We start from the raw sequence: 72,089 nt of genomic DNA, 5'->3' as shown, positions 1-72,089 counted from the left end.
TGTGTTCCTGGCATCGAGGTAAGTGTTTGGTCGAACCTTAGCTTGAGGGATTAAGAGTCGAGTCCTATTTTCTATGTAGTATTTGTCGAGTACAACGTATAGGCATGGTGACGAGTATCTATACGTTGGTGTCAAGCATGCCCGGGAGTCTTATGTTGTGATTATTATAACTTCGTTGTGTTAATCATACTTTGATGATACTTTCTACTGTTGGGCAAAGTTTGTGGAAGTAATTGCAACATTTTAACATTGAGGAGTGTTGGCTCGAGTTGTACAATGAAATGTGAAAGTATAAGTAGAAATTGAATCTTTTAGAACATTTGCTCAAAGGTGTGAAGAGAGTTATGAAGTAAAAGTGGAAAAGAGAAGAGAATCATTATATTAACTCCCTTGCCGGGATATTGTTGTTTTTCATGTTATCTCCCTTGCCGGGATGTTGAGGTTTCTTTTGATGTTATTCCCTTGCCGGGACTTGATTGTTGAACTATTGTTCCCTTGCCGAGATTCTTATTTAATTTCATTTATTCTATTGCCCTATTGTTTGTGATTGTTATTTGGGTGAGGAAGAGTGTTAAAGCACGAAGGGTGATGTCGTGTATTGTTTTGGTGAGAGAGTGTTAAAGCACGAAGGGTGATACCGTGTATGATTTGTGAGGAAAGAGTGTAAAGCACGAAGGGTGATGTCGTGCCGCACGATGTACCATTCCGTGCCGATTATATTGATTATATGGTGAGGACGAGAGTAAAAGCACGAAGGGTGATGCCGTGCACATTTTCATTACTTGACTGCTTTGGTGAGGACGAGAGTAAAAGCACGAAGGGTGATGCCGTGCATTTATTGATTTCTGGTTCTTTGATGATATCCAAGATTTACTGTTTCCTTCAATTACCTGTTGTTTTTCTATTCTGGATTGATATCTCCCCCGCAGCATGCTACCCCTCCCATATTTGACTGTTTATTTTTGTTCTTCTTTTCCGCTGTATATAGTTGAATTGCACAGGTTTATGTGGTAGTCTGATCCTAGCCTCGTCACTACTTCACCAAGGTTAGGCTAGGCACTTACCAGCACATGGGGTCGGTTGTGCTGATACTATACTATGCACTACGTGCAGATCCCGGAGCAACTTTTGGACCGTAGATTGGGTGGCTACCTTCAGTCTACGCGGAGATCCAAGGTAGACCTGCAGGCGTCCGCAGGCCTTGGCGTCTACCTCTATCCCTTTATCCCTGTTTCATTTCCTTAACTCAGAAAGAGTGTATCGTTTATTTTTTGAACTTATATGTAGTAAATCTTAAATCGTCTGTGACACTGTAACACCAGTTATGGTGGTTAAGGCTTAAACAGTTGTATTAGTTACATGTTCAGATACCCTAATACTTTTCTTCCGCTTATTTTAAATTTCCGCTGTTTACACTTTATTGCTTTATAACTGTTAAAGAGAATAAAAAGATTACTTGTTCAATAGTCGGCTTGCCTAGCTCACATTAGTTGGCGCCATCACGACTCTCGAGGGTCGAAAATCTGGGTCGTGACAAGTTGGTATCAGAGCTCTAGGTTACATGGGTCTCACAGTTCACAGACAAGCTTAGTAGAGTCTGAGAGATCGGTACGGAGACGTCTGTATTTATCCCCTAGAGGCTGCAGAGTTAGGAAAAACTTTATATTTATTCCTTCCTATCGTGCGGTTTGGTTTCTCAATGCTAATTGAATTTCTACTATATTCTTTCGTAGATGGCGAGAACACACGCTTCCTAATCTACTGACCAGCAGCCCGAGCCCCCAACAACAGCTCCCACGAGGGGCAAAGGGCGAGGCCGTGCTAGAGGCCGAGCTCAGCCCAGAGCAGCAGCACCAGTGGTGGAGCCTCAGGTTGACTTTGATGATGAGGTTCTAGCCCAGACAGTTCCGGTGGGCCCAGCTTAGGTCTCAGAGAGGTTTATTGCTACCCCCATACTCTAGAATGCTCTGGTCCGCCTAGTGGGCCTTATGGAGAGTGTCACCCGGGCAGGCTTACTTCCGGTAGCACCAGCCGTCTCTCAGGCTGGAGGAGGAGCCCAAACTTCTACTACTCGCATTCCGGAGCAGGTAGCTCCCCAGTTCCAGACTCCAGCAGTTCAGCCAGTTGGAGCAGTTCAGCCGAGTATGGTAGCTCACACTGGTGATGGAGCAACTATGTCTGCCGATGCTTTGTGGAGGTTAGACAGTTTATCAAGCTCTTCACTACTACCTTCAGCGGTGCATCTTCTGAGGATCCCCAGGATTATCTAGACAGATGTCATGAGGTTCTTAGGAACATGGGGATAGTGGATACCAATGGGGTTGATTTTGCTACATTTTGCTTGTTTGGATCCGCCAAGACTTGGTGGAGAGATTATTGCTTGGCTAGACCAGCCGGATCACCTGCTTTGACTTGGGAGCAGTTTACTCAGCTATTTCTGGAGAAGTTTCTCCCTATTACTCAGAGAGAGATCTATCGGAGGCAGTTTGAGCGTCTCCAACAGGGTTCCATGATAGTTACTCAGTATGAGACCAGATTTATTGACTTGGCCCGTTATGCTCTTATCATACTTCCCACCGAGAGAGAGAGAGGGTGAGGAGGTTCATTAAGGGACTTATTCAGCCGATTCGACTTTAGATGTCTAGGGAGACTGGGAGTGAGATTTCTTTCCAGGAGGCGGCCAATGTGGCCAAGAGAGTTGAGATGGTTCTATCGCAGGGAGGTGGTCAAGGATCTGACAAGAGGCCTCATCATTCAGGCTGATTCAGTGGTACCTCGTCTGGAGGCAGAGATTCGTATGGTAGAGGCCATCCTCCTAGGCCTTTCTAGTCAGCACTTAAGGTTTCTCACGGTGCTTCAGGTGGTTGTGGTTCCCATATACAGTATTTTGATCAGCAGTCCTACAGTGCACCGCCAGCTCCTATCAGTGCACCACCGCTTCAGAGTTTTCAGGGTGGTCATTCAGGTCGTTAGGGTCAGTAGTCTCAACAGCCGAGGGCTTGTTACACTTGTGGTGATATGGGTCATATTGCTAGGTTTTGCCCTCGAACACCGAGCAGCTCTCAGCAGCAGGGTTCCCATGCCATGGTTCAGGCACCGAGTGTTCCATAGCCCACCCAGCCAGCTAAAGGTGGGGTAGAGGTGCTAGAGGTGGAGGTAAAGGTATTAAAGTTAGAGCTCAGTCCGCTAGAGGTGGAGGCCAGCCAGCAGCAGGCCGTCCTAAAGATGTAGTTCAGGGTGGCGAGGCCCAAACCCGATGTTATGCTCTTCCAGCCAGGCCCGAGGTTGAGGCTTCTGATACGGTTATCACAGGTATTGTTCTAGTTTATAGCAGAGATGCTTCAGGTTTATTTGATCCGGGATCTACGTACTCCTATGTGTCATCTTATTTTGCACCGTATCTGGTCATGCCTAGTGATTCTTTGAGTGCTCTTGTTTACGTGTCTACACCGATGGGTGATTCTATTGTGGTAGATCGAGTCCATCATTATTGTATATTTGTGATTGGGGGTCTTGAGACTCGGGTAGATCTGCCTCTTCTGGACATGGTTGATTTCGATGTCATATTAGGGATGGACTGGTTATCACCTTATCACTCTATCTTGGACTTCGATGCCAAGACTGTGACCTTAGCCTTATCGGATTTACCTCGTTTAGAGTGGAGAGGGACTCCTGGTCATTCTACCCGCAATGTTATCTCTTATATGAAGGCTTGACATATGGTCGAGAAGGGGTGTTTGGCCTATGTTCGTGATTCTAGTGTTGAGGTCCCTTCTATTGATTATGTGCCCATTATTCGTGAGTTTCCTGAGGTATTTCCTTCGGACCTGCCAGGTATGCCACCCGACAGGGATATTGACTTTTGTATTGATTGGCTCCGGGCACTCAACCCATTTCTATCCCGCCGTATCGTATGGCCTCGCCTGAGTTGAAAGAGTTGAAGGAGCAGTTGTAAGACTTGTTTGAAAAAGGTTTCATTAGACCTAGTGTTTCGCCTTGGGGTGCACCGGTGTTCTTTGTTAAGAATAAGGACGGATCGATGAGAATGTGTATTGATTACCGGCAGTTGAACAAGGTTACAATCAAGAATAAGTATCTATTGCCGAGGATTGATGATTTGTTTGATCAGCTTCAGGGTGTCAAGGTCTTCTCGAAGATCGATTTGAGATCTGGATACCATTAGTTAAAGATTAGGACATCCGATGTCCCTAAGACAGCTTTCCGCACTCGGTACAAACATTATGAGTTCTTGGTGATGTCATTCGGGTTGACAAATACCCCAGTAGCTTTTATGGAGTTGATGAACCGATGTTCATGCCTTACTTGGATTTGTTCGTGATAGTCTTCATTGATGATATTTTGATCTATTTTCGTAGCCGCGAGGAGCACGAGCAGCATTTTAGAGTGGTTCTTCAGACTTTGAGGGATAGTCAGTTGTATGCCAAGTTTTTGAAATATGAGTTCTAGTTGAGTTCAGTCGCATTCCTGGGTCTTGTATCCCCAGAGGGTATTCAGGTTGATCCGAAGAAGATTGAGGCAGTCAAGAACTGGCCTAGACCATCATCAGCTACAGATATTCGGAGTTTCTTGGGATTGACAGGCTATTATCGTCGGTTTGTGGAGGGGTTTTCATCCATCGCAGCCCCGATGACCAGGTTGACCTAGAAGGGTGCCCAGTTCAGATGGTCGGAAGAGTGTGAGGTGAGATTTCAGAAGCTCAAAATAGCTCTGACTACGGCACTGGTGTTGGTTTTGCCCACAGGTTCAGGGCCTTATACAGTTTATTGTGATGCATCTCGTATCAGACTTGGTGCAGTGTTGATGCAGGATGGCAAGGTCATTGCCTATGCTTCACGACAGTTGAAGATTCATAAGAAGAACTATCCGGTTCATGATTTAGAGTTAGCATCCATCGTTCACGCGTTAAAGATTTGGAGGCATTATCTGTATGGCATAACATGTGAGCTGTTCAAGGATCACAAGAGTCTGCAGTATTTGTTCAAGTAGAAGGAGCTAAATTTGAGGCAGAGAAGGTGGTTGGAGATATTAAAAGATTATGATATCACCATCTTATATCATCCGAGAAAGGCCAATGTGGTGGCCGATGCTTTGAGTAGAAAGTCTGCTAGTATGGGCAGTCTTGCTTATATTCCGGTCAGTGAGAGACCGCTTTCCTTGGATGTTCAGGCTTTGGCCACTCAGTTCGTGAGGTTGGATGTTTTTGAGCCCAGTCGTGTGTTAGCTTGCACGGTCGCTCGTTCATCTTTATTGGAGTGTATCTGTGATCAGCAGTATGATGATCCCCATTTGTGTGTCCTTAGAGACACGGTGCAGCACAAAGGTGCCAAGCAGGTTACTTTAGGTGATGATGGAGTTTTGAGATTGCAGGGTCGAATTTGTATGCCTAATGTGGATGGGTTTCGAGAGTTTATTTTAGAGGAGGCCCATAGTTTCCGGTACTCTATTCATCTGGGCGCCGCAAAGATGTATCAGGATTTGCGATAGCATTATTGGTAGAGAATAATGAAGAAGGACATCGTTGCATATGTGGTTCGGTGTTTGAATTGTCAGCAGGTTAAGTACGAGCATCAGAGACCTCGTGGTTTGTTCTAGAAGATTGAGTTTCCTAAGTGGAAGTGGGAGCGTATCACTATGGACTTCGTTGTTGGACTTAGAGGAAGTTTGATGCAGTGTGGGTTATTGTTGATAGGCTGACCAAGTTAGCACATTTCATTTATGTGGCAGTCTCCTACTCTTCCGAGAGGTTAGTTGAGATCTATATCCGGGAGATAGTTTACCTTCATGGTGTGCCCGAGTCTATCATATCGGACCGAGGTATGCAGTTTACCTCACATTTCTAGAGAGTAGTTCAGCGAGAGTTGGGCACACGGGTTGAGTTGAGCACAGCGTTTCATCCTCAGACGGACGGGCAGTCCGAGCGGACTATTCAGATTTTGGAGGATATGCTCCGAGCTTGTGTCATTGACTTTGGAGGCTCGTGGGATCAATTTTTGCCTTTAGTGGAGTTTGCCTACAACAATATCTACCAGTCGAGTATCCAGATGGCCCCTTATGAGGCTTTGTATGGTAGGCGGTTCCGGTCGCCAGTTGGATGGTTTGAGCCAGGAAAGGCTCGGTTGTTGGGTATGGATCTGGTTCAGGATGCTTTGGACAAGGTCAGGATTAATCAGGATAGGCTTCGTACAGCTCAGTCCAGGCAAAAGAGTTATGCCGACCGTAAGGTTCGTGATTTGGCATTCATTGTAGGTGAGCGGGCATTGCTTCGAGTATCGCCTATGAAGGGCGTGATGAGATTTGGGAAGAAGGGCAAGCTTAGCGCTAGGTTCATTGCCCCGTTTGAGATTCTTGATCGAGTGGGAGAGGTGGCTTACAGACTTGCGTTGTCACCGATCTTATCAGTCGTGCATCCAATGTTTCATGTGTCCATGATTCAAAAATATCACGGTGATCCATCCCACGTGTTAGATTTCAGCACTGTCCAGTTGGACAAAGACTTGTCTTATGAGGAGGAGCCGTTAGTTATTCTAGACCGGCAGGTTCGTCGGTTGAGATCTAAGAGTTTTTCTTCTGTTCGTGTTCAGTGGAGAGGTCAGCCCGCTGAAGCATCGACCTGGGAGTTCGAGTCCGATATGCGGAGCCGTTATCCCCTCTTTTCCCCGACTAAGGTACTTCCTTCTTTTGTCTGTTCGAGGACGAACAATTATTTTAGAGGTAGAAGATGTGATGACCCTTTGGGTCATCACTTGTTTTAAAAGTGAATTCTGCATTCTGAGGCCTTAAAACCCTCTTTCGGCATCACCTCAATTTGCGTACGCAGTCCAGCACGTAGTCAAAAGCCATTTGTGAAAATTTGTGAAAAATGATAAATTTTGACTATAAAATGAATTAATTTGACTTCGGTCAATATTTTGGGTAAACGGACCCGGACCTGTAATTTGACAGTTCCGGAGGGTCCTTAGGAAAATATGGGACTTGGGAGTATGTCCGAAATCGAATTCCGAGGTCCGAAGCCCGAGAAATAAATTTTTGAAAGAAATTGTTTTGCTGAATTAATTATGAGTTTTTGAAAGAGAAATGTGTTTAAAACCATTGGTATCGGGCCCGTATTTTGGTTTCGAAGCACGGTACATATTTATATATGATTTGAGTAGAGCCTGTGAAAATTGGTAAGACACGGTTTTGAAATGATGTGAATTGGACCTTATTTGAGAAATTTGGCAAGTTTGAAGTTCTTAAGAAATTTCATGATTTTGATGCTAAATTCATAGTTGTTGATGTTATTTTAGCGATTTGAATGCACGAGCAAGTCTGTATGATGTTTTTAGGTTGGTATGCATGGTTGGTTTGGAGCCCCGAGGGCTCGGGTGAGTTTTGGATAGGCCACGGAGTTGAATTTTGACTTAGGATGTTGCAGATTTTGAATTGATGTATTGCAGGACTGCAGGCTTTGCATTTGCGAAGCCTGGCTCGCAAATGCGCATTTGCGAAGGCTATATCGCAAATGCGAACTAGCCCAGGTAAGCACTATCTCGCAAATGCGAGGTTCCCATCGCAAATGCGATTCCCCCCAGCTACTGCCTTAGTCGTAAATGCGACTCTTGTATCACAAATGCGATTTCGCATTTGCGAGGGGTCTATCGCAAATGTGAAGAAGACCGAAAAATCTACTTGGTTGCAAATGCGAACATAGCAGAGGCCCTGGTCGCAATTCCCATATCTGGAACCTGCAATTTTTATACTTAGCCAAAAATCTCCCATTTTTCACACTCTTTCAAAACCAAAACACATTTGGGCAATTTTTCAAAGATAACTCTTCTTCCAAATCGATTGTAAGTTAATTTTAACTCGTTTTCTTCAATCATTATCATCTTTTTACACGATTTCAACTCAAAATCAATGATTTTCATGGGGGAAATTGGGTGTTTTGGGTAGAACCTAGGTTTTTCAAAAATTGGGGATTTGGACCTTGATTTGAGGTCTGATTTCAAAACAAATTATATATTTGGGTTAGTGGAGGAATGGGTAATCGGGTTTTGGTTCGAACTTTGGGTTTTGACCATGTGGGCCCGGGGGCAATTTTTGACTTTTTGGTAAAATTTTGGAAAACTCATTTTCATGCATTGGAGTTGATTCATTTAGCATTTATTAATGTACTTAAGTAACTTGTGGCTAGATGCGAGCGAATTGGTGGTGGAATCAAGAGGGAAAGCGGTAGTAGAGGCTTGAATTGTGTTCGCGGCATCGAGGTAAGTGTTTGGTCTAACCTTAGCTTGAGGGATTAGGAGTCGAGTCCTATTTGCTATGTGGTATTTGTCGAGTACAACGTATAGGCATGGTGATGAGTATCTATACGTTGGTGTCAAGCATGCCCGTGAGTCTTATATTGTGAATATTATGGCTTCGTTTTATTAATCATGCTATGATGATGATTTCTATTATTGGGCAAAGTTTGTGAAAGTAATTGCAACATTTTAACATTGAGGAGTGTTGGCTCGAGTTGTACAATGAAATGTGAAAGTATAAGTAGAAATTGAATCTTTTAGAGCATTTGCTCAAAGGTGTGAAGAGAGTTATGAAGTAAAAGTGGAAAAGAGAAGAGAATCATTATATTAACTCCCTTGCCGGGATATTGTTGTTTTTCATGTTATCTCCCTTGCCGGGATGTTGAGGTTTCTTTTGATGTTATTCCCTTGCCGGGACTTGATTGTTGAACTATTGTTCCCTTGCCGGGATTCTTATTGTAATTTCATTTATTCTATTGCCCTATTGTTTGTGATTGTTATTTGGGTGAGGAAGAGTGTTAAAGCACGAAGGGTGATGCCGTGTATTGTTTTGGTGAGAGAGTGTTAAAGCACGAAGGGTGATGCCGTGTATTGTTTTGGTGAGAGAGTGTTAAAGCACGAAGGGTGATACCGTGTATTTGTGAGGAAAGAGCGTAAAGCACGAAGGGTGATGTCGTACCGCACAATGTACCATTCTGTGCCGATTATATTGATTATATGGTGAGGACGAGAATAAAAGCACGAAGGGTGATGTCGTGCACATTTTCATTACTTGACTGCTTTGGTGAGGACGCAAGTAAAAGTACGAAGGGTGATGCCTTGCATTTATTGATTTCTGGTTCTTTAATGATATCTGAGATTTACTATTTCCTTCAATTACCTGTTGTTTTTCTATTCTGAATTGATATCTCCCCTGCAGCATGCTACCCCTCCCATATTTGACTGTTTATTTCTGTTCTTCTTTTCCGTTGTATATAGTTGAATTGCACAGGTTTATATGGTAGTCTTGTCCTAGTCTCGTCACTACTTCGCCGAGGTTAGGCTAGGCACTTACCAGTACATGGGGTCGGTTGTGCTGATACTACACTTTGCACTACGTACAGATCCCGGAGCAACTTTTGGACCATAGATTGGGTGGCTACCTTCAGTCTACGCGGAGATCCAAGGTAGACCTGCAGGCGTCCGCAGGCCATGGCGTCTCCCTCTATCCCTTTATCCCTGTTTCATTTCCTTAAGTCAGAAACAGTGTATCGTTTATTTTTCGGACTTGTATGTAGTAAATCTTAGATCGTCTGTGACACTGTAACACCAGTTCTGGGTGGTTAAGGCTTAAACAGTTGTATTAGTTACATGTTCAGATACTTTATTGCTTTTCTTCCGCTTATTTTAAATTTCCGTTGTTTACATTTTATTTCTTTATAACTGTTAAAGAGAATAAAAAGGGTAAAAAGGTTATTTGTTCAATAGTCGGCTTGCCTAGCTCACATTAGTAGGCGTCATCACGACTCTCGAGTGTGGAAAATCCGGGTGGTGACAAATGATTTCACAGTTTTATAGTTATGATTTTAGGAATTAATATTTTTAGTCTAGTAGAGTTAAAGGGCCACTATTAAAGGTAAATTTGGCCAAAATTTGGCCCTGTTCGGATCTAGCCCATAATAACCCAAGCCCAATACCCTTAGACCCATCAGATTTTTCTATAAAAAAAAAAGAAACCCTAAAACCTAGACACCCCCCCATCGGCTGATCCCTCTCCTTCATCTTGACAAAAAAGCAAAAACATGGAGAACCCTTAAGACCCCCCTCAGCCGTTCTTCACAAAAACAACCTGAACATACCCATCAGCAACCACCAACGAGTCCAGCCGCCTAAGCCACCTTAACCAACACCTTCAGTCATCTTCTCCAAGCCGCCAGAAAACCAGAGAACTAGGATCCGTCATAGACAACCACCAAATCACCGGACCTCCACTCCAAGAACCCCATCTCCCAGCAGCCTTGACTCCCCCTCAAAACCTTCATCAAAACAACGTGAAACAACCCGAAATAACTCATAATCACCAATCCTTGTCATGGAGTCGGTTTGGTTTTGTCTCCTGATGTAGTGTGAGTTTCTCCGTCGAGATTCGAGGTTGCCATTCAAGCTTTACAACGAGGTTTTCGTTCTTGGTTCGACGGTTCCGGTCCTGTGTGATTTCAGTCAAGGTTTTTCTATCGTGGTTCAAAAAAATCAGATTCAAAACTTTATTTTAGGTAGAAACCCATTGTGGTCAGTTTCATCACCTCTTTCTTGAATAATGCATGATATTCTGGTGCTCTATTTAGTTCTTTTGGTTGAATGAATCTACATTTCTAATGAGTTTGTCATTACTTTTGAATTAATTTTCTATGTCTGCATTTGTGGTGCTGCAATTTAAAATTAGAACATTAGAGTGATGGATTTGGAATTAAGATATAAGCTGCCTAAGATAATTTATGGTTCACGGGCTGATTCGGAAATGGACTAAAGCAAAACAGTGATTTAGGTTAAAATGACATTAATGTGAACGTTGGCTGGCATTTTAGGCTATACACAAACTTAACATTTAACAGGTTTAAGTTCTGGATTATTGTCTTTACCGTGCCCATTTGTTCAATAGAGTCATAGTTTAGATTAATATTTTTGTTTGACATTCCCGCTAGTAGCATGTCTAGGCCGACCACGCGTGGGTAGGAAGACTTTTAGGCACGTAAATAATCATCGTGACTATGGGTACGATTCTCGTGGCATAGTCATGATACCTAACCCCAAAATTTGAGTGCACGCTGGCGTGACTTGACCCCCCAACTCCGAACAATAATAAAATTAAATATGTTGTAGATTATGGGTATGGTTTCCGTGATGCGACTCGCAATGTGTACCGAACAAACGAGTGTGCGACATCGCGACTTGTTTCAACCTATTCCATATAATTAAAAGCGGTTTAAAAGGTTAAAAATGCACAATCGTCTAAAATCTTGTTTTAAATCGGATAATTAGGCCAATATTAATAGTTGAGCGACCGTACTAAAACCACGGACCCCGAAAATGCCTAACACCTTCTCCCGGATTAGCAGAATTCTTTACCCAGATTTCTGTGTTCGTGAACTATAAAATAGAGTCAAAACTTCCTCGATTAGGAATTTTAAATCGGTGACTTGGGACATCATAAAATATCCAAAGTGGCAACTCTGAATTTGAATATAAATAATCTCGTTTCGATTATTGTCACTTAAATTGGTCAAACTCTCTATCCCCCTTGAGAAAAAGGAGGTGTGACATCCTGCGACTCTGATAGGGAAAAGAACCCAGAACTTTTGATTTCGGGGTTCAGAATTCGAGCTTGGAATAACTGTTACAGTTGGCTTTTGTTTATTATCTGATTTTTATTACGTGTTTGAGCCTAATGTGCTAAATGCCACTTTTTCTGCTTTGATATTGTTTGAGTTGTATATAAACTATTACGAAACCCTTCTTCTCTCTGAGTCTTCTAAATCTTCTGAGGAGTGCACGCTGGCATGACTTCTTTTCTGTTAGTGTCATACCCCCAATTTAGAACGAGGATCGGATCAGTTACAAAGCCGGATGGCCTTTTGGTTACCGGTACGTTGGCCCCCCGGCTTGAGATGTCCGGTCGGGTAAGCCAGGTCTAGAACAATACACCCAGATTTTAAACCTAGAATAACATAACCTCATGTCGAATCCCTAGTAGGAATGCTTGTTTGCTTCACGTGCATTTGACTTTGGGGACTCAACACAGGGGTTGGGTCCGTCTAGGACAGGTGTACCCAAATTAAAAGACCATCCTGATGCATCTTACGTGCTACTTGTGTATCTATCTGTTTCGGCTTGCATGTTGACTGGCTTCTAGAAACGGGAAAGAAAATAAAAAAAATAAAAAAAAAGAAAAAAAAAAGAAAAGAGAGTGAGAGAGGTATTTGAATTATCCTGAAACTCTACTGAAATTTTGAAAAAAAAAAAAGAAGAGGAAAAGTCATTTCAAAATAAGTCATATTTCCCTGTTGCATCAAAACTGGCCGAACTACGCGGGTCTGATTCTCATCAAATGTGAGATATGTAGGCAAACCTCATCGGTTCCGGCCCCCAATTTTAAAAAATTCAAAAATATTTTTCTTTACTTTTTTCTTTGGAAAAGTCTTTCTTTGAGATCCCATTTTTAAAAAAAATCCAAAAATATTTTCTTTTAATTTCTTCTAAAAATCCAAAAATATTTTCATTCTTCTTTAGCAGTTTTTCTTTCGAAAAGTGAAAAGAAAATTCAAGATTCAAAAATATTTTCTTTAGAAGTCTTTCTTTCATAATTTTAACATAAAAGTCCAATAATCCAAAGATATTTTCTTTCTTCTTTAGAAGTTTTTCTTTTGAAATTCAAAAAAAAATCAAAATCAAAAAAATATTTTCTTTATTCTTTATAAGTCTTTCTTTCGGAAATTGAAAAAAAAAATCAAAATCCAAAAAAAAAGTTAGTTTATTTACTTTATTCCTGATCTTCCTGAACTATGCAAGATCCGATTCATGTTCCCACATGATACGTAGGCAACCCACATCAGGTTCGATCAACCATTAAAAAATGAAAAAAATGAAAAAAAAATGGAAAAAATGATGATAATAATAAGGACTGACTGAGTCCATTCTAACGTGTCTCTTGTTTTGAATTGTAAAGAAAGTTTAAGGTGGTTGATTGTGGTAAGCTGGCAACACAAGATCCAAGGGAAAAATGTCATTGACAACTGACATCGAATCTGTTACAATGCTCAAGAGACTCAAGGTCAGAGAGTTCAACAAGAGTCTACTGTGGTTGAGGAAAATAAAATACTGAAACAACAAATGACCGAATTGTGTCAAGCATGGGCCAATGGTCAAGGGCCGCCCTTTTCTATTCATGGTTTCTCAAAGTTTACACCCATCTTGACTACTACCATTTCGGTTTCATTGCTGATCAATCCTGTCCACCTAGGTTCAGTCTTTATCCCAGCTGTATGACTACAGCTAGAACTTCTGTTGCATGCTCTCAAAGTTTGCCGTTGACAACCAATACTGCTATACCCGTCTTCACCATCCCACAACCGATGGTGGTGCAGAGAAAAACTCATGAGTCACAATTTACTACCTAGCAAGAGCAATGCCACACTCCTGAGTACTACTCGAACCTATTTGATCTTCCTGCAAACATTGAGAAGCTTGCCCGAAAGATGGCACAGGAAAAAATGACCCAAAGACTAAAAAGCTTAGAACAACAGTTGAAAAACATGCAAGGATTGGCAAGTCAGAAGAGTATTGCCTTCAAGGATATATGTATGTTCCCCGATATTAGTTTTCCACTTGCTTTCAAGATCCCTAAATTTGAAAGGTATGATGGACATGGAGACCCCATAGCCCACCTGAAAAGGTATTGCAATCAGCTAAGAGGTGCTAGAAAGAAATGAAGAATTGCTAATAACTTATTTTGGGAAAAGCCTTACGGGTGTAGCCTCCGAATGGTTTATGGATCAAGACATATCTTACTGGTATGTCTGGGATGACATGGCACGGGCCTTTGTCAAACAGTTCCAATACAACATCGACATCGCCCCAGACCACAATTCCCTTTCAAACCTGAAGAAGAAACCAACTAAAAGTTTCAGGGATTATGCCATTAAGTGGAGAGAGCAAGCAGCTATAGTTTAAGCCACCCATGAATGACCACGATCTAATCACTGTCTTTCTTCAGGCTCAAGAGCCAGATTATTTTCAAAATATGATGTCCGCAGTGGGTAAATCCTTCTCAAAGCAAGCAAAATGGAGGAAATGGTTGAGAATAGTCTTAAGACAGGCATAACTATAAGTCAAGCAGTTCTCAAAGCCGCAACTCAGGATGTCCAGATTGAATCTGATAATTTTAGTGACACGAATGAGAAGGACGAAGAAATCATGATGACATCAGGGTCGAGAAGAGGACCTAGGAGAGCATCTCGAAGGTATGACCAACCTCGTCTGTTTTCCGATGATGCTCCTACGCACTGCTATCCACCTCAGAACTCACAATACTTTGTTGCTCCACCTCAGTATGTTATCCAGCCACCAAATCACCCAAGTAGGTGAGCACGAGCACCGCAAAATCTCAGCCTCCATAAAATTATCAAGTGCCCTATAACCCACATCCAAGCCAGGGGTATAACAGATAACAAAGATTGAAAGATAATTTTACACCAATAGGAGAGTCTTATGCAAGCTTGTTTGAGAAATTAAAGCATTATGACATGATTGCACCTATTCCTCCAAATCATGTGGACCCACGTGCAAGAAGCTTTGATCCTTCTAAAAGGTGTGGATACCATTCCAATTCCCAAGGCCACAATGTTGAAAGCTGTTGGGATTTGAAAAGAGAAATAGAAAGGATGGGTTAGGAAAAAACTGATTGTGATCCAAGACAGTGACACCCAGAATATCACGCAGAATCCTTTACCTCCACATGATGATGCACACCTTGTGGGGATGATGCCTAGTGACATGGAGTATGAAAATCCTCTCGGGAACTTGCCGACTGAAATTGGAGAAGGCCATGGTAATTCTGATGAGTTTGTGGCTAAATGTCAAGCTTAGCAATTGAAAAACCCTCCTCACTAGGAAGGAATCTTGGTAGCTTATTTTGATGTTTTTTTCTATTATTTGGGCTATTTCAGGGTAGTGATCCAAATTTTATTTGTTTTATTGTGTCAAACCCTTCTATCCGTCCATTCTATCTGTGTGAGTCTTGTCCGTTTGTTCTGTTGCTATTTTCATTATTCGGGTTATTTTAGGGTTGTAACTCGGATCTTAGGTTGTTTGTATTGTTTTTAAACCCTTCCATCCTTTACTCAATGAAATACAGTTTGTCCTTTTGTGTCAATCCATGCTTAGTTCTTTCACTGCTAGTTCTAGTGACATGACATGCAAGCGGAATTTTCGGCCAGATCTTAAAAATTTAATTTAATCTTGAATTGGATAATCGAGAAAAAGATATTTTTTGAAGAAGAATCAATTGAAGTTTGTTGGAGGTTTGACGTTAATGGATGAAAGGTGTCTTTTGACCACAACACACCAAGAAGATAGGCATGTTCGTCAATGCTGTAATCACGAAAAGATAATATGTTTGGCGTTCTCGAGGCTGGGAGGCCCTTTTTCTGCTACCCAAACACTTTATATCCTTTGTTATCCCTTTTGAGCCTGTGTTTAGAATCAAGTTTAGAGTCAAAAGTACAGAAAAAAATGAATGAAATGAAAAAAATATGAAAAGAATAGTTCATGTCCTAAGAGTACAAACTGGGGCAACTCTTAGAAAGTTCAAAAAAAGAACAAGAACAATGAAAGGTCCATGCCCCCAGAAAATAAAAACTGGGGCAACTTGTTTTGAAAACAAAAAAATTAAAGAAAAGAAGAAAAAAAAAAGAAAAAAGACAAAGAAAAAAAACAGAAAGAAAGATGAGAAAAATAGTTAGGTCAGATGTTTGACCTGATTCCTTAAAAAAGGATACGTTGGCAGCCTTAGACGATTCAGTCCAACCAAATAAGAATTCAAAAAAAAATCCAAAAAAATCCCAGTATCTGAAATGGGGCATAAATTTTATTTCACTTTTGAAAGAGTCGATTGATTCCCAGAGTTATAAGTATACAACCCATCATTTTGAGTCTATTTTGAGCCTTCACGCCGTCCTTTCTTTCTAACCATATCCAAAAGCCTTCCAAACAAGACCTCTTGATCAGTTTTGAGAATGCTAAGGGAAATCCGCAATGAGCAATGGTTGTCATATGGAGGACATGGTCATGGTTCTCACACAAGAAGGCATAAGAAAGGCAAAATAAAAGAAAAATGAGAGATTCTTACTAGTGAAAATCCTCACGGGCATTGTAAGGCGACGGTAAGCAGAGATAAATAAATGAGAGAGACTCGTTGGTGAAAACTCCGCGGGACACCACTAGTCGAAAGTGAGTCATGAAGCCGATGCAAAGGATCGGCATGCACAAGCCCGACTTCAAAGGTCATAAGAATGGTAAAAGAGAATATTGGATTAGTTTGATAGATTAGGCCATTGAGTCCAAAATACATGTCATGATCATTAAGGCTAGTTATTGAAAAAAATCTTCCTTCAATCCTTCCGACAGGGGAATTTCTTTAATACTTGTTTCTTTGCATCATTCTGTCCTTCACTTTGAGTCAGTCCTTGTCAAAACAAGCAAGAAAAGATTTCAAAATCTGCTACCAGTTTTTCAGTTGCACAAAATAAATTTGGTCAGCACACTGAGTTGTTATTGTCAACATGCCTTGAGAATTCATGCAAAGGTTCCCCCAAAAGACTCTTGTCTGCCTGCTTGGCGCAAACAAAGATAACTTGTGATTCTCTCTGACATATAAATTGCTCAAAAAGCAGGAAGTCATTCAATATATCAGAAAAGGTCACCTAAGCAAAAGATCTCCAGTTGGGATAAGGCTGATTGAGCCACAAATACAAATGGTGTTGGGTGTGAAATAATTAGGGTTGATGCAGAGCAAAAGTCTCTTGAAATCGACTCAAGCTGATTGAACAGAAGCCAAGCTGCCCAAGACTCAAGGACACAAACCGACCACCATTTTTAAAACTGATATTTTTTTTTGTGTGAAATAGGAACAAAGCAGTACAAGGAAAGTGGTTAAAAAAAGAAATAAAAAACAAAAAACAAAAAACAAAAAAAAGGAGAAGAAAAAGAAAAGAAGAGAAGAGCTGACAAAGGGAAGTTTCTCAAATCTTTGTCTTTATTTGTCCTGCTATTGTACATAAAATCTTGCCATTGATCTTCACATTTTTTTCTCCTAGGATAAAAAGTCCTAGTCTGATGGATTTTCCTCCCAATAAAAATCTTAGTCTGATGAATTTTTCTCCTAAGATAGAAGACCTAGTCTGATGAACTTGCTCCTAGGATCAAAATCTTAGTCTGATGAATCTTTCTCCTAAGATAGAAGACCTAGTCTGATGAACTTTCTCCTAGGAGAGAAATCTTAGTCTGATAAATTTTTCTCTTAAGATAGAAGACCTAGTCTGATGAACTTTCTCTTAGGATAGAAATCTTAGTCTGATGAATCTTTCTCCTAAGATACCAAAAAAAGAAAAAAAGAGACCTAGTCTGATGAACTTTCTCCTAGGATCAAAATCTTAGTCTGATGAATATTTCTTCTAAGATATAAGACCTAGTGTGATGAACTTTTTCCTAGGATAGAAATCTTAGTCTGATGAATCTTTCTCCTAAGATACCAAAAAAAAAGAACCTAGTCTCATGAATTTTCTCCTATGATCAAAATCTTAGTTTCATGAATTTTTCTCCTAAGATAGGAAATCTAGTCTGATGAATTTTCTCCTAGGATAGAAATCTTAGTCTGATGAATCTCTCCAAAGATAACAAAAAAAAAGAAAAAAAAAAACTAGTCTGATAAACTTTCTCCTAGGATAAACGTCTTACTCTGATGAATCTTTCTATTAAGATAGAAAACCTAGTCTAAAAAATTTTCTCCTAGGATAATTTTTAAAAAAAGGGGGGAAGTTTGGATCTGAAAAAAAAAAGGTCAATTTTTAGTTTTCTTAAGTTATCAATCTTTAGTTTTATTGAAATCAGGGGGCCCGCCTGGAAAATAGGGTCAGTTTTTACTTTAGTCAAGCTTAGTTTATAGTTTTTCGCAAGCTCAATCTCAAATTTAGAAGATGCACTTCCTAGTTTGGGTCAAAATTTTCCTGGTTTTACTCACAGGAGACGCACATCCTAGTCGAGTCTTCAGTTTTACTCTCATCATTGCATCCTTTATCAGTAGCATAGGTGATTTATAGTTCTGCTAACAACTCACAAATCTTCCTAGTGCAAACTGGGGTAGAATAGTTTCTTTTATTTTGTCTATTTGCTGTAGTATCAGGCGCCCACCTGGAGAACAAGGGAATTCATTCGAGTCTTAAGTCAATTGCAGGCACCCACCTAGAAAACAAGGGAATTCATTTCTAGTTTTAAGTCATTAGAAGGCGTCCACCTGGAGAATGAGGGAACTAATTTCAAGTTCCATTCAGAGACAACAGGATCCCTCCTGAAGAATAAGGGCAACCTCCAGTTCTGTTCAAGTTAGAAGTAGCAGAAGCTCGCCTCAAGAATGCAGGTCGACAAGGGTCCGAAATAACCAAAAAGAAGTCTCAATCAAGAATAAAAGAAAAGAAAAAATGAATCTAAGTGCAGAAGCGGAGAAAAAGATGTGGACTGCTAAGACATAATTGAAATCACAAGCTCTGCATGTCCCGTATTGTGAAAAAGTTGAAGAAGACTGAACTAACACCTGCAGCTAACAAGCATCAAGATTCAGATTAGAGTCTGCATGAAGCACCATTCAAGATTCATGATCAAGCTTCAGAATACTCAAAGATAGGAATCTTGTAACTCGTGGCTGATAGGATTAGTTAGTCTTTTTAATTTTGATTTTTGATGTAATAACAGGACCGCGAACCGGAACCTCGACGGAACAGTACCTCACTTGACTCTTTCATCCTCTCCACATACTCCATCACTTCATTAACTTCTGAACTACACGTGGCCTGATTCCTTTATAGCCAAGGATATGTAGGCAGCTCAGATAGCAGAGCTCGGTCACATTTTCTTTTCTTCTAGTTCTCTTCTCTTTTAAATAAAAGTCAGGTCAAAAACACGTCTTGTCGTTCTTTGTTTGAAAATTCTTCGTTTTTCCAGTCAAAGAGGGGCAGTTGTAGACATGTAAGTTTTGACTCTCCCCGAGATTTACACATTTTAGCGTTTAAATAGTTAGTTTAGGTCTAATATCGCGATTTTAACTAGATGTTGAGGTGGATGTGCGGGCATACAAGGAAGGATAAGATTAGAAATGAAGATATTCGAGATAAGGTGGGTGTGGCCCCCATGGAGGACAAGATGCGGGAAGCAAGACTCAGATGGTTCGGGCACATTCAGAGGAGGAACACTGATGCACCGGTGAGAAGGTGTGAACGACTGGCGGTGGTGGGTACGAGGAGAGGTAGAGGGAGACCTAAGAAGTATTGGGGAGAGGTGATCAGGCAGGATATGGCGCGACTTAGGGTTACTGAGGACATGGCCCTAAACAGGGAATTGTGGAGATCGAGCATTAAGGTTGTAGGTTAGGGGAAATTGTGATGTCTTTTTTACAGCGCACTAGAGTGAGACTAGCCGGTTAGGAATTAGTCTTAGGATGCTATTGATCAACTACTGATGATGGGCTTTATCTTCTGTGTATTAATACCTTACATATTCTCGTATTTCCTATATCTCGTATATTGATGTTACTTTGTTTTTATGGTATTTATGTTATGTTATGGATTTTATGGTATTTTATGTTGTTTTATTATGAGTCTATTGATAGTACTAATATAGTGTCTCTTGTTGCCTCTTTGAGCCGAGGGTCTCCTGGAAACAACCTCTCTATCCCTCGGGGTAGAGGTAAGGTCTGCGTACATAGTACCCTCCCCAGACCCCACTTGTGGGATTACACTGGGTTGTTATTGTTGTTGTATATATACAAAAATAATTTCACTTTTAGTATTTAGTTTTATTCTAGTAATTTATTTTAATTAGGAATGATTTCACATCTTTATAGTTTATGATTTTAGGAATTAATATTTTTTAGTCTAGTAGAGTTAAATGGCCACTTTTAAAGGTAAATTTGGCCAAAATTTGGTTTAGTTCGGATTTAGCCCATAATAACCCAAGCCCAATACCCTTAGACCCATTAGATTTTTCTAAAAAAAAAAAACCTAATACCTAGACCCCCCCCCCCATCGGCTGAACCCTCTCCTTCATCTTGACAAAAAAGCAAAAACATGGAGAACCCTTAAAAAACCCTCATCCGTTCTTCACAAAAACAACCAGAACACACCCATCAACAACCACCAACGAGTCCAGCCGTCCAAGCCACCTTAACCAACACCTTCAGTCGTCTTCTCCAAGCCTCCAGAAAACCAGCGAACTCGGATCCGCCGTAGACCACCACTAAATCGCCGGACCTCCACTCCAAGAACCCCATCTCCCAGCAGCCTTTACTCCCCCTCAAAACCTTTCTCAAAATAACGTGAAACAACCTGAAATAACTCCTAATCACCAATCCCTGTCATGGAGTCGGTTTGGTTTTGTCTCCTGATCTAGTTTGAGTTTCTCCGACAAGATTCGAGGTCGCCGTTCAAGATTTACAATGAGGATTTCATTCTTGGTTCGACGATTCCGGTCCCATGTGATTTCAGTCAACGTTTTTCGATCGTGGTTCAAAAAAATCAGATTCAAAACTTTATTTTAGGTGGAAACACATTGGGGTCAGTTTCGTCACCTCTTTCTTGAATAATGCATGATATTTCGGTGCTCTATTTAGTGTTTTTGGTTGAATGAATCTGCATTTCTAATGAGTTTGTCATTGCTTTTGAATTAATTTTTTATGTCTGCCTTTGTAGTGCTGCTATTTAAAAGTAGAACATTAGAGTGATGAATTTGGAATTAAGATATAAGCTACCTAAGATAATTTATGGTTCATGGGCTGATTCAGAAATGGACTAAAGCAAAATAGTGATTTGGGTTAAAATGACATTAATGTGAATGTTGGCTGGCATTTTAGGCTATACACGAACTTAACCTTTAACAGGTTTATGTTTTGGATTATTGTCTTTACCGTGACCATTTGTTCAATAGAGTCATAGTTTAGATTAATATTTTTGTTTGACATTCCAGCTAGTAGCATGTCTAGGCCGATCACACGTGGGTAAGCAGACTTTTAGGCGCGTAAATAATTATTGTGACTATGGGTACGGTTCCCGTGGCATAGTCATGATACCTAACCCCAAAATTTGAGTGCATGTTGCCGTGACTTGACCCCCCAACTCCGAAAAATAATAAAATTAAACATGTTGTAAATCATGGGCACGGTTCCCGTGATGTGATCCACAATATATACCAAACAAATGAGTGTGCGACATCGCGACTTGTTCCAACCTATTCCATAAATAATTAAAAGCAGTTTAAAAGGTTAAAAATGCACAATAGTCTTAAAGCTTGTTTTAAATGAGATAGTTAGGCCAATATTAATAGTTGAGCGACCGTTCTAAAACCACGTAACCCGGAAATGCCTAACACCTTCTCCCAGATTAACAGAATTCCTTACCGGATTTTTGTGTTCGCGAACTATAAAATAAAGTCAAAACTTCCTCGATTCGGAATTTTAAACCGGTGACTTGGGACACCATAAATTATCCCAAGTGGCGACTCTGAATTTGAATATAAATAATCCCATTTTGATTATTGTCACTTAAATTGGACAAACTCCCCATCCCCCTCAGGAAAAAGGAGGTGTGACAGCGACCAAACATTCCGTTCAACAGAAATTTAAATAATTTCTGCTGAATAGACATCTTATTAACGAATAGGCACCTATGCACCTATTGGGACTCGACTCCTTTGGCTATAAATAGAGAGGCTTAGCTTCATTTTCCACCACCGAAAAATCTGAAATCTCTCCCCTCAATCTTCTGCATTGGTTTTCAAAAGCAAAACGTAAGCATTTTTTGTGTGATTTGCTCCGCCATTTGAGTTCGCTGAAGTTATGTGATTTAAAGTGTCGCTGTCATAGAATAGTTATTCCGTTCTATCCTAGGTGGAATTAATCTGTAACTTTGGGCAACTGTGAGGAGATTAAATTCCTTAAGGACACACAAGGAAATTGTGGGCTCAGAATTTTTTCTGTTTTGTTTTCTTAAACTAATGGTTTTCTAGTTTTCCTGGTTTTGAATACAGTGTACTAACAAGCTTAAGGAATTTAATATTCTATATTCATCTTACTTTCTAGCTTGGGAGACTAAAATCGTACTGATTTTCTACTCCTGTTTTGGAGATTAAAATCTTTGGATTTTCTACTCCAGTTTGAGATTAAAGTCTTTGTGACTTTCTACTCAATCCGAGATATAAAAACTCGGCTGTTTGTATTCGGTTTTAAGATATAAAAACTTCACCGAGATGATAATTTTGTTTGTGTCAATTTCTTTTACAGAAAAATGACAACAAGTATGGAACAACAAAATGGTTCTGTTGGAACGACTACTGCTGCAATGGCTACGGTGTCTTCAAGTCGCATAACGCCTGCACCGGCGATGGCACCGGTAAAGCTCGAAATTTTTTTTCCGGCATGGACTTCAAATGCTGGTAGCAGAAAATGTTCTTCTACCTGACCACACTCAATCTGCAGCACTTTATTAGCGAGGACATTCCAGTCTTGGAAGAAGAGACTCCGACTAATGAGCTATTTGTGGTCACGGAGGCATGGAAGCATTAGGACTTCTTGTGCAAAAATTATATATTGAGTTGTTTGGAAGATGGCTTTTACAACGTTTACAGTGTCATCGAGACTTTGAAAGAGTAGTGGAATGCTCTTGAAAGAAGTACAAGACAGAAAATATTGGACTAAAGAAATTTGTTGCTGCAAAATTCTTGAACTTTAAAATGGTTGATAGTAAGTCTGTCATAATTCAAGTTCAAGAATTACAAGTCATCGTTCATGACCTCCTTGCCGAAGGTATAAATTGAATCAATATTTTTATTAAAGATATTGATTATATTATTAATCCTAAATTTATGATTGTAGGTATGGTCATAAATGAAGCGTCTCAAGTTGCAGCATTTATTGGAAAGTTGCCTCCGATGTGGAAGGACTTTAAAAACTACTTGAAACATAAGCGCAAGGAGATGACATTGGAAGACCTTATTGTTCGCCTAAGTATTGAAGATGACAACAAGGCTGTAGAAAAGAAGTCTCATGGAAATTCAACAATAATGTGTGAAAATATTGTTGAGGAAGCTTCAACGAGTAAAAAGAGAAAGAAGCCATCTGGACCAAAGAATTACCCAAGCAAAAAGAAGTTCAAAGTAATTGCCACAACTATGGAAAGGTTGGACACAAGGTTGTTGAATGTCGTGCACCAAAGAAGGACAAGAAGAAAAGTCAAACAAACATGTTTGAGAAGAATGATGAAATAGACGATTTATATACGGTGCTTTCGGAATGCAACCTAGTCGGAAATCCTAGAGAATGGTGGATCGATTCGGGGGAAAATCGTCATGTTTGTGCTAACAAAGAGTTGTTTACTTTTTATGCTTCCGCTGGACCCAACGAGATAGTATAGCAAGTTCCGCTACTGCAAAAATTGAAGGAACGAGCAAGATAGCTTTGAAGATGACTTCTAGAAAGATTGTGACTCTAAATGATGTCCTTCGTGTTCCTGAAATGCGGAAGAATTTAGTCTCGACATCACTTCTAGTTAAGAATGGATTTAAGTGTGTTTTTGTTTCCGACAAGGTTGTAGTTAGTAAAAATGAAATGAATGTAGGAAAAGGTTACCTTACTAAGGGTCTTTTCAAACTCAATGTAATTACCATTGATATGAATAAAATTTCAGCTTCTTCTTACTTGCTTGAGTCAAATAATTTATGGCATGAACGTTTAGGTCACGTCACCTTCAAAACTTTGCGAAAAAATGATTAATTTGGAAGTATTGCCTAAGTTTGAATGCAATAACTCGAAATATCAAATATGTGTGGAGTCAAAGTATGCTAAGCATCCTTATAAGTCAGTTGAAAGGAATTCAAATCCTTTAGATCTAATTCACACATATATTTGCGACATGAAGTCAAACCATCTCGCGGTGGGAAAAAGTATTTCATAACTTTTATTGACGACAGTACTAGATATTGCTATATTTACTTACTTAATAGTAAAAATGAAGCAATTGATGCATTCAAGCAATTCTAAAATGAAGTTAAAATGCAACTAAACAAAAAGATAAAAATGAGAAGAAGTGATAGGGGCGGAAAATATGAATCTCTTTTTGAAGAAATATGTTTGGAAAATGGCATTATTCACCAAACAACTGCCCCTTACTCACCGCAATCTAATGAAATTGCGGAAAGAAAGAATAGAACGTTAAAGGTGATGATGAATGCCTTGTTAATAAGTTCTGGTTTACCTTAAAACTTGTGCTGGGAAGCTATTCTTTCAAAACACAACCCATTTCATATGAAAAATAGAAAGGAAGGAAACCCAACTTAAAATATTTTAAAGTGTGGAGGTGTTTGGCTAAAGTTCAAGTTTCTAAACCCAAAAGGGTAAAGATTGGACCAAAAATCATTGATTGCGTTTTCGTAGGATATGCAACAAATAGTAAGGCATATCATTTTCTGGTTCATAAATCAGAAAATCCCGACATTCATATTAATACGGTAATTGAATCGGATAATGCTGAATTCTTTGAGAATATTTTTATCTGTATAAAATGGAATGTGAGTCATCTAATGAAAAATCTAAGCGACCTCGGGAAGAAGCAATGGAAAGTACTTTTGATGAGGAAAATCCAAGACATAGTAAACGTCAAAGGACATCTACTTCCTTTGGACCAGATTTTCAGGCATTCTTATTGGAAAATGAGCCTCAAACGTTCAAAGAAGCAATGTATTCCTCGGAAGCACAATATTGGAAAGAGGCAGTCAATAGTGAGATAGAATCCATATTAAGTAATCATACTTGGGAATTGATTGATCTTCCTCCGGAAAATAAACCTTTGGGTTCTAAATAGATTTTCAAAAGGAAAATGAAAGTTGATGGTATTATTGACAAATATAAGGCAAGATTAGTTGTTAAAGGGTTTAGACAATGAGAAGGTCTTGATTACTTTGACACATACTCGCCGATAATAAGGATTACATCTATCCGGGTGTTAATAGCGTAAGCCACCGTATATGGCCTTCAAATCCGTTAGATGGATGTAAAAACAGCCTTCTTAAATGGAGATTTGGAAGAAGAAATCTATATGGAACAACCTGAAGGGTTTGTAGTTCCCAAAAAAGAAAAGAAGGTGTTCCGACTTGTTAAGTCACTTTACGGACTAAAACAAGCACCAAAATAATGGCATGCAAAATTTGACCAAACAATGTTGTCAAATGGTTTCAAGATCAATGAGTGTGACAAATGTGTTTACATTAAGAATACTCATAATCAAATAGTCATTGTTTGTTTATATATGGATGATATGTTGATAATGAGTAACGACATTGCTAACATAAATGTTACTAAGTGCATGCTTATTAGTAAGTTTGATATGAAAGACTTAGGAGTTGCCGATTTAATTTTGGGAATTAAGATCCTTCAGACTCCTCAAGTTCTAGCTTCATCTCAATCTCATTATATTAAATGGTTCTTGAAAATTTCAAATATCTGGACTTTAACGAAGCAAAAACGTCAATTGATTTAAACCATACTCTTGTAAATAATAAAGGTCAAAGCAAATCTCAATTGGAATATGCTCGAGTGTTGGGAAGTTTGATGTACATTATGAATTGTACACGGCATGTTATAGCTTGTGCAATAAGTAAGCTTAGTCGATACACAAGTAATCCCAACCAAGCTCATTGGATAGTAGTGAAACGGGTTTTAGAATATTTGAAATATACTCAAGACTATGCATTGTATTACAATAATTATCCCACAGTTATTGAGGGATATAGTGATGCAAATTGGATCACCGGATCAACGGAATCAAAATCCACAAGTGGGTACGTTTTTACCAATGGTGGAGGAGCAGTGTCTTGAAAGTCGTCCAAACAGACATGTATCACTCGTTCTACAATGGAGTTTGAGTTTATAGCTTTAGACTAGGCCGGTGAAGAAGCTGAATGGCTCCGGAATTTCTTAGAAGACATTCCATTTTGGCCCAAACCTTCGGCACCTGTATGTATACATTGCGATAGTCAAGCAGCAATAGGAAGCACTAGGAGCATTATGTATAACGGAAAATCTCGTCACATTCGACGAAGGCATAATACCGTTAGACAACTACTCTCTAGTGAAATTATCGCAATTGACTATGTAAAGTCAAAAGATAATGTATCGGGTCCGCTTACAAAAGTCCTACCTAGAGAGGCGGTTGAGAAGTCATCAAAGGAAATGGGACTACGGCTAAGGACAAGTCACTGTGGCGGTAACTCTACCTAGAAGACTGAAGATCCCAAGATCTAGGTTCAAGGAGATCAAACAAAGTCATTAGTGATGGTTCAACATTGTCAAATAAAATTTTGGTCAATTCTCAAGATGAAGACAATGTTTAGAACCAAGGATAAAGCGTTATGGCTTTTTAATGGTTTCTAAGGATGATACAGGGTATATCATATAGTTTATCTATGATATAACACGTTTAAGAATCACCTATGTAAGTGTGAAGTGTAAACCGCTTCAAGGAGAATTCTGTAAGGCCAGTTCTCTACGCACTTATGAACCAGGTGGTGTTCATGGATGAAAAGAACACAACAACGAGAACCAAAGATGATTTAAGGGTTGATTGTGTGACTTATGGTTGTCTAGGTATACGCCAAAGTTCGACGATTCAAAGATATTAAATCTACCGATTGACCGAGTATGTCCGACATAAGTTCACTACGGAAAGTTCAAAGGGAAACCTACTTATCTAGGATGCGATTAATCCTAATTTGCAAATCATACAGTTTTTCATGCATATTTATTTTAGATAGCCATTCCCCATTCAAGTAGGAGATTGTTGGGTTTTGTTAGTAATAACAAAAGAGCTGCGAATGGAAAATGGTGGAAAATGAAATTTTGAACTAGTTCGTTTTACTAATGCACTTTGTCCCTCATTTGAAAAAAGAAAGAAAATCTTTGTGCTTATATAGAGAAGCACATCTTCTAGCTCTTAAAAAGTTAAGAAGAAGTGGTGTCTCGCGCCGTCGTCATCCTCGCTCGGCTTCGACTTCGGATTCGGATTTGGTCAATTGATATGATTGATTGATAATTTTTTGGACCAAATTTATTTTCTTTTTCCATCATTTAATATTTTTTTTAATATTTTTTCGCGGAAAAAATATCGCGGAATCATTTTCCAGTGGTCGAATTCGCGATCAAACAATCCGTTCAACAGAAATTTAAATAATTTCTGCTGAATAGACACCATATTAACGAACATGCACTTATGCACCTGTTGGGACTCAACTTCTTTGGCTATAAATAGAGAAGCTTAGCCTCATTTTCCACCACCGAAAAATCTGAAATCTCTCCCCTCAATCTTCTGCATTCTGCATTGATTTTCAAAAGTAAAACGTAAGCATTTTTTGTGTGATTTGCTCCGCCATTTGAATTCACTGAAGTTCTTATTTGAAGTGTCGCTATCATAGAATAGTTATTTCATTCTATTCTGAGAGGAATTAATACGTAACCTTGAGAAACTGTGAGGGGATTAAATTTCTTAAGAACACACAAGAAAATTGTGGGCTCGGAATTTTTTCTGTTTGTTTTCTTAAACTAACGATTTTTCTAGTTTTCTGGTTTTGAATACAGTGTACTAACAATGGCCAATTTATAGAGGTTCTCACTTAATCCGGTATGTCCATCAAATAACCGATCGAACTGACGAGAACTGTCTTTCATTAAATATTAATTATGGACTTTATTATATTAGGCCATATACATAATAGGAAAATCTTACAATTAGCACACAAAACATCGGAAATCATGCTGAATTCATATTTTATGACCCTAGAATGCCAAAAAAGATTAACAATCAATACGAGGAAATAACTATGATTCATGAGGTCGTTTCTAATGGGCCCACAAAATTTAGGTGATTGAGGCCGATCACCTGAATTCATGAAGATGGCATGGACATTACCACACAAAAAATCAAAAATCGTATTGAATTCCTGTTTTATGGCCAAAAAATGCTAAAAATGAGGAATGGTCATGGTGAGGCAATGACTATAGTTTATTAGGTCGTTTCTATGGGCCCGCAAAATTTAGGCAATTCAGGACCGATCACCCAAATTCATGAAGATGGTGTGGACATTAGCACACAAAAAATCGAAAGTCGTGCTAAATTCTTGCTTTATGGTCTTAAAATGCCAAAAAATGAGGAACGATCATAGTGAGGTAATGACTATTATTCATTAGGTCATTTCTTATGGGTCTATAAAATTTTACGCGATTCGCTGTCGGTCGCCCGAATTCATAAAGATAACGTGGACATTAGCACACGAAAATCGAAAATCGAAAATCGTGCTGAATTCCTATTTTAGACCCTAAAAGGCCAAAAATGAAGAGCGATCATGGCGAGAAAATGACTATATTTTATTATGTAGTTTCTAATAGGTCCACTAAATTTTAGGCAATTCGATACTGGCCGCCCGAATTCATGAATATGGCGTGGACATTAGCACACAAAAAATCGAATCTCGTGTTTAATGAGGAGTGGTTATGGCGATGCAATAACCATCCTTTATTAGGCTATTTCTGATGGGCCTACAAAATTTTAGGCGATTGGGGATGGTTTCCCGAATTCATGAAGTTGGCGTGGACATTAGCACACGTAAAATCGAAAATCATGCAGAATTCATGTTTTATGGTCCTAATAGGCCAAAAATGAAGAACGGTCATGGCGAGACAATGACTATGGTTCAATAGGTCTTTTCCGATGGGCCCATAAAATTTTAGGCGATTCGGGACAGGTCGCCCAAATATATGAAGATGGCGTGAATATTAGCACATGAAAAATCAGAAATCGTGTTGAATTTCTGTTTTATGACTCTAAAACACCAAAAAGCGAGAAATGGTCATGGCGAGGCAATAACTATGGTTCATTAGGCCGTTTCTGATAGGCCCGAATTTTTTTTCTGCATTTCGGAACCGGTCGCCCTAATTCATGAAGATGGCATAGACATTACCAAATAAAAAAAATTAGAAATCATGCTGAATTGTTATTTTATGGTCCTAAAACGCCAAAAAATGAGGAACGATCATGGCGAGCAATTATTATGGTTCATTAGGTCATTTATAATGGGATCACAAAATTCTGGGCAATTTAGGGTTGGTAGTCCGAATTCATAAATACAGCGTAGACATTAGCACACGAAAAATCAGAAATCGTGTCGAATTCCGATTTTATGGCCCTAAAATGCCAAAATACGGAACAGGCATGACGATGCAATGACTAAGATTCATTAGGTCATTTCTTAAGGCCCATAAAATTCTGGGTTATTCGGGGTCAGTCGCCCGAATTCATGAAGATGGCGTGGACATTATCCACACAAAATTAGCAAGGGCGACTCTAAGGCTTTGGGCAATGAGGCCATTTCCTTAGGCCCCCCAAATTTGAAGGCCCCTAATTTATTTTGGATTATTATTATTATTATTATTATTATTATTATTATTATTATTATTATTATTATTATATAATTTACATAAATAATTAGTATAAAGAAAAATATTACAATATATTTTTTGTTACTCGATTGGAGTTATTTTATACCGATAAATTTATAAATTATGATAACTTTCTCTCTTCATTAATTAGTATATTTGCTCCACTCTTCAATTTTATTTTTATCCTTTTTATATAGGAATTAAGTTATATATATCGACAACATAATGAATTTCTTTTACAATGTTCTCTGAAACTGCATGAACATAAAAGTATTCATGCACCGATTTTTCTTTTAGTGTAATTCGACATATTATATTCGGTTATTTATAATTTATTTTAAATATTAACCAATAAGTGATACTTAATAATATGAACTACAATTATCGTTTATATTGATTAGAAAGAGTAAATATTTTTGATATCATCAATGCTCAAAACTTAAGCTACTACGTTATGTACGTTTATTTTTTTTTCTTGTTTGTGATGAGGGGGGATTGGTTTGAATAGCCCTATTGACTAGGAGAGTCAGTATTACCGCATCTTTGACTCGATAGTCAAATAAAAAATTTCACTTTGAGTTCTGGACCTCAACATCCGATAGTCCATAACTTAATTTTTTGTGCTCTTCTTCCTTTTTCTTTTTTCTTTTTTTGAAATATGCTTTTTTGTTCTTAAATGATTAGTTTGCTATTTAAAAAGCAAATTTTGTTGTTATGGTAAATATTTTATAAAATAAATTTAAGGGTCTCTCAATATGGTTTCGCTTTAGGCCACGAGAACTGTTGAGTCACCTCTAAAAATTGGAAATCGTGTTGAATTCCTATTGTATGGCCCTAAAATGCCTAAAAATGAGGAACGGACATAGCGAAACAATAACTATGGTTCATTAGGTCATTTTTTATGGCCCACAAAATTTTAGGCGATTCAGAGTCGATTGCCTAAATCCATGAAGATGGCATGGACATTAATACATGAAAAATCAGAAATCGTGTTGAATTCTTGTTTTATATCCCTAAAACGCTAAAAACGAGAAACGGTCACGACGAGTCAATGACTATAGTTCATTAGGTTATTTTTTATCAGCCCGCAAATTTTTAGGTGATTCGGAGCCGGTCACTGACTCCGCCTCTATGTATCCCTTAGCCTAAAGTAGCTCTTCCTCTGAAGACGAGAGACAGAGAAACAGAGAACACTTAAAAAGGGATAATTAAATGAGACATTACAAAAAGTTTCCCTTCAAATCCTAAAGTATTATCTGAAGCAAATGTTGAAAGTTTAAATGGTAATTTTGAATGACATAATTAGTTGACATTTTTCTTCGGAATGACCGAACAACAAATAATAAGCAAGAAAAGGATGACATAATTAATAGGGCACTTGACATTAGTTGTAAAGAATATATGGAGAAGAAAACTTATAGCAATACAATTTGAATTGTTTTTTTTTTTTTTTGGTTACTAAGTTATTCCCTTGAGGAAATGAACAAGATTAATATGAAGAAATATTGATTCATTGTTAATTGGGAGCTTTAACTCTAATAATCACTAGTGACAATAAATATGTTTGTGTCTGTAAGCAAAAAATAAGTGTATGTTAGGCCATAGAGTGTAAGAAAAGTGGCTAATTGACTAAAATTTGTGAATGCAAGGCCCAATTCAAATGTGATACAATTTGCAAAGCCCATTTATGTCATCCATCAAATTCCAACGTGAAAATAGCACAGGCTAGTCAGTTTTCGGACTGATAATTAAAAACAACAGGCATTTATAAAGTCATTAAAAATGACTACTTTTTTTGCTGAAACACAAAAGTTCTAGCATAATATGTTGTATTATGGAGCTCCTGCGAATAAACTTCCAGCATATTATGTTGGAACTCTAGCACACAGAAAGTTCCAGCACAATATGTTGAATTATGGAGCTCATGTGTATAAACTTCCAGCATATTATGAAACTTCAGCACATTATGTTGCAACTTATACGTAAAAAATTCGAACTCCAGCATATTATGCTTGAATTTTTCCGGATTTTTAAGAGTGCTTTTATTCATATTTTATATTTACATAAAAAGTGGATAAATTTCGATTACTTTTATAATTGTGGCTATTTTTCAATTGCCAGTTGTAAATCGGCTATTTCTAAAAAATAATTCCCTACCAGACCAGCAAATTTGGGTTGGGCTTCACATCCCCATATCACGTTGGGCCCTATCCAGCTCTAGCAATTATTGATTTTCTAGTCCTTCACGAAGTATTACAATGAGAAAATTGAGATATTAAAGGGGTTCGTGCACAATCGGCCATTTTTTAGAGATACTATTTAGAGATTAATCGATATTTATTTTATTTTAAAATTTTAAATTAAAAATCTCAATTTCAGAATATTCTTGCCTTGAAAAATTGAATTTAATAATTATAATTTAGAACGTACTGACTAATTCTTAATAACAACCATTTAGCGTGGCTATCTAATGTCATTTCTACGATATTAAATGCTTCTTAGAAATTAGTTGATAGTTGTACCATCATAATCTTACTTAAGAAAAAAGTAATATCTCAATTATTCATATGATTAATTAGTTCAGGTACATGTCATCAAATTAGTAAACATGTAATAAAGATAATAAAGGATCTCGTAATCTTTTCTTTAAGTTTTGTTTATTAATAAAAATAAATGGTGGCATTAGGAAACACTGATGTAGATTTATACTCTATATTTAAAAATACTTATGAGATTAAGTTTTATATACTGGCAGTATACATTTAAATTTTTATATTATTGTGTTAAGTTGACATATAACAATATGTAATTCTTCATAACAAGTCTAATAAGATAACTTGAGAAATAAAATAATAACATGTTATATTAGGATAAATTGAACTTCTGATTTAAAATTTTAAGTCTTTATTATAAATTTATAACATTAAAAGCACCGAATATATGGGCAATAAATCATGTTACAGACCCTTAATTAGTTTCCTATTTGTAGTCTTTATTTAAGGGCATGTGGTTCTTAATTCTTTTGTTTCCCCAAAAATAATAGAACCTCTATATTGCTTGAGCAACACTATATAGAGTCACCTACTTGATCACTTATTTGAACTAGTTTAAGAAATAATTAATTATTAAGGCCTAATTGTTTTAAATGTTGTGTTTTGATTTACTTGACTCCTTCCAGAAATTTATTAGTTGTCAATTCGCCGATATATTTTCAAAAATTGTTTAATTTTACCTTCCGTTACACTTTGGTTTATTCATACCGTAGCAATTAGCAATTTTTTTTGTATTTATTTTTAATATTAACGGAGTACGTGCCAAATTCTTCGGGAAAAAAAGAGCTTCAAATTTACTCCTTAAATTTTGACTACAATTTAAAATTACTATCAGATTAAATTCCGTTAGGGGTCAACGGAAAAACAAGATTTTTCCTAATGTCGTAGATAAAATTCTAACGGGTAACAAAATTATTTAATTTTAAATAATACATGAATAAATTTAACCATTTTTCCTCTCTATTTACCACAACTAGTACTAGTAGATGCATAAATTGATACAATATAAACTTACCTACTCCCTCAAGCTCATCTTACAGTGAACCATAATTATGCTAAACCAAATTAAGTATGCACTTTAAACTAGTATTAATAGATTTATGTAAACCACTTTATTAATTGCTGAAAGTTCTTGTTGAACTAATTTTGGAGGCTATGACTAAAAAGCACTTAATTTCTATCATTATCAAGATTAGCTTAGGCTTGTAGTTCTTTATAGAGTGTTAAGATGAATAATTAATTTGACCAATTAATCTAGGGTAAAATAGGAAGAAAAAAAATAAACCACTTCACTAAAGACTACAAGTAACCTTCAATTATCTAAATTTTAGTCAATTACTTGTGAAACTTTTACATTAAAGTGTAAACTTTACAATTGCATTTTGCCGTGTTTAGTCTTCCACAAATTTATGCACATCTTCTACTTCAATTCTTGACTTCTTCCATTTTATTCATACTTTTTTTACCTATATTAATTTCCGATTTAAATGTCAGCGTATAATTTAGGACAGTTCATATTTGATTAGTTCAACCATCACTGTTGAAAACATTAGTGGTTGTTCGGCTGCGTAATCCATGTCCGCCTACCCTATATCTTTTTATTACATTGAGAACGGAAAAAAAAAAGAAAAAAGATGTTATATTATTAGTTTGAACCCTCGACCTCAACTGTGAAAAATCGTGAGCTCACCAAGTGAATTAATACTTTACCCCATTTATTGTATGTTACACTACCTTCTTACGGTGAAACATTAATTTATTGTATGTTACATTATCTTTTTACGGTGAAAATTAATAACTCATTATAACTAAATATACACATGTGATATAATACCAAATTACATTAGCTCTTGGATATTGATCCTAGTGCGATAAATGTCAGTAATTTATAATGAGCTTTCTAGCTATAATATCAGACACGGACTAATTCAACCTTGTATGCAAATTACACAACTACCCTTATTGTTTGGTAAATAACGTTGGCGATATTTACAACTAAAAGGTGAATCGAAGGTAAATTTAGACCATATATCAAACGATAGAGCTAGTTTTGACCATTTTTTGTACAATTTTAATTGAGAAAATACATAAAGCACCCATTAAACTTGTCAGAAAAAATCATTTACACACCTAAATTTTACGGGCGATCTTTTACCCCCCCTTATTCTAATCTTAAGTGAATTTAATACCCCATTGAGTGATGACTTGGCATGAAAAATGCAGTTCATTTCCTAGATGCGCGTGAGGCACAAAAAATAACTTAAAACTAATTTAATTATCCAGGTATCACTTTCCTATTGGATAATCTAACTAATTAAACTTAATACTATTTTTTTCTCTTTTCTAATTCATTTTTCTTTTCTTTTTCGTTTCTCTTTCTTCATTTTAACAGAATCATAGTTCTCCACTGGCCTGCCATTATCATCTCGTGTCATCCTTTGAACTAGTCATGTTTTATTTTTTGCTTCTCTGTTTTTCTTGTTGAATCTCTATTCCCACTCTTCTTTTTCCTCCGTCATATTCACCTAGTTTTACAAACTCCATTTCATTGCTCATAGTTTCTCCCTTTAATCTCCTCGATTTGATAGAAACATAAGTTCTCTTAAGCAATTGGGTCATGGATTTAGGTTGGAATAACTTTAATACTTGATTGGAGAGCTTGATATTCGCCAATATCATTTTTCGTACAAGGAATTTTCTCTTCGATCTGGGTGTGTGAGATTGATGTGAAGGAAAAATTGTCAAATTAGAGGTGTTAAAGTGAAGTGGTAGGGAGGGGGGCGGGTTGATTTTTCAGAGATAGAGTTTATGAGTTTAAGGGAGGTTATGGTTGTGACTGCCTTCCACGGTGGCGGGCTGCAAGAATAATGATGAAGAAAGGTGGAGAAGATGAAAAGAAAAAAAGAGTGGAAAAAGTAAAAAAAAATAAAATGAAATAGTGCAGTATTTAATACATGGTGCGTGTTAAACACAACCCACCACAAGACTGATTAGGTATTTTGAAGGAGGCATTAAATTTAGTCTAAATAAGAATAGTGAGGTGTTAGAATACCCGTAAAATTAAGGTGTATAAATAATTTTTCCGAACAAATTTAATGAGGTCTTTATGCATTTTCTCATCTTAATTTGTTGACCATGACAAATAAGTAGGGAATTGACAAATGCATACCTCGAAATGGACCAATTAGTCAATTACTAGAGAATTCAACTTGTAGAAGAGTCCACCACAATTTTAAAGGTGTTGCTGGAAGCCAAAGAAAAATACACACATACACACACTAAAAATGACACTTATTAGAATCTTGAATAATATTTTTGTTTCCTGTCATTATCAATTTATTTGAATGAAAAACCACGTTGCACCAAATTAATTAAAGCCAAGTAATAACTAGGAACCGTCCATATATTAAGTTGTTTAATTTGTAGTTCAACAAACCCTGACTCTCCCTTGTATAACTTTTCTTTTTGTTTTCCATTCGGTGTCGGTATCACTTTGGGGTTCTAACTAATCGGTCTATATTTGCAATAAATCTCACTTTTTGAGGGTAAAACGTTCCTTATCAAACATGACTCTACCTAAAACTTGAACCCGAAATATTTACCGCTCCACCGTAACATTTGATGGTCCCTCTCTGAAATTAAAAATGTTAAAATAGGAACAAGGAGAACTCGAGTATGGACTAATGCTCACCTGGAGCACAAACTCATTTTAAACCTATTGGTCCTAGTATCATAGGCAACCGAGCGCTCGCCACCTAATTGTTAGACCACCAGCTATAATAATTCCATAAACACCTAGCGAAGATTTGACATCATATAGTAAAAGGCGGCAAATAGCAAGAGTTTTGCGTATATACGTGTGACGAATAAATATAAATAAAATTAAATATATATGTCATACATCATCAACTTAAAATTCATGACGTCTGAATCTTAAATTTGCCAGCTTATATAATTTTATTAAGTAGATTACAAAAATAGCCAATTTATAAAAGCTTACATTTCATTGTGTGGATTGAAATATGAAAATGACAAAAAGGGATATTGATTGAAAAGCTTGCTAAGTTAGTTGTGATCACTTGTCAACTAATTTCTTATCACATGATTTGAGATCGAATTAAATGCTAAAAGATAAATAATGAATATCTAGGCATTTAGGGTGTTTGAAAAAAATCAATAACACCTACTTTGGGTGCTGTTGTTAATTAAGTGATAGACTTTGTACAAGTATATGTGGCAGAAAAATGCTTAAATGTCCTCGAGCTTTAACTTAAATGTATTGACAGTATAAAGAATATTTATATGATCCGATCATTTTTAAATAATATATATTACACTATCAGCATATATAAATTAAAGGAAAAATTTCACGTAAGAACAATTAGGCTCTCCACTTTTCAATTTTATAGCCTACATTTCAATTTACAATCAACTAGCACAAAAATAATAGGCTAATACTTGAAGTGCACGGTTAGCCACTAATAAAACGTGTATTTATTTTTAAGTCACTGTTTAAAATGTCTTTAGTCTTCAGCCACTGCTTTAATAAACTTTACGTGTCCGAATGAAAATACCCTTCTGCTCATAAAGTTCAGGACCAAGTGTCCTTAACTTTTGAACTTGTAACTCTAAGTTCAGGACTTCAGAACTACATGTCCTTAACTTTTGAACTTGGAACTCGAAGTTCAGGACCATCTGTCTTTAATTTCTGTGCTTGTAACTCTAGTGTCCTTAACTTTTGAACTTGTAAGTCTAAGTTCAGGACCTATTGTCCTTAACTTTTGAGCTTGTTAGTCTAAGTTCGGGACCAAGTGTCCTTAACTTTTGAACTTGTAATTGTAAGTTCATGATCCATAACGTAGCAGAAAACCAAAAATACATCACAAAAATCACAAACCGAAATACATCTACTACCATAATTGCATACGATCAAAAATCACGACTAGTTTAATTAGTAACAAAACTAGCACGTTAATCTTTGAACAATCATAGTACTTATTCAAGAGTTTCTCAAATTAAGTTTATATATATAACATATAGTAACATTCTTAGCATGGCCTAGTACATAAACAACGGCGGCGGAGTCCACGACAGTCGCCACTGGAAAATCCTTCCGTCTCACAGACGGCGGCATAGTTTTTCTCCCTAACACATGAAAGAGATAGAAGAAAGGATAACACAGTCTTTTCATATTAATTTTAATAGACTAGTGGCTACTATTGCTAAGCATTAAAAATGCTGGCTAAAAAGTAAATATCACTTTAAAAAATGGCTACCCCACACAATTTTCTCACGTTCAACTCCAATAGGTTCTCGAAATTACTATTTAATTTTTAAAAAAGATTGCTCAAGCTTTTAAGTTAATTTTCAAATCAGTAATTGTGACTCAAATATTAACTCAACAAACCAAATATATTTGAGTGGTGAAAATTAGATTTTAACAAGCTTAAATATGTGGGTTTAAATTCCAAATTTGATTTTGTGAGAAATTTGGAGTGGATGTTATTTAGACTTGATAGAAATAGTATAAGGAGGTTGCAAATAAAATTTGAAGTCATTTAATGGAGATTTGGACTGGTTTTGAACAAGAATTGCAACAAAAAATCGCGGAAGAAGTTCGTCTACAAACGCTTGTATAAATGTGTATAATAATGTATAAGATGTGTTTATTCACTCGTATACACTATTATACAAAAAATTGACTTCGTTTTCTTCCTTGCGTTTTTTCTGAAATTTAACTCAAATCTTGCTCAAATCTACTGCAAATCACTTCAAATTTAAATTTTGAACTCCTTTTGAAATTTTCAATCAACTAGAACAATGCTCAATCCAAACAACTAACAAACTCAAAAAATCCGATTTTCGAAAGCAAAGCTTTTGCCTTCAATGGTGGACTTCTACTCTTCAATTTTTTTATTGCAATCAGGTAACACAGTGGGGGAACCAGTAATGGCGGATGACCCCTTGAAGCATATGTAGAAGATGTGAGAAGAAGAAAGAGTGAAAATAATGGTTGTGAGAACACAATTTTAACTCCATAACTTTTAGAAGCATTGGTTGTAAGAACACAAATTTTGAATTTGTTAGTGCTTTCAAAATATATACAATATAGGCTAGATTGAGTAAAACTTAAAAACTTGGGTCATTTTTTATTATGGTGTGAAGTCAGGTGTATTTTCTTGTAATTTTTTCATAAGACTCAATATCCTTTACCTTTTTCGATGGATAGACTACCAAAAGCCAAATGCTCCCATTTTACTGAAGTTGAAATGGAAAATGTTTATGAAAAAACATTAGTCGCTATATATTTACGTAAACCCTAATGTTACAATTTTCTTTATTTTATCATCCAAAAGAATTGATCACTAGTTTACGAATGATCATAGAAGAAGAACCACACGAACGAAAAATCGAGTGATAGATATCATCCTATAATTATTTTAAGCATAGTCATATTGCGGGAATTAAATCCAAGAATTAATTTAAATAGTTGCTCACTCAACTATTTAAACTGACGGCGAATATAATATATATATATATATATATATATATATATATATATATAATCACACCACGACCAAGAACCCGCCAGACCTTCACACGTGTCCATTTGTTTCTTCTATTAATATTGAAGATATGAATATGTTTAACAGATTCATATATATATGTTGGTGGTGGAGTCTGAAACCTAAATGTTGGGTTTTTGGACTCAAAATACGTTTCTACAGCTAAAAAAAGATACTTTTTTTATATATAATGTGATATTACACCGTGCTATACTTTAACGATGTTTCTGCCGTTAAAGTATAGTGCGGTGTAATATCGCATTATATATAGCGCGGAGTAATACCGTGCTATATTTGTTTGTGAGCCCACCAAATAGTTTCATGCGGATAACTGACATAACAATAATTCAAATATATATAGCGCGGCGTAATACCGCGCTATACCTGTTTGTGGGCCCACCAATAAGTCTCTTGCGGTTATCTGACATAACAATAATTCAAATGGCTATAGCGCGGTGTAATACCGCGCTATACATCGAAAAATTCAGCCCCTCGAGCTAGGCATTGCCTTATTTAAAAGGCGTTAGGATTTTATGAAAATTCATTCAAAAAATATTCTAACTTCCGTTCAAACTTTTATTCTTGTTATCAAGCATTTTTATAATATCTGAAGAGCCAAAATAAGAGTTTTATTATATTGGGAGGGGGGAGGTGAGGTTGTAGTGGAGAATAACTCTGTGAGGTATAGTTTATTTCCACAGTGTCATGTTAAATTGCCGGTTACAATGGAGTACGATAAATTGGTATCGTTGTTACGTAAAAAAAATGAGTGTGAGAAAACGTTCGGTGAACCTTAAAGTAACCGGTAGATATCAGTATTCTGTGACACTGGAGGGGTTTGCTTGTTATTCTGAGTTTAACATTAAAGATGATGAAACTCTTAGAGATTTTTTGCGGATTCCGGATGAATACAGGGAATTTATTGTGATAAAATTATTGAAAATGTACGTCAAGGTTGAAGACGTTGGCAATAATGAGATTACGCAAAGCATGGATAACCCCCAGTTATCGGGTGGTTATTGTAGAGCAATTTTAGCCCAACAGGTTCAGGCTAAAAGAGTTTGACCGGATCTTAACTTATCTCCGCGAGTGAACGAGGAGCGAAGAAATAATTTCTCTCCTACTTTACATAATCCACAAGACGACTGATAAACTTCAATTTTCCTTTCTTTTACGATGTTTATTTTTTGTTGAATTGAATTTGTATTAACACTCATATTTTTCACAGTGGTACCGTCCGAATATGAATATTACAAGTTATGACCCCACGCCCAGTTGGAATATGCATAGTTCTGGCGTGTTGGATCACGGTGGTCCATCCGGGAGTCATCACCAACAGAAAAATGTCCATCATGGAATGTCAACGCAGTACGACTTGTAAGTAAAGTGATATAGCTATATATGTAAAATATTTATCAATTTGAGTAGCTTATCAAATTATTTTGTTTTGTGCAGTGAAAATGAGCAACTTGATAGTTCCAAGATATGTTGAATTCTTATGTGTGTCAAATTTAATTTTTTTCATAATTTTGTGTGTTTGATTTATAAATTAAATAATTATTTTTAATTGGACAGAATATATATCTATGAGTTTCAGGCTCGATATTTGAAGTCCAGTAACACCAAGCTATCCTGAATTCTTATGTGTGTCAATTTCAATATTTTATAATTTTGTGTGTTTGTTTTGTAAATTAAATAATTAATTTTTAATTGGGCAGAATATATATCTATGAGTTACAGGCTCGATATTTGAGGCTCAGTAGCACTAACTTATCCTGAATTCTTATGTGTGTCAATTCCAATATTTTTATAATTTTTTGTGTTTGTTTTGTAAATTAAATAATTAATTTTTAATTGGACAGCATATATATATATGGGTTCCAGGCTCGATATTTGAGGCTCAATAGTACCAAGCTATCCTGAATTCTTATGTGTGTCAATTTCAATTTTTTTAAATAATTTTGTGTGTTTGTTTTATAAATTAAATAATTAATTTTTGTAAATTATAATTGGACAGAGTATATATCTATGGGTTCCTGACTCGATATTTGAGGCCCAGTAACACCAAGCTATCCTGAATTCTTATGTGTGTCAATTTTAATATTTTCATATTTTTGTGTTTTTGTTTTATAAATTAAATAATTAATTTTTGTAAATTATAATTGGGCAGAGTTTGTGTTTGATCTGTCAATATAGTAGATACTTAAACTACATGATTCTACACTAAAAGGCTCTACATTTTACTACGCTAAAAGGGCACTAGTTTTTAAGCAAATAAATAATCTAAACTAAATAAAAACAACAAATATATTTTAATAACATAACATTCACGAAACTACATATAAAACAGTAAAAGAAATTTATGAACATTTTTATTAACAAAAAAAATTATTTCTCAACTTTTAAATATTTTTTTAAAACACTAGTATCTTAATCCGGATAAAAATAACATACTAGTTTAATCGCAAACAAAACGCAAAACATCATAGAAACATATTCAAGACAACTAATATGCATTATTATACGAGTTTCGACATAAACTAAATCGGAATACCTCGATTTATGTTTTTAATAAAGTCAAAAAATTAAATTTTGAGCCCGAAACGAGGAAATTAACCACAACAATAGAAGGCTTGAGTTGGATGTGGGACCTGCAATCTTGGTTTTTTGTGTGATGGGTGGGGTCCACTCAAAAAAAATCCGTGACAAATAGGGGTAGGGGACCATGTTTCCTTTTCCTTTTTCTTTTTCTTTTTTAAAATGGGGGGAGGGGTTACTGGTTCTATCGTTGGGAAGAAGAAGGAGTTTTTAATGAAGAGGTATAGTGTCGTATTACTCTGCGCTATATATAACGCGGTATTACATCGCGGTATACTTTAACGACAGAAATATCGTTAAAGTATAACGCGGTGTAATACCGCATTATATATAGAAAAGTATTTTCTTCTTTTTTATCAGTAGAAACGTATTTGAGTCCAAAAACCCAACATTTAGGTTTCGGACTCTTGATAGTGATGGTTAGAATAGTTAATTTGGTTTATATTGTTAAACATGCATGTAAACTTTAGACAAGATGGGTTGCTTTGATGGTAAGCAACCTCCACTTCCAACCAAGAGGTTGTGGGTTCGAGTCTCCCCAAGAGCAAGGTAGGAATTTCTTGGAGGGAAGGATGCCGAGGGTCTATTTGGAAACAACCTCTCTACCTCAGGGCAGGGGTAATGTCTGCGTACACACTACCCTCCCCGGACCTCACTAAGTGGGATTATAGTGAGTTGTTGTTGTTGTTGTTATGCATGTAAACTCTCAATATTATTGATACCCTATAATAATACTATTCCATATTATAAGACAAGTAATTAACTGCTAAAAAGTCATTGTAAACAATATTTTTGTATGCTAAATTAACTTTTAGTTATTAGTTAATTCATTTTAAGGTCTAAACTAACTTCGGAACCAGACAATTTTGTAGGTAGGATTATTCAAAAAATTTACAACTTCTTGGACGTTCATACTTTGTTTTGTAATTTTCAATTGCCATTTATTTTTTAAAATAATAAAATTGCCATTTATTTTTGAAACAGTCTCTCTGTCCCTCGGGGTAGGGGTAAAGTCTACGTACATATTATACTCCCCAGACCTTACTTGTGAGATTATACTGGACCGTTGTTGTTATTGTAATAAAAGTTGTAGGATTTTCCTATGTTCTTGGTCGATTAACCCGAAATGAGAATATTTATGAATAACATGCTTAATTTGTATGTATATAACTTAAACTATATTGTAAAATACATATTTATACATGAGATCAGTACATCATTCTTAGGAGTTATGTGCAACATCATGCGAAAGAAATATATAAAAAGAATATAAATATAACATATATTACTTACAAGAGATAATTCCTACAGCAGATAAATACTAAGAGGCTAAGAGCATAAGAGGCTTAATGTGAGAGATTGTTAAGTTGTCATGTTTAAAACAAAAATGAGAGGAAATGGTTCGACATAATCCTTTGAAAATAACTCTATCATAATTTATTGTACATTTTATTTTTACTATCTCTTACGTGTAAATATAAAAATCTCTTGAAATATTTTGACATAAAGCTAAAAAAGAAAAATGGTAATAAGCCACAAAACTGATTGACCCTCCAAATTCTAAGGAAGACACATTGAACAACAAAATCTCCTTGAATAAGTTTACTAGAAAACATAACGAAAATTCATATCAATATGCTTAGAGCAATCATGAAACACCGATTTAATTTGCTATAGTTCATATATATATAGAGCTAACATTATCGCACAAAATACGAACTGGTTCACACAAACATCAGCGAGAACGCTTAGTCCATAAGAGGGATGTGTGTAATATCTTAGATTTTAAACAGAGCCCCACATTGGTAAAAACACAAAATGAATGTTAGGTATATAAATTAACAAGTCTTAGATCCTAATGACGCGTTATAAACCCATGAGAGCTCGTGTTAGACTGTTAGAGAAAAGTTCCACAATGAGGAGGGGAGGGATAAAAAAAAAAAAGGCAGTCTGATACACTAAACTTTCGCTATGTACGAGGTCTAAGAAAGTGTCGGACCACAAGGGTCTATTATACGAAATCTTATCCTATATTTCTGCAAGAGATTGTTTCCAGGGAAGGATAAAACGCTCTTTAATAAAAGCGACTTCATATTCAGAGCTGAAAAACGAGATCCGTTGGTTAAAAATGAAAGAATACATGTCACTCTAGCACAAAACCTTGAATACAGCTCACTAGTTCTTTTCCAATTTCCATTTAAAAAGACAGTTAACCTAACTTATTACTACATGTATATTGTGTGTCTGTGTGTGCATGTTATATATATCATCTCTTTGACTTTTGTTCTTTCCCAATACATAGAGTTACGTTGAAACCCAAAGCTTCAAAAAAGTCCAAGACTCTCCTCCTTTTAAGATACTGGAAATTTGTGTTCTGGACTTCCACACACACGTTACTGTTTTTATTTATTTTTTATTTCCTTTTTCTTTTTTGTTTTGTGAGCATCCGAAATTTATGTAAAAATGTTTTGAAAATATTTTGGTAGAAGTTGAAAAAAAAAAAAAGAGTTAGCCACGTTAATTTATTTTTTTCTAGTCCTTATTTATTTCATAATTTTAAAAAAATCATTTAAAATAAGATTCTTGTGGCTGTCTTGTTGTAGGTACAATTAGACTATCGTATTACACTTTTGTTTGAAGTGTTAATATTGCTTTCTATTCTCGCACATTCCTAGAACATACCACATACAATACTCCGTAGTTTATACTTGAAGGTCGTCGTTTGCTACCAAGACTACTAGAATTGTGTACAAGTTGTCACGCAGGCGAATTTATAGATTATTATTTTGACTTTCTTCTTAGATAGTTATAGTGTCCCGTAGGCGCGAAATGTACTTTGTTTGGAGGGGAGAAGGCAGTGACCGTTTAATCCAGGGTCCATTGGATGATCGGTACAATGCCAGAAATTGAAACACATTGATTCCTCTTGTTCCCGTCCTTCGCTTCAGGGCATATCCCTCGGTGTGGTCAGTACTCCAACTGTCGGGCAGCGAAACTTACACTTGTTCACTAATTATGAGCAATCTTAAAACTCTCTACTATTTACAAATTTTGTCAAAACCCTAAACAAGACTATAATAATTGGTTGCCCTTACAACGGATAACAATTGAATTTATACGTCATTTTAAAAATACGTGGACTGATCCTACACAAATAACCAAAAATATTAAATAAATGAGTTAAAAGTACTATGAACAACCAAACCAGTCGTAACATTATGGCCTAGCTTGAACCTGGATTGGGCAATAGTTTCTGAGTCCTAGGTTCGAGGCCAATCAAGAACAAAGAACAAAATAAAGTAGAGACTTTTTAATAGCTGGAAATCAAAGAAACAATTTTGTGTTGCCTTGGTATGTGTGTTACAATGTGTATTGAATAAAAAACTTTCCCTTTATATAGCTAGTAGGGGAGTTTTACCCCTAGTACAATTCTAAAAAAGGTTTAAAAAATCCTTCTTGTATGCCAATTACTGATACGCTATCGACGTCGGGAGAGATCCGCGTCGTGATATTCGATTAGGCACGGATATCACGACTTTTTGTTAGTCGTATGCAACCATTTGTAATGTTTTCCAAGGTCTCGGAGCTCATTCCAGGTTCGGGGGTGTTGCACCATCAGGCCCGGCGGCGAGTACCTCGTTTCAGCCTCGATTCAAAGAGTTCTCGCATTTGGTCTCTATCTCATACGTTCATACTTCTTACTTCGTTTGTCTTACCGAGAACTTGAGGTGTATGATGACCCCGAGTTTACCCGTATACATATAATCCCCTCGTTTCTCAAAGAGTAGGTTTGCCCAAACGATAGGAAATGATAGATGAGCCTCAACTCATTCCTTCGTACGTTACAACCGAGACTACAAATAAGCCGAAACTTCGTCCCATCAGTCGCGTCATTCTGACTTCAGACACGTGTCAATCATCATTGGTCGCCTCCGAATGTAAAACGTCGCATATTGGTTACATTTCCTCCTATAAAAGTTTCGACCCTTTGTACTTCTTCTGCTTTCTGACTCTAGCCTTTGCCTTCGAACTCTCTAGCGGCTTTCAACTCTTTCAAATCTTCATATCTTCTTCATCTTTGGTTTTCAAAATCTTCATTATTATTCTTAGGTTTCTACTCAGAACTTCGTCCTACCTTCAAATCTTCACATTTTTTTCTTGAACCTTCATACTTTTTCCTTCAAACCTTCATACTTTTTCCTTCAAACCTTCATACTTTTTTTTTTTTAAGTTTTCATATTTTCCTAGATTGTAATGGCTAAAACTTCCAAATCAATTCCTCAGTAGGCTAGTTCTTCATCTTCCCACCCGGCCATACATGCCGATGTGGCTACTTCCGAGGTGGCTGCTTCCGAGGCAGCTGCTCTTGGGGTAGCTGCCCCGGAGGCAACTGCTCCCGAGGCGAACCCCGAGTCCCCCATGAAAAGCTTTATACCCGGGGGTTGTTAAATCGCAAACGACTTCAAAGTCGAGAAGGCCCCATCCAAACAGGACCAGAGTGAAGGAGCATGGAGATGCATATGCCCCATCATTGAGGATACCATTCCCAAAGTCCGAGAGGATTGTGAATGGGAAGGCAAAGACGTGGTTGTCCTCGGGCTTGAGGACGATATCACTACTCATGTGGAGAGATATTTAAGTGTTTATACGTATTCCTTCATGTTGGGTCTGGTAGACCCAGTAGTTTTGTCCTTTTGCAAGAGATACGAGGTGTGCCTTGGGCAAATCCACCCATCTCTTTGGAGGATTGCGATCCTCCTATGTTATTTTGTGAACAACACTGAATCTCCTCGGTTTACCCTCGACCATCTATTCCGTTTATACAATCCTCAGATTTTCGAGGGAGACTAATCAAGCTCACTCGCCAGGCCAACAATGTCCCCTTTTCGAGTATCGACGAGGATCGAGATTGAAGTTGGCAGGGGTTCTTTGTTCGGGTAAAAACTGAATATTTGATCCCTCCCAAATTCCTACCATTTTTCGAGAAGTAGAATGCATCTCGTAGGTGTAGCCTTCCCTTAAGTGTCAAGTCCCCTTTGTTTCCTTTCTCACCATCAGTATTTGTGGTCGTACAACTATTGCTCGGGTTCCCAATCCGGTCCCCCGGCTCAAGGAGTAAATCGAAGGCATATGCAAGCAGATGTCATACTTCGAGTGCTCATGGTGCAAGCTTTCGAAGGTCGATGGGAGGCATGTTCTCATGGTAAGGTTCTCCTCTAAATAGTTATTATTATGCCCTAAACTCACATAACGCTGGCCTTTCCTCTTTCCTTCGCAGGTTTGCCTAAGACCACCGAACTTAGGCCGTTGGAAGGGGACAAGGATGTGTCCCTGCTCGTTGATCCTTTCGTTATGGGGTTGTCCCGGGTTGCTGCAGAGGAGAAAAAGAGAAAAAGGAAATCCTCGGGCTTAGAGAGGCCCGAGGTGAAGATAAAAAACAGGGCAGCCACTAGGCCTTGCAAGCCCAAGAAGAATACCAAGTTTGGAGTATCGGACTCTAATTTGCTTTATCGGCTCAGGGATGAGCTTGAAGAAGATGACATTTTTGTCTCTCATGGATCGACCCCTATCAGGGAGCAGGTGGCAACCGAGCAAAATAGCCATAAAGCCAATATCCTTCCGACTCGGGAGGCCAAGATGTAGATGGGGGATAACACCTCCCGAGAAGCTGCTTCCCTTGTGAAGGAGGCGACCGGTGTAATAGACATCATCGAAACGCCTTCCTACACTGAGTCCATGCTTGAAGAGGCCAAGCAAGAAAGGAAAATTCAAGTGAAGGATTCCATGGCGCGGACCACCCTCTCCACTCCTTCTTTGATAGCATGGACATGTCCACTTTGGAAGATTTTTCTGGGCTAGGATACATGGAGATCCCAGAGAAGGACGCGCCTTTGGAAGCTGGCGGGTCGAGTTCGAGCCCAAAACTGGTGAAGCAGTTATGTGCTCTGAGTGTGGATCTTGGCCGTAAGAGAACGATCTTGGAGGATGCTCAAATTTTCTCTACTCCAGTGGGCATAGCCAGTTACCTCTGATGCCTGGTGACCGAGGAGGACCAGGCAAATATGAATGAGGTGAGCTCGTCGAGTCTCTTCAATGAGGTGCAACAGACGCTGAACTATGTAAGGTATCATCACTCGTTCATGAATTCTACTTAGTCTTCAATACATCTCACTATTTTTGTTTCTTTGCAGGCCTTAGTGCTTCATCACGAAAGATTCCTCCGGTACCACTTCGAAATCAACCAACTCGAGTTCGAGCTTAAGGAGCAGGTTTGAAAAAAGACTTATACATCTTTCTTAGTGAGCAGCAGAACGGGGCCACCAATGATCTTCAGGCCGAACTGGATAGGGATCAAAAGGAAGTTTCAACCTTGAAGCGGGAATATGCTGACCTGGTCGAAAAGGTAAAGTTCTTTGAAGTTAAAACGAGGAGCTAGCAATGGTGTCTAACAACACAACCCGCAGGTCCAACAGAAGATCGACCTGATCGACTAACTCCCAGCTGAGATGAACGAGGTCCAAGCCATGGCCGACGGATGGAAAAGCAAAATGGACCAGCTGGCTTCAAAGAAGGAAAATTCTAAGGCAGAGCTGGCATCGGTTGAGAACCAACTCCGGGTGGCGAAGGACAAAGCTGACAAGTGGCCTCAGCTGAATGATGGTTTTCGAGCATAGTTGAGCTCGACTGTCGCAAGAGTGGGATGCCCTCATTAGGGAATATGAGGCACTGAAGTCTAACTTGGACATAAACTCCGTTGATGCCAAAGAAATGGTGGCCCAATACAGGGCCAATATGGAGGCAACCGAGATCTGCCTAAAGACGAAGGCTGAATATATGAGGCGATTGTCCCGAGGGAGACCCTTGAAGAGATCCACGCTCGAGGTTTCGACTAATCGGCAGAGATCGAGGAAGTGAAGAGACTTGAGGCTGACGCGAAGGAGCTATATGAGCTTGAGGATGTCGAGGGCTCCAATGATTCTGGACGTGAAGACTAGGCGTAGATGCCTTTGCATATCTTGGTTTTTCTTCTTTTGTTTTTAGGCCATTATGTCGCCTTTGTAAATATATTTTGGAATATATATATATATATATATATATATATATATATATATATATATATATATATATATATATATATATATATATATATATATATATATAAATCATATATATATGAATTTTCCCTTTCTGGCAATATTGTTCTTTTTATTTTTCTAGATAATTTTTATGATTTCTATTCATGTGATGTTTTTGATGCCTTAGCATAAGACCAAACGTAGTTATAACTCGTCCATTTTTTGGGGGTCGAACGAAGCCCGTCCTCGATATAACTTTGATTTTTCGAAGTTTTGAGGCCTCGGTGTGATCGAAAATTTTCAAGAAGCTTAAGTTATTTTAGACGATACTTTTGCCGAGGGTAATCCTTTTGTAGGTTTCGAGTTTTTATAATGGCCTTAATTTTTTATTATGATCTTCGGATGTCTCCGAGCTACTTTTAGGATGGCGGCAACCTTTTTTATTTAGGCACCGCCTAATAGGTTTGGTGCCTCCGGGATTTGATAACCCTAGTTATCTATACTTTTTTTTGATGACAGTCTCCGAGTAAGGGTAGCCCTTGGGCTCGATAGTCCCCCGAATAGGGGTAGAACTTGGGCTCTTAGGATCTAGAATTTAAGAGGCAAGAAAATGTGTAATATCAAGGGCTAACTTTCTTATATTTCTATGTGTGAAGTACATGATCGAAAGCGCATAAAAGCTTGTATCTTGGCTAAAGTGGACTGTGTGGCCACAGTTCATACGATCGTCTGGCCCTTACAATGAATCTTAACCACTGAGCCTTAGCTTCTAACATACATGGTTTTCTTTTTTCCTTGCTAAAAAACTTAACTCAGGGGTAATGGCCCCCAGTATTCGAGGTCGAGCTTGAGAGGGCTCGGCTACTATTGATGTGAAACGAACTCCCATTTACTCCTGTTTGAGACCAGACTTCAAATCTAAATTAGCACGTTTTATTATTACCTTATTAAAAACCTTGCCGAAAACCCATTTTAAGACAAAATCGGTTAAAGGGAAAGAGTACAACACGTGCTTTTAGACCTAATAGCCACATTCATTCTCATCTATTGCCTGCAAGTGTTAGTCCGACTCATGATATTATTAAAGAGTGATTGAGATCGTACCTTAGTAGTAGTACCGCTTTAAGCGTGTCACATTCTAGTTGTTCAGTAGTTGCACACCATTTCCTGCTTCAAGTTTGTATGAGCCTTTGACGGTAATTCCGACGACTCGATATGGTCCTTCCTAATTCGGTCCCAGCTTCCCCTCATTTGGGTTACATGTGTATAATGTTACTTTCCTCAACACCAAGTCCCTGATCTTGATGTGTCTAAGGTTGGCACTTCGGTTGTAGTATCTTTCAATCCGCTATTTCTAGGCGGCCAACCGGACTAGGGCGGCCTCACGCCTTTCATCCAATAATTCCAGGCTCGTGATCATGGCCTCGCCATTCGACTCTTCGGTCGCATATTGGAACCTGAGGCTCGATTATCCTACTTCGACTGGTATTAAGGCTTCGGCACCATAGACCAATAAAAACGGGGTGGCCCCGGTACTAGACTTCGAGGTCGTACGCTATGCCCATAAGACTACGGGAAGGATTTCCTTTCATTTCCCTTTGGTATTGGTCAACCTCCTTTTCAGGTTTTGGAGTATGATCTTGTTCGTAGATTCTACCTTTCCATTTCCACTATGGTGGTAAGGTGTTGATAGTATTTTCTTAATCTTGTGATCATTGAAAAACTTATTTACCTTGTTGCTGATGAATTATTTCACATTATCTCAAATGATTTCGGACGATATTCCGAATCAACATACTATGTGGTCCCAGATGAAGTCAATGACCTTTTTTCCCGGACTTTCTAGAACTCTTGAGCTTCGACCCATTTGGAAAAATAATCGGCCATAAATAGTATGAATTGAGCCTTACCGGGTGTCCACGCTAGGGGACCGGCGATGTCCATTCCCCATTTCATAAATGGCCATGGGGACAAGACCGAATGGAATAGCTCTTCCGGTTGATGGATCATCGGTGCGTGTCTCTGGTAGCCATTGCATTTTCGTACAAAGTCATTCGCATCTTTCTCCATTTCGGTCCAGTAATAGCCGGCCCTGATTAATTTCCGAAACAAAGATTCCGCTCCTGAATGGTTGTTGCAAGTTCCTTCGTGAACTTTTCTTAAGGCATATTCAGTATCTCTCGGCCCCAAGCATATGGCTAGCGGGCCGTCGAATGTTCTTCTAAACAAAGTCCCTTTGACCAAGCTAAATTTGGCAACCTTCGTACGTAGAGCTCTCATGCTTTAGGGTCTGAGGGCAATTTTCCAGTCTTAAAGTAATCTATGTACTTGTTCCTCCAATCCAAAGTTAAACTCGTTGAGTTCATTTCACCTTCTTCTATCACCGATTTCATGAGCTATACTACTGTTCCCAAGCCGAACTCATCGGCATCGACCGACGACCCTAAATTAGCCAGAGCATCGGCCTTACTGTTCTGATCTCAGGGAACGTGTTGCAGGGTCCATTCCCTGAATTGATGCAGCGTTTTCGGTAATTTGTCCAAGTACCTCCGCATCTGTTCCTATTTTACTTCGAACGTTCCATTGCCTTGTTTACTACGAGAAGGGAGTCACACTTGGCTTCAATCACCTCGGTTCCAAGGCTTTTAGCTAATTCGAGTCCTGCAATCATGGACTCATACTCGGCCTCATTGTTAGTCAATTTCACAGTCCTAATAGATTGCCTAATTACATTTCCCGTAGGTAGTTTCAACACGATGTTGAGTCCGGACCTCTTTACGTTCGAGCCACCATCCGTAAAAAGGGTCCAAATTCCTGAGCCAGTCTCCAAGGTTAACAATAATTCCCTTTCGACTTCGGGTATCGAGGTCGGCATAAAGTCGGCCACGAAGTCTGCCAAAATTTGGGATTTGATAGTGGTTCGGGATCGATACTCGATATCATACACGCTGATTTCGACGACCCATTTGGCCAATCGGGCCAAAATTTCGGGTCTATACATGATGTTCCTCAATGGGTAAAATGTTATGACACATATGGGGTGACACTGAAATTATGGTTTTAAATTTTGGGAGGCGCTTAGCAAAATGAGCGCTAAGTTTTCCAAGTAAGGGTACCTTGTTTCGGCCTCGCCTAGAGTTCTTCTAACATAGTAAATACGAAATTGCGTACCTTCCTCTTCTTGCAGTAAGACTCCACTTACCGTCACCTCGGATACCACCAAGTAAGGTACAACTGCTCATCTGCCTTCAGAGTGTGGAGCAAGGGTGGACTTGAAAGGTACCGTTTGAGTTCTTCTAAAGCTTGTTGGCATTTCGAGGTCTAGGAAAAAACTATTCTTCTTTTTCAATAGTGAGACGAACCGATGGCTTTTGTCCTAGGATCTTGATATGAACCGGCCAAGGGCGGCTATACGCCCGGTTAGCCTCTGAACGGCCTTGACGTTGTCCACCACGGCGATGTCTTCTATGGCTTTGATTTTGTCGGGGTTGATCTCGGTCCCCCGATTGGATACCATAAACTGGAGAAATATTCCCGATCTGACCCCGCATGCGCACTTCTCCAGGTTCAGCTTCATATTATATTTTTTCAATATGTCGAAGGTTTCTTGCAAATATTTCAAATGGTGCTCTGCTCGTAGGGAGTTGACTAACATGTCATCAATATAAACTTCCATTGATTTTACTATATGTTCTTCGAACATTTGGTTTACTAAGATTTAATAGGTGACACTGTGTTCTTTAACCTGAATGACATTACATTATAACAATAAGTGCTGAATTTAGTAATAAAATAAGTCTTTTCTTGATCACCCGGGTCCATCCGAATTTAGTTGTACCCGGAATAGGCATCGAGAAATCAGAGTATCTCATGCCCGACCATCGCGTCGATCATGTGATCGATGTTAGGCAAATGGAAAGAGTCCTTAGGGCATGCCTTGTTCAAGTCTTTGTAAGCTACACACATTCTAGCTTATTTCCTTTTTTTAGGCACTACCACTATGTTAGCTAACTAGTCTGGATATTTAACTTCCCGAATGGAACCTATTTTAAGGAGTTTAGATACCTCATCATTGATGAATGCATGCTTGATCTCGGACTGAGGTCTCCTCTTCTGTTTAATCGGGTGGAACTTTGGGTCCAAACTCAACTTATGAGTGGTTACCTTAGTTGGGATCCCTGTCATGTCAATATGGGACAAGCGAAACAAGCTACATTAGCTTTAAGAAAATTAATGAGTTTTTTTTCTGAGCTCGGGGGCTAACCCCGTGCCTAGGTATACCTTTTGACATGGCAAGTGCTCGATCAATGTGACTTGCTCCAGCTCTTCGACTGTCGATTTGGTGGCATCGATATCATCAGGAGCTATGAGTGATATCGGAACTCAGTAATCATCCTCATCATCGACTCATCGATCCTCCAATCCTGCCGGGATCGGGGTCGGTGGTTGCTATTTAACTTCGACTTTCCAGGTCAGCTCCGTGCTTCTTGATGTTGAAATGGCAGGTACCGGGAGTACTTCATCGATTGCGAACATCTCCTTTGCAGTCGGTTGTTCTCCATATACCATCTTGATTCCTTCTGGTATAGGGAACTTCAATTCCTGGTGCAAGGTCGAAGGTACCGGCATCATATTGTGAGCCCATGGTCTTTCGAATAAAGTGTTATATCTCATATCACCTTCTATCTCATAGAACTTTATTTCCTGGATGGTCCCAGCGGTGTTCACTGGTAGGGTTATCTCCCCGTTAGTAGTTTTACATGCCATGTTAAATTCATTCAACACCCGGATTGCGGGCACTATTTGATCTTGTAACCCTAACTGCTCTATGACTCTTGATCTGATAATGGTTGTCGAGCTACCTGGGTCAATCATCACATGCTTAACTCAAAATTTATTGATAAGTATGGATATAACCAGTGCATCATTATAAGGTTGCACGATGCCCTCGACATCCTCGTCGTTGAACGAAATGGTTCCCTCTAGGATATAATCTCAGGTTCATTTTTCCCTCATGATAGATACTTTAATGCATTTTATCATCGGACCTTGAGGGACATAGACCCCTCAAATGATCATGTTGATGATGTATTGAGGTTCCTCCTGTACGATCTGTTTACTGGCGTCCCTGTTTCTGAAATGGTTCTCGGCTTGATCGTTACCGAGAAATTTCTTCTCTCAATTGCCGGCAATCCTCAGTCCTGTGGCCATGAGTACCATGATACTTACACATAAAGTTAAGATCTCTCTGGGTAGGATCGGACTGTAATGGTCGAGGACACTTGGTATCCTTGATGCACCCGATGGCCGACATGATACTGGCAGCATCGACATTGAAGTTATATTCCGACAATCTTGGTGCCTCCCTGGCCCCGAGTGGTATATCGAAACCATTTTTGCTTGTCAGATCGGGCCCTCGATCACTTATCTTTTCGTTCCTAGTAGGGTGACACCTGGACCCTTCCCCCTTACGATCTCTACCATATGGTTGATACCGGTCTCGAATTGATTTATGACCGACGACTCTCTTAGACCTGTCATCGGTTCTAATAGGATAAACGGACCCGGAAGGGGCTCCGAGTTGGTCATCCTCGACTCTGATTTTTGATTGGTATCTGTTATGGACGTCGACCCAAGTTACCGCTGGATATTCAACTAAATTTTGTTTTAGCTGCTGTAAAGCCAAGGAGCTTCGGGTGTTAAGTCCTTGAGTGAATGCATGAACGTCCAAATCATCGGCGATCGGAGGTAGGTCCATCCGTTCCATCTGAAACGTCGACATGAACTCCTTAAGCATCTCGTTATCTCTTCGTTTAACTTTGAAAAGGTCTGATTTCCCACTCTTGACCTTGATGGCCCCCGCATGAGCCTTCACGAAGGTATCTGCAAGCATAGCAAACGAATTAATAGAATTTAGGGGTAAGTTGTGATACCATATCATTGCTCCTTTCGATAGAGTTTTTCCGAACTTCTTTAGCAACATCGACTCGATTTCGTCATCTTCCAAGTCATTTCCCTTGATGACACATGTATAGGAGGTCACATGCTCGTTTGGATCCGTGGTTCCGTTGTACTTTGGAATATCTATCATACAAAACCTCTTCAGGATTGGCTTCAGTGCGACGCTCGGAGGGAAAGGTTTTTGGATAAACTTCTTGGAATACGGCCCTTTTAATATCGGGGGTGCTCCCAGGATTTGGTCGATCCTTGAGTTATATGTCTCCACCTTTTTGTCGTTGGACTCAATTTTCTTCTCACCTAATTCCACCCATTTTGTCAATGCTTCAAGCATCTTCAATATCTCAGGGTTGGCCCCGGGCTCTGCTTCACTCGTCCTTTCTACGGTTTGCTCGTTTCCTCGGTTGTTCTCCCGGGACCGTTCGGGATCGACCCTACCAAGGGGGTGGCCTTGATTCTGTAGTTGTGTTATCGCCACCTGTTGAGCCTGCAACATTTCGAAGATTAGCCACAGGCTTATCCTGTCACCTCGCCTTTGGGCGTTTCTCGAACCGTTGGTCCAGGTCCTCCATGAACACTATTTTTGGGGTCAGTTGGCATGTGTGTGCTGATATCGATCTATGAATTAGCGACGATTGGATCAACAGTTGGGACTCTGTTGGGATCAACAGGGGGCACCTCATTGCTAGGCACCAGGTTGTTGTTTTCGCCATGATGACCAGACTTAACCTCAACGTTCAAGTGAGCGGAATGAGAATTCGATATTTTTAGATTGACCTGAAATTAAACCTTAAAGAACAAGCGTAAAATATGGTATGTTATGGAAATTTGTGTCAAATTACCACTATTATCCTTAGCCTCACGGTAGACGCCAAACTATTTACCCTTAAAACGGATAACAATTGAATTTATACGTGGTTTTAAAGATACGTGGATTGATTCAACACAAACAATCAAGAACGTTAAATAAATGAGTTAAAGGTACTATGAACAACCAAACCAGTCGTAACGTTATGACCTAGCTTGAACCTGGATTGGGCAATAGTTTCTGAGTCTTGGGTTCAAGGCCAATCAAGAACAAAGAACAAAAATAAAGTAGAGACTTTTAAATAGGTGGAAAGGAGAGAAACAATTTTGTTTTACCTTGGTATACGTGTTACAATGTGTCTATAGAATAAAGACTTTTTCTTTATATACTAGGGGAGTTTTACCCCTAGTACAATTCTAAAAAACGTAAAAAATTCTTCCAAATACTGATACATTGCCGACGTCGGGCGAGATCTGCGCCGTGATATCCGATTGGGCGCTTATATTACGGCCTTCTGTTAGTCGTTTGTAACCGTTTGTAGTGCTTTTCGAGGTCTCGAAGCTCGTTCCGGGGTGTTGCACCATCAGGCCCGGCGGCGAGTACCCCATTTCAGCCTCGATTCAAAGAGTTTTCAGATTCGGTCTCTATCTCATATATTCATACTTTTTACTTCGTTTGTCTTACCAAGAACTCGAGTTGTGTGCTGACCCCGAGTTTACCCATATACAATAATACAAATCTAATCCAATTTGTTTTTTAAATTATGAAAGATTTGGTTTAATTTTAAAAAGTTCGACACACTACTTTTAAGATCTAGCTCGATTTTATATCCAAATTGAAGTATACACACCCTTATAAATTATTATCTAAACTAGGGCATCATTTATATGAACTTTAGGACTATCAATTTTATTGTCTTTAAAATTACATGAACTTTCTATTTCTTGAGATCTCTTAATTCAACACGTCTTTATTGAGTTTATGAATTCTTTTCCTTTTTTTTGTTAATACCCATGCTCTATAGAAAAAAATAGCGAATATTTTCCTATTTTATTTGTCATATTACCACTAAAAGAAATATAAAACCCATACAAGACCATCGGTGACTTCAATGTACATTTTTTATTTTTTATTTTTCTATTTGGGTTTGGGACGTGGGATACATAAATCGGTGAATTTAATGTCAATATATTCTTAGTTCTTCGATCTCTATGAAGGATTTTGTTCATCGATATCAAAGAAAAAACATTGTAATATGCATCAAACATAGACATTTATGTAAAATTTATTTATGCAGTGGTTAATAATGAAGAACTTATTATGTTAGAATTAATAATAAAGAGATTGTTAAAATAAGATTAGCTAATATTTATTACTAGTATTCACTAACGAGTATCAAAATATAAAAAATTGAATACACTGAAAAGTCAAGGGGAGTCAACTTATAGTAAATACACATAAAATAAAAATATTTATGTAGCAATACAATAGAATTTTCCGGCAGGGGTACATAAGATAAGTACAATAACAAATTCTATCTCGAAATTATTATCCTTATCCCTGGTATCAAACGACCCTTTTGTAATTGGAATCTTAACATTTTCATTTGGTTACCAATATAATGGCAAAACATTAAGGGCCCGTTTGGACATAAAAAATTAATTTTTCGATTTTTTTTTTTTGAAATCAGTGTTTGACCATTGAAATTTCAAATTTCACTTGAAGTTGAATTTCGGAATTTTTCGAAAATTTGAAAAACTCCAAAAAATTATTTTTCAAAATTTTCACTTCAAATCACTCACGAAAATTAAAAAACACCTCCAAATATAATTTTAATTTTCAAATACCAATTTCACTTTAAAAAAAATCTTTTTTTTCCCGGAATTTCACAGTTTTTATGTCCAAACGCCACGTTTACTTTTTTGGTCATAGAGGCTGCTAATTGAAAATAAAGCTATAAGCTCGAGTCAGATTTGGTTGGAAGTTGAAATTCAGAGTCAAAATATATAGAAAGAAAAATCAAATAACAGATAGAATTGATTAAGATTTTACTAATTATCCACTTTTTTGTTTTGGTCCTACATCCACCCTATTCTAAATTAGAAAAATCATATAATTAGTGCATGAGGCCAACACGTTAACCTATGCCATCAAGTTGAAAAGCATAGATTACACTTGGACGACTATAAAAAAAATATGGAGGACCATTCTTAGGCTGGCAAAGTTAGGCATATAGTTCAACCATAATAATTATTGATGATATTCCTAGAAACAACTCTATCCCATCAAATTTATTGATTAAAGTTTATAAGTTTTAAATTTATTATTCAATTCATAACTTATTTTAATTATTAAATTTGTAATTAAATATTTAATAGATTTCTTAATACGAATGCAGGAGTCTAATAGCATGTTTGGTCAATTAATCTTTTTAGTCGGAAAAAAAAGTATTTTTTTGCCAAAAATGCTTTTCCCTCAAAGTTATGATATCTGATCGAGCTTTTTGAAGGAAAAAAAATATTTTTGAGTAGAAGTATAAGCAATTTTTAAGAAGTAGAAAAAATAGTGTTTCCTCAAAAACATTTTGAGAAAAATATATTTAAAAATATTTTTTAAAAGATTTGTCAAATATTATTATTGTTCAAAATTACTTTTCAAATTAATTAGCTAAACACAAATTACTTTTTATCAAAAGTACTTTTTTGAAAAAACTTTTAAAGAAAAACGCCTTTCAGAATAAACTGGTTTTAGAAGTTTGGCCAAACATGCTATAAGGAAACGTTATTAAATTCATCTGAATCCATAATTCATTTTCTAGCTCCACCCCTATATGTATATATTTATTAATGCACGTAAAAGATTCAATCCCATTTTCTTCTTTTAAGAATCAAACTAAAAACAGTTTCAAGCTCGTTCAAAAATTTGTAGTAAAATAAATGCACTCTGATTTTACTGACTATAAAATTGAATCATCAATGGATATTACACTACTGTATTTCCAGTTATCCACTAAAATACCAAAGTGTTATTCTACTAACACATACTAATCATTTTAAAAATTCCATTTAAAAATTTATTTGCCATGAAAACTTAAAAAGGTTGACTTTCATGGAACTTGTTATTATTCCACAATATTAGTTTTTTTTTAAAAAAAATAAAGTTTAATATATTCTTTTTTAACTATGCAACTTTTTCTCATACCTGTATAAACGCGAGATGTCTTGTTCATTGAACTGATTTCTTTTATGCTCTTTCTCAACACGATCGACGAGGATTTACACTGCCAATTTCAATTTGTTTGAGATTGAAGTATAGTTTTTATTTTTATTTTTATAATCATATCTTTTCTCCAACAAATTATGTAAGCTTTAAATTAAAATGAATAAACCTACTCTATGGCCTCTGAATATTAAAACTAGTTTAGGCTTTTAGCACACACAAAATCACGTGTTAAGTTAACAAATAATACAGGCCTTGTTCCAAATAATTTTTTGAAAAAAAGGATAAAGAAACAGATGGATTATTTAAAAAAGAAAAAAGAAATAAAAAGAATGGCAGTCATGTAAATAATAGGAATTTTTTAAAAAAAGGATAAAGAAACAGATGGATTATTTAAAAAAGAAAAAAAGAAATAAAAAGAATGGCAGTCATGTAAATAATAGGAAATAGAGGGGCAAAAAGATGAAGTTAAATGCGAGGCGGAAGGGGCCAGGTGGATAGTATAAAAATGGGCAACTGAAACACTGTATCCTTACCACCCAGATTCCACTGGTTCCCTGCTTTTTCTCTTTCTCTCTCTCTCTCCAAAAAATTTGAAAAAGCAAAATTGAATTTTATATTTAAAAAGTATTTATTTACGGAGAAAAAAAGGACCACTACAAGATCACAAACCCTAGAAATTTCGTGAATCTTATAATTTTCGTCGGGTTTGATTGATCAAAAGTGAAGTCTTTTACGTTATTATATCAGGTGCAATACATTTCTTCGTGTTCTCTCTAGAATTTTCTCCGCAGTAAAAACGGAAAAGGTGCGTTTTTTAAATAAATCCTTTTTTTATGTATGAAATTGTTGAATTTTTGTATGTTTTATGTGTTTAGTTGTTGAATGTTGATCTGGATGATTTGGATTGATATTTGTCTGGATTATGTGTATTAATGGAGACATAATGTAAGGGTAATTGCTTGATTTTGTGATTGTAATTTGAGCGGAATATGGACAGTTAGTGGTTTGGTTTACGAAGCTTAGGCTCAGATCTGTTTTGCATGTTTGAATTTCATTGTTTTTTTTTTGGATGGAATTTTGTTTTTGCAAATTCATGTTTTTTTAAAAAAAATTTTATTTCTTATATTGAATTCATTTTCCTTTGAAATATTGTCTCCATTTCAAATAGAATGAAGGACAATCATATACTAGTTTCTTTTTCTTTCTATTCGGACATTAATTTCTTAATTTTCTTAGAAATAAACTCTAGATATCTAGGGAAAAAAATACTACTCTGTTTAAGGTACCAAAGGTGTGGCCTAGTGGTAAATGAAGTGGGAGGAGAATAATGAGGTTTCAGGTTCACATCCTAGCGGAGGCGAAAATAACTAGGTGATTTCTTCCCATCTCCTAAAGCCTTTGTGAACAGAGTTATTTGGTACCTGTGTAGTGAGAGGTAGCAGGTGTCCGGTGGAATAGTCGAAGTAGGCTCAAGCTGGTCCGGACACTAAGTCATCAAAAAACAAATAATAAAAATATTACTCTGATTGAGTTACAATTTTTTAATTGTTAAAGATATTGAATGAATTTATGAAACTGCTGGTTTGGTTGCCTGAGGAGAGAGATAAAGATAAGAGGAAGGTTTTTACTGCATAAATGTGCTGGTAAATGGAACTAGAGATATTTTACTTAGTTATATAAGGCTATTGGGAGAAGTGGTAATTGTAAGCTGAAACTTCATGATTGATTTGGGTTTCTTTTATCAAAGCCTGTTGTTTAGGTGGGCTGTAAACGTTTGATTTCTTTAGAACCATTACAAAGATTAAAGCTTTTTTTTTTTCACTTGCTACCTAAAGAAAATTTAGATTCTTGAATTTTTTTTGACTGTGTTGGAGATAACAGTGATATGTTACTTTCATGGCGTTGCAGGGAGAACAGTCTCACCTTTTGATCTGTTTCTTTTGTTCTGAATCTGCTGATAGTAATACACAACAAATTTGAAAGAAGCGAGACTGACTCGCCGGTATATAATATTTTTATCATGGTGGTCACTGCTGCTACTGGCGCATTCTTTCCTGTTGCTAATCCACCTCCTGAATCTGGTGGAGCAAAACCATCTGGAAAGGTAGGAGGAAGTCTTCCTGGAAGTATAGATGCACGGGGGCTCAATGCTAAGAAGCCTGCTTTTGGGAGTCTACAAGCTAAGGCCAATGCTCAAGCTCCTCCTAAGGTGAATGGAACAAAGGTAGGCATTATGGATGGCCTCAAAACTGATGATGAGGTGTTTTCTTCACCTCCACCAAGGACCTTTGCAAACCAGTTGCCTGATTGGAGCATGCTCCTTGCTGCCATCACAACTATCTTTTTGGCTGCTGAGAAGCAATGGATGATGCTTGATTGGAAGCCCAAGCGTCCTGATATGCTCGTTGACCCATTCGGTTTAGGAAAGATTGTGCAGGATGGCCTTGTTTTCCGTCAAAATTTTAGCATCAGGTCCTATGAAATAGGGGCTGATAGGACTGCGTCTATAGAAACGATGATGAATCATTTACAGGTATTCTAGGCTTTCATTTCCACTTAGCAAAGAATTATTGACTTGAAGTTGTAGAAGCATCTTGTTTTGATACCTTCACGAGCTTGAGTTTGTTCTGCAGGAAACTGCTCTTAACCATGTCAAGTGTGCGGGACTCATGCATGGTGGGTTTGGATCGACTCCAGAAATGTCCAAGAGAAATTTGATTTGGGTTGTTACCAAAATGCAGGTTGTAGTGGATCGCTATCCTACTTGGTAAGTTTCTGCTCTTGCTTCTCTGACATGCTGTATCGGAGTCTGAGGTACTAGAAAGGGTAAAGCCGAAGTTCAGCCATTCTTGGCACTGTCTTTGTTGATCAATATTGAAAGCAATTTGAAATTGAGGTTCATACTCCAGAATTATTTAATTTGTTTAATTAAAACTTCTTCTACCACACATTTATGTAATATTGCTTAACCACAAGTCAGTTTTCTATTGTAGTCTTAAAGCTCTGTATAGCATTTTGCTATTCTGTGATATGAGGAATCACTTTGATGAAGTTGAATTTAATATAATTCCTTATCTCAAAATCCATGCACTCTTTTTGGAAGATAATGACCAATTTAAACAGGAAAATCTTGTTTTACATGACTAGAAATCTCTAAAGCTCTTTTAGGTGCCAACTAACCTCTATCATTGAATCATTTTGCTCATTTTCCGCCTAGCTATTAAGCAATTAATTTCCCGTTCTATCACAATATTGCAGTTAAGCAAACTATCCACAGGAGAAATATTAGGGGTTTCTTTACATTTGTATAGTTACTTTGGATCTGTTGGGATTATTCTTTTCATACCTGTTCTACTGATCTCCCTATTGATATTTCAAACACTATGCACAGTTTCTTTGACATGTGAAATGAGCATGGAGATCTTTGGACTGATTTCTTTCTCACAGGGGTGATGTTGTTCAAGTTGACACTTGGGTGGCTGCATCAGGGAAGAATGGTATGCGGCGAGATTGGCTTGTCCGTGATAGTAGTACAGGGCATGTATTGATGAGAGCATCCAGGTAGAGCCATTATTGTTTAATCTACTTCAGTTTGATTAAATTTTTACACGATGAACTTTTACAAGCATATTATTCAGTTATGTTCGATGTAAAATGATTTTATCATTTCCATTTAGGTTTGTCTCTTTGTGGTTGTAAGCTTCTTTTTGGATTTGGCTGTTTTATGACCAAGCCATAGTTCCTGATCTCGTATGTAGACATGTAATTTTTGACCCTCCCCGAAATTTTACGTCTTTTAGTGTTTGGTGTTGGTTTTAGGTGTAGTAATGCTATTTTGATTATTTTTGACCTTTCTGCTTTATTTTATCTTTAAAAAACCATTTTATCATTTTAAAGAGGGTTAAGGTGGTAAAAAGGGGTGTGACATGTAGTACGTTTGGTGGCCAACCATGAAACCCTTGATCTATTCATTGTTTCATAACTGTGACTAATTTTGTTTCCATTTGCTTGCAGCTTATGGGTGATGATGAATAAGGAGACAAGGAGATTATCTAAAATACCGGAGGAGGCTCGGGCTGAAATTGAAGATTATTTTGTTGATTCACCTCCTGTTATTGACGATGACAGCCGGAAGTTACCAAAACTTGACGAGACAACAGCAGACTACATTCGAACTGGTTTAACTGTAAGTAGAAGGATTCTTCACTGGTGACTTTGTCATATCTAAGGACATCTTTAATATCTTCTGATTTGTTGAATTTACAGCCAAGATGGAGTGACTTAGATGTTAACCAGCATGTTAATAATGTCAAGTACATTGGCTGGATTCTTGAGGTAAATCCTCTTCCTTTTCCTCCTCCATCCTTTAAAGTATTTTTTTCTTCCCTGTTATTGCTTGTAAAATATTTTGGTTTATGATTAGGGTACGTAGCACAATAGATGTGTTTAGATTTTCATCATATTCTGAAATCGTGTGTACGATGGAGAAAGAAAAACAAAACTAAAAGATCACGTGTGCACTGCACACACTAACCCAACCGAATTCTGTATTTTCTTGGATTCATGGTGGTACTGCATATCCTGAGGTTTCAGAAAGAGCTGAATTATGTCCTATGATGTGTCGATGTGTTGGGAGCTTTTTGCATACTTAAGTTCTGAAATACTTATCTACTTATATCTCCGGTTAGAGGAGAATTGTTGTTCGTCATTTCCCTTGTGGGTTGTGCACCATATAGGAATAAAAAGTGTATATGTAAAATCAAGTTTTTTTCTTCTTGTGGCTGGTAAGTATGAAATTCTTGCCAATTCTTTTATTTTTCTATAAAACTAAAGTGAAAAACCTCTTCCCCAAGAAAATGAAGTTCTTTTTATCAGCCTAAAGTAGGGAAGGCTATATAAACTCAAATGAGCAGTGTGATTTGCAGTGTACTGAAAGACTCTTGATGGTTAGTGAAGTGTCTTTAGGTAAATGTGGAATTCCCAATATTTCTCATATCACTAGGGGTACATAAATAAAGAAATCTTCTCTTGAGTGCTCGAGAATCTTGGTTTCGTCGTGTCATTATGTATTTGCTTCTATTTATCACACCGCTCAAATTGTGGGACATGTCTTTGGCTGCAGAGTGCACCCATGCAAATACTGGAAGGCTGCGAGCTCGCGGCCATGACATTGGAGTACCGAAGGGAATGCAGAAGGGACAGTGTGCTGCAGTCACTGACCTCTGTACTGGACAAGGGTGTCGGTGACTTGGATGACATTGGGAATGTTCAGTGTCAACATTTGCTTCGACTCGAAAATGGTGGAGAGGTTGTTAAGGGGCGGACTGAGTGGAGGCCAAAACGTGCCATCAATGGAATTGGGAGCATCGATGGATTCCCAGCAGAAAGTTTCTAGCTCCATTACTTCCAAGTGCTGGAGTTGAAGTAATGTCAGTTGCTGTATGTCACAATCCCTTGTGAATCCTCCAACTTGTGCTCTTTGATCTTTACATATTCTCTGCATATATATGGTGTTTCCTTTTTATCCTTGCCTTTTCTTCTTCTTTCCCCCTTGCCTCATCTATTAATCTTTTTCTTTATTTCCTTTAGAAACTAGTTAAGTTTTCAGAACTATTGTAAGTAGCCTTTGTGTCTTCTCTCTCCCTCATTCCCCCTAATCCAGAAACTTCTCATCTTTTGTCCCTTGTCTTGCTGTCAATTGAAAATTTAGCCTAAATGGCATTGCTGAATAGGACAAAATGGAATATTTTTTTATTGTGGCTATTCTTTATATCTGTAATGCAATATATTGTTCTCAATTGCCATGTGGTCCATCACAGTTGTCATCAACTTAGTGAATGGAAGTTTCATCTTGTATTTCTTCCATCCTCCGTTCGTTGTATTTGGCGATGTTTGACTAGTCACAAAATTAAGAAAGACATGCTTTTTCTAAGGGGAGTCTTAGAGTAATTGGTAAAGTTGATGCCATGTGAGAAGATCATTGGTTTGAGCCGTGAAAACAGTTTCTTGCAGAAATGCAGGATTCTCGGACCCCGCTATGCGCAGAAGCTTACACCGGATTGCCATTTTATGCTTTTTGGCACATATCAATTGGATTAGTAGCTTGTTTGGCCAATCTTCTAAAATCTACTTTTTTTGAAAAACGTTTTTTAAAAAAGTACTTTTGGTGAGAAATAGTTTGTATTTGACTAATTAATTTGAAAAGTACTTTTGAGCAATAATTAGTGTTTGGCCAAACTTTTAAAAAGTGTTTTTGGAAAGAAATTACTTTTTTCTAATTCTCCAAAACTGCTTTTGTTTCTACTTAAAAATATTTTTTTTCCCTTCAATAAATTTGACTAAACACCTTAATTTTGACAAAAAAAAACACTTTTGCTTAAAAAAAACATTTTTGGCTAAAAAATAAACTTGGCCAAATAGGTTATAGAACTTGTAGTCTTAAATGATATTTTTATAGCCATAGAAGCGTACCATTAAGAACAAAATAAAATTTTAGTTATAGAAATGGGTCGTCCTTTTGGAACAGACTAAAAATAATAGAGTTTTTCAGTTTGTCAATATTTTAAAGAGCAATTTTCATAAAGCACTATTTATTAGTGGTAATTAGCTATCTATAGATACAATTTGCTATATTACGGATTGTAGATACGTTTTCTGTTGTTATAAGATGTATTTAAGCTACTGTATTCATGAATACAGTAGCAAAAATAGGCGTGAATCAGGGAAGTCCAGCTAATCAGTTGTTGTATTCGAGTGTATTCGACTGCATTCATGGCGTGAAACATGAGATTACAGCTGGACAGATTATTGTATTCGACTGTATTCACAGCGTGAAACAGCACATTACACTGTTTTTAAATGGAAAGTGAATCAATTAACATGATAGACTCCTAATAACTCAACAAACTCAATTATAACACACAAATTTTGTATTTCCAGTTATAAAAAAGATTCTCAACCGAAAAATACCCCAAAAACATAGCAATCTTTAGAGAAATTATATAATACATTTGAATACATAAATTATATTAATTAAAAAAAACATATGAATACATTCATGACATATAGCGAGACAATGAATACAATGAAATACATAGAATACAGCGGGATACATTGAAATACAATGGAAAAAAAGACAGTGAATACAATGAAATATATGGAATACAACGAGATATATTGAATTACAATGAAGAAAAAGACAATTAATACAATGAAATACATGAAAATACAACGTGATACGTTGAAAATTCATTAAAATATATTAACATAAAATCAAATTGCTCAGCCCCAAACTCCGTCATCTTTGTTCAAGTGTCATCTTTGTTCAAGAACAAACCCTAATTTCCGGCGAACCCAAACAAAAAGTTAAAAACAAAAACACTAATGGTAGGTGATGTGGGTGAGAGGAATTTTTAAATTTAGCATCGTGTTTTCAGGGAATGGGGGAAGAGAATGACATGTATCAAAGTAGAGAGAGAAAGAAAATAGTGTAACTGAATAGCGTATTTAGTTGCTTAGAGTTAGGAGGTAACGAAAATTAAATATTTTGCTATAAATATTAAAAGGTATCTATAGAATATAATTTATTTAAATGATATTTATTTAAAATAAATAAGGTGTTAAACTTTGCTACAGGAGGTAAACATTCCTATTTTAAAATCATGATATCTAAACATGCCTAATTCAGCTCATTCAATTTTACGGTCGAATTCATGTTTGTTATGTCTTTTAGTGACACCACGTCTCTTTTTTGTTGGTGGGTGAGTATGTCTTTTACCAATCAAGGTAGTAATTGTGTTGCAGTTTTGCTTGACTAACAGATAAGGATATTCCACAAAAAGTGGAACTAGACAATCAACTTTACAGGTAATTGGATTAAGAATAAGTAGTGGAGATGTATTACATAATTTGAAATGTTTGGTGAAATATTGAAAAACTTATTTGAGATATATTTTGAGGGAGAATAGTTTTTACTCTAAAGGAGAGTCTTGAATTAACGCTAAAGTTATCTCTGTGTGAACTATAGATCATATGTTCGAGCCGTGAAAGCAGTCACTAGGGCTTACATAGGTAGGCTATTTACATTATATATACCCCTTAGGGTTGTAACCCTTTTCCGGACCCTAAGGGAATTTGGAATGCTTTGGGCATCTGCCCTTTACAATAGTTTTTATTCACAAGACTTCTAATTGTTTTTTCGAGTAAAATTTATGTTCAAGCACAAACTTTTAAATACTCTTTTCCAATTTTAATTTCGGTTACTTTTCAGTTACTTTTTTTCTTGAACCGAGGGTCTCCTGGAAACAGCCTCTCTGCCCCTCGGGCTAGGGGAAAAGTCTGCTTACATATTACCCTCCCCAGACCCTACTTATGAGATTATACTGGGCTGTTGTTGTTGTTATTGTTGTTGTTACTTTTTTGTCAAGTTCAACCAAATACTGTCCAAACTCAGATTGAATATTAGAAAATTTTCATAATTTTTTATTACTAAGTTACTAAACTCTTAAGGAAAAGAATATCTCAATGCTGGCAATGTAAAAATTGAAACCAATTTAAAAGAAAGCAGCTTGGTGGAGAAACTTTGTCAGTAAACAAAGGAGTGGAAGTTAATAACTGGTGGAGAAAATTTATTAAGTCAGATTATGATGTGACGGATAAGATCCTTCCACCTATTAATCAGAGTTTTCGGGTTCGAGCCATAAAATAGAATTTTTTTTTGGTAGGGAACGCTTTTCCTTTTTAATGGATCTTATGCAATGTGAATCCGAATTAGTGGGGCTCAATGCAGATACCGAACACCAGTGAAAAAAAAAAGAAAACTTAAAAAAGCCAAAGGCCATGTTCAATAATCCTATCTGGTGATACTAATATAATAAATAAATAGAGAATATGAACAAAATAATGTGTCTACCATGAGACTTCACATGAATAGGGAACAATTCATTTACTTTGTCTTAATTGTCATGAAAATAATACAATATCCAATAACCTCTTCTCACATGCTTTTTGCTCTTTTTGGTACATTTGTCACATGCAATCCGAGCCAGAGTGGGTGAGAATATTAAGAATTAAAAGATTAATTAGTAGTAGCAATTAAGATTAGGTCAATCATGGAACTTAATAATTAATTGCACACTTTCAGATATTACTAGTGTCAGTTTGCTTGTAGTTTTTAACGAGTTTAGTTCATCTGCCCCATACAAAAATCTCTCTCTATATATATATATAATTGTGGGGAATAGAAGTGTGAGGTGGCATATAAGAAACTCACCTATCTTTTTTCTCCTTTTTTTGAGTTTTTTCTTCTTATTTTAACACAATAACCCAGTATTACATTTAAATATTTAGGGTGGTAATTGTACCCGAATAAATGAAGAAAGAGGGAACCGTTTCAATTTTTTTGGCTTTTCAATTTCCATGATATTAAAGGTGCAAGGTATCTTATCTTATATAAAGAGAATTACAGAATATTTGAATTCAATCTTTTAATTAAAATTAAAAGCCACCCACCATAACGATTTCATACTCAAGAAACTCTCAAAAGATTTGTGATTGGGGGAACAAACCAAGAAGAGAAGATATCATGACTTACTTTTGTTTCCTGATTACTTGGGATATATTTTAATGGTGACTTATGATTGTTTTGCAATATATTCTTCATTCTGGTGGCAGATTGTATAAATATATCCTCTTGCAAGTGTTTTAAACGCGAAAAATAGACTTTCATTAATATTTCTTAGTATCATTCTGATATGGCCGAGGACACACTTCATAACCAGAAAAAAATATATAAAAAAATAATCATATGTACAGTCAGACCACTTTATAACAACATTTTCATATAACAACACTTCACTATAAAAGCCAAGTTTTACCGCAACCAATTTTTATTATATGTTCTCTATAACAACACTTCACTATAACATCCAAAAATATTCGGAACAAACGAGGCTCTTAGAGAGAGGTTTGACCATAGTTGTATATATGTCTAAGGGGTCGTTTGGTAGGGTGCATAAGAATAATGCTGCATAGGGTGTATTTGTAATGCTGGTATTAGTTATGCTGACATATTTCTTATCCATTCTTTGGTCTGATGTATTAAAGCATTGCACAATTTCTAAAAGAATTGTTTGTTTACAAAAATGCCCTCAAAACCAGTCCATCACTCTAACTTATTAAAAGAAACATATGTTGAGAAATATTTTTATATGAAAAAGTTTTAAAAAAATTATTTGATTTGTCTACCTATATTGTAATATAGAACCAAATATTTATTTATAAAAAAAGAAATATGCTAAGTATTTATTTATTTACTAGAGATATAATTTTATTTCTCATTATTTGGATTATTTTATATTTGCATTAATATATTAACTAGCATATTTTAATCAAGCATAAATTTTGAAGGCCAATTTTGTCTTTAACTAAGCTAATGCATGCATTAAAATCCATTGCATTGCTAATACCATTGTTTTCTATGCATTAATTATGCATAGGATAATATCAAATAGGATGTATAACTAATGCCTGCATAACTAATACATAGGTTCAAAATATCTACCAAACAAGATATTATTAATACACAAAGCTAATGCATGCATTATTTTATCTAATGCATTCTACCAAACGACCCTTAAGTGTTGGTATATAGTTTCCACATGTGGAAGACATTTTAATTTCCTTTATTCTAATTTTATGGTCAAACAACTTGTCTTTCCTTTTTATTTTCCCTCTCACTTTATGGTCAAAGAGATAATTATTTTGTTTAAAATATTAAGAAATAGATTTAGTATAAAAATGTTTCGCTGATTTTGAAGTAATATGAAAACATCATTAAGTGTTTTTGGAGTGATCAAACGTAGGATAGTCAATTTGAAACTAAATCTTCACAGAATCATATTCTAGAGCAAATTACACACACAAGTGCTTTAAAATCAAACCTAGGATAAGCAAATATGAAAACAAAATTTGGCATCGCTCCAAGTGAAATATCTCAAAATTAACTGATTTTATTCACGTTGTACACTAAATATATTTATGTAAAATTAATGATATGAATAGGTTACTGACCTAATTGAGCAAAAGATTTATCTTTTTTGTTTAATCAATTAATTTATAAAAATAATTTTCTTTACATATGCACGAAAACTTTATTTTTATATTAACTAAATTTACAAAAAAACAAGTTTATATAATAATTTTACTGATTTCTTCATTACCGCGCGAAGCGCGGAAAATACCACTAGTTTATTGTTATATAAGTATTCTTGGATTTCTTATTTGGTGCCAATCATATGTTGTCTTTCTTTTTCTTTTCTTTTTTTAAGTAAAAAAATTAAATTTAATTAATGCCGGTCTATTCCCATAGTTATCTTGATCTTAGAAAAATGATAATGGAAGTTCGTACTAGCTTGCACATATTATTTTATTCGATATTTACTACCTTTAGCTAGTATATAAGAATCGGTTTGGACATAAGAATTTTTTCATTTTTTTTTGAATTTTTTTACTTTTTCGAAATCAGTGTTTGGCAATAAAATTTTCAATTTTCACTTAAAGATGAATTTTGGAATTTTTCGAAAATTTAAAAACTTCAAAAGGTTGTTTTTCAAAATTCATTCAGATTACTCACAAAACTTCAAAAACAACCCAAAATTTATATTCATGTTCAAACACAACTCTAAATTATCAATTACCATTTTCACTTGAATTTTTTTTTCACTTTTTTTGAAATTTTACAATTCTTGTGCCCAAACGCCCACTAAGTATAAGTATGGGATAATTTAGTCCACAAAGAGTTAGAAAAATTGAAATTATATCCAAAATTTCCATAATCTTCACTCATATTATTTGATCATTAGGCCACACCCTTTGATACTAGTATCTTGGTCATTATTGTCTTTACTGAAATTACAAACTTTAGTTGGATCATTAAATTTAGATAATATTCTATATTTTTAGTATTAAATAGAATCCAATTTTCGCGATTAAGGAAAACATGAAAATCAAGATTCTGTAGTTAATATGTTACATTCAAATTAAAATAATATAGCAACGAGGACTATTATTATAAAAACCAAGCAATGTGGGGAATTAAATAGAGTTAGAAATGTGCTAACCTATAAATTGATACTCTTCCTCTACACTAAATTAAAGAAATAAAATTATGATTTATCACCGCTAACAAAAAAGCAAATTAAAAGCACAAACAGTCGAATTTGCACCAACAAAAAGCAACTAACAACCAATAAGAATCACACAATAAGTACACTTTTATCCTTAACCATAGATGTTAAGTACGTGTTTTGCATATAGAATCGCCCTTATTAAGGAATATTGTACCTGCCAATATGAAATTTCCCCGCATGAACTTGAATTTAGTCAAACCCTAGTGTAGATACTGAGCAACTTACAAAACACATGTTTAATGTCAAAATAGAACGGGCTAGCCAGTTTTTAGACTGATAATTGAAAAATAAGTATCGTTTGCAAAATCATTGAAAATAGTCACTATTTTGCCGCAACACGAAAAGTTTCAGCATAATATACTAGAGATTTGAGTACTTGTATATGAACTTCCAGCATATTATGTTGGAACTCCCGCACACGGAAAGTTCCAGCATAATATAATGGAGGTTGGAGCACCTGTATATGGACTTCCAGCATATTATGTTGGAACTCCAGCACACGGAAAGTTCCAGCATAATATACTGGAGATTGGAGCACCTGTGTATGGGCTTCCAGCATATTATGTTGGAACTCCAGCACGCGAAAAATTCCAGCATAATATATGGAGATTGGAGCACCTGCGTATGGACTTCCAGCATATTATGTTAATACACGAAAAGTTCCAGCGTAATATACTGGAGATTGGAGCACCTATGTATGAACTTACAGCATATTATATTGGAACTCCAGCATCCAGCATAATATACCGGAGATTGGAGCACCTGTGTATGGACTTTCAGCATACTATGTTGGAACTCCGGCACATTATGAAATTCTAGCATGTTATGCTGGAAGGTTCACATTTAAAAAACTCAAATCCAATATCTTATGCTGGAATATTTTTCGGATTTTGAACAATGTTTTTTTTTCAGATTTATCTTTTACATGAAAAGTGGTTAAATTTCGATTACTTTTAAAACTGTGCGTATTTTTCAATTATCACTTGTAAATATAACTATTTTTGTATTTCTCCCATGTTTAATGAAAAGGAAGAAGGAGAAAAAGATGCAATGATTCATGAGATCCAAAAATTAAGCAAAATTATGGTATGTAATTAATTAGTGCAACATGTAACCCACTAGCTGCTATACATAATTTGAGTTGCAATGAATTGAGACTAATTTGGAACTTTAGCAAAGTAAAAAGTGTATTTGGATGTGACATAACCTTCATTTCTTTTGTCCATGCTTATATGATTACCGTTATTTTTTTGGAAAAGGTCCAATTTTGTTGCTATGTTATTCAAAATTGCTCAAGTTTTAATTCTTTTATTTGCCTTTATTATTATTAGAGTTCTAGCATGATTGGGATAAATTGATAAACTTCATGTGTTCAAATTCTTCGAGAAAAATATATCTAAAAGTACCCTCAACCTTGACTATACTATAAAATTACCATTACGTTGGAGCTCTGTTAGGACAAGAGGGGTTGCTCTGATAAACAACCTCCACTTCCAACTAAGAAGTTGTGAGTTCGAGTCTCCCCAAGAGCAAGGTGGGAA

General features: G+C 36.7%; 1 protein-coding gene across 1 annotated transcript; it reads left to right on the top strand.

Moving 5' to 3' along the window:
• Window positions 1-58,891: 58,891 nt before the first annotated feature.
• Window positions 58,892-64,158, top strand: LOC104213511 (palmitoyl-acyl carrier protein thioesterase, chloroplastic). Its single transcript, XM_009763031.2, has 7 exons — window positions 58,892-59,165; window positions 60,269-60,893; window positions 60,994-61,127; window positions 61,808-61,921; window positions 62,375-62,546; window positions 62,627-62,695; window positions 63,483-64,158. Exons 2-7 carry the CDS (start codon window positions 60,381-60,383, stop codon window positions 63,753-63,755), a joined length of 1,275 nt encoding a protein of 424 aa, XP_009761333.1. The 5' UTR covers window positions 58,892-59,165; window positions 60,269-60,380; the 3' UTR covers window positions 63,756-64,158.
• Window positions 64,159-72,089: the final 7,931 nt, after the last annotated feature.

Source organism: Nicotiana sylvestris, chromosome 6, assembly GCF_000393655.2.
Source record: "Nicotiana sylvestris chromosome 6, ASM39365v2, whole genome shotgun sequence".
Lineage (NCBI taxonomy): Eukaryota > Viridiplantae > Streptophyta > Magnoliopsida > Solanales > Solanaceae > Nicotiana > Nicotiana sylvestris.
This window is presented reverse-complemented; position numbering and strand designations above follow the sequence as displayed.

Excerpts from the sequence above, each read along its gene's own strand:
- LOC104213511 (XM_009763031.2), top strand. The coding sequence starts at position 60,381 with ATGGTGGTCACTGCTGCTACTGGCGCATTCTTTCCTGTTGCTAATCCA. Across the intron at positions 60,894-60,993 it reads CGATGATGAATCATTTACAG|GAAACTGCTCTTAACCATGT; the intron begins GTATTCTAGGCT and ends TTTGTTCTGCAG. Across the intron at positions 62,696-63,482 it reads ACATTGGCTGGATTCTTGAG|AGTGCACCCATGCAAATACT; the intron begins GTAAATCCTCTT and ends CTTTGGCTGCAG.